The sequence below is a fragment of the Mytilus edulis genome, chromosome 2 (genome assembly GCF_963676685.1).
Source record: "Mytilus edulis chromosome 2, xbMytEdul2.2, whole genome shotgun sequence".
Taxonomy (NCBI): domain Eukaryota; kingdom Metazoa; phylum Mollusca; class Bivalvia; order Mytilida; family Mytilidae; genus Mytilus; species Mytilus edulis.
In genome coordinates, this window is record NC_092345.1 from 46,296,121 (window position 1) to 46,368,209 (window position 72,089).

General features: G+C 32.0%; 4 protein-coding genes across 4 annotated transcripts in view; 2 read left to right on the forward strand and 2 right to left on the reverse strand.

The window, feature by feature from the left end:
- Positions 1-5,370: 5,370 nt before the first annotated feature.
- LOC139512291 ((3R)-3-hydroxyacyl-CoA dehydrogenase-like) lies at positions 5,371-20,587 on the reverse strand. Its single transcript, XM_071299795.1, has 8 exons — positions 20,495-20,587; positions 13,661-13,789; positions 12,270-12,457; positions 10,651-10,746; positions 9,002-9,087; positions 8,415-8,542; positions 6,591-6,665; positions 5,371-5,758 (listed from the first exon to the last, which is right to left on the reverse strand). The coding sequence occupies exons 1-8, from the start codon at positions 20,523-20,525 to the stop codon at positions 5,742-5,744; spliced, it is 750 nt and encodes a 249-aa protein (XP_071155896.1). The 5' UTR covers positions 20,526-20,587; the 3' UTR covers positions 5,371-5,741.
- LOC139512290 (geranylgeranyl transferase type-2 subunit beta-like) lies at positions 20,577-40,831 on the forward strand. The gene is made up of 9 exons (XM_071299794.1): positions 20,577-20,703; positions 29,891-29,998; positions 31,028-31,225; positions 31,750-31,855; positions 34,850-34,902; positions 35,650-35,872; positions 37,003-37,091; positions 38,281-38,355; positions 39,194-40,831. The coding sequence occupies exons 1-9, from the start codon at positions 20,701-20,703 to the stop codon at positions 39,329-39,331; spliced, it is 993 nt and encodes a 330-aa protein (XP_071155895.1). The 5' UTR covers positions 20,577-20,700; the 3' UTR covers positions 39,332-40,831.
- A 2,576-nt stretch (positions 40,832-43,407) lies between these two features.
- On the reverse strand, positions 43,408-50,819 carry LOC139512292 (MORN repeat-containing protein 5-like). The gene is made up of 5 exons (XM_071299796.1): positions 50,693-50,819; positions 46,918-47,065; positions 45,845-45,956; positions 44,072-44,203; positions 43,408-43,641 (listed from the first exon to the last, which is right to left on the reverse strand). Exons 1-5 carry the CDS (start codon positions 50,737-50,739, stop codon positions 43,547-43,549), a joined length of 534 nt encoding a protein of 177 aa, XP_071155897.1. The 5' UTR covers positions 50,740-50,819; the 3' UTR covers positions 43,408-43,546.
- Positions 50,820-69,701: 18,882 nt separating this feature from the next.
- Positions 69,702-72,089, forward strand: part of LOC139510873 (uncharacterized) — an 11,856-nt gene continuing 9,468 nt past the window's right edge. Inside the window, exon 1 of the mRNA XM_071297415.1 lies at positions 69,702-71,400. Within this exon, the coding sequence (XP_071153516.1) occupies positions 69,702-71,400 (1,699 nt within the window). The remainder of the gene's footprint in view (positions 71,401-72,089) is intronic.

Sequence of the window (72,089 nt, forward strand, 5' to 3'; positions counted from 1 at the left end):
TTATATAGTTTCCAAATAATTCACGAAAACAAAAAACTGGATTTTTTCACATTTGTTCCGTTTCCATGGTAACGGCAGCCATCTTGAAAGTGCCAACCCCAAAAAGCAAATCTTCATCTGGTGGTTAACATTATGGTATAGTTCCATCTTCTTGAGTCCATTCACATGAGAGTTCCAGACTGGACAAAAATGTGTGGAAGAAAAATAATAATAAAAATAAAAAAAACAAAAAGAAACGTAGAATAACAATATGTCACCCAAACTCCGTTTAGGGTGCCATAATAAGTTCAAAGGGGCATAACTCCTAGAAAAAAAATGAATCGCAATTTCCCATCGATATGCACAACTACATAGTATGTCCTTATTATCTGAAAAGGTTTCGTGAAATTCTGTTGTGTGGTTTGAGAGGAGTTGCGATGACAAACTGTTGCAGTAGTACATTACAGTAAATAAGTTCAAAGGGGCGTAACTCCTAGAAAAAAAATTGAATCGCAATTTCCCGTCGATATGCACAACTACATAGTATGTCCTTATTATCTGAAAAGGTTTCGTGAAATTCTGTTGTGTGGTTTGAGAGGAGTTGCGATGACAAGAAACAGGACTGACGGACTGACGGACGGACGGACGGACGGACGGGTCAAAAACATTATACCCTCCGCAACTTCGTTGCGTGGGGTATAATAACAAAACGCATCAAAAACGAATGGACAAAAACTGTCATATTCCTGACTTGGTACAGGCATTTTCAAATGTAGAAAATGGTGGATTAAACCTGGTTCTATAGAGCTAACCCTCTCACTTTAATGACAGTCTCATTAATTTCCGATATTTTTACATTGATGCGTTAAATAAACAGACACAATAAATATAATAGTCAAAATATGGGTACATCAGTCATCATCGTTTAACAATTTTAAAAGGAACAATTTAACAGAACACAAAAACATCTACTATCTACGAACACATTTATTGAGTGTCTGACGTCAGAAAATTATATATGTCACATAAATTTGTCGTTCAATGTGCGTACAAACAATTTTAAAATTTTCATGGGAATGTTAGCATACAAGGTTAAAAAATCAAAAGTATGTAAGAATAAATTTAAGAAATAGACCGATATTTAAACTAGTCCAAAAGTTATATATAGAATTTATAAATTTATAAATTTAAGAAATAGACCGATATTTAAACTAGTCCAAAAGTTATATATAGAATTTATAAGAATCCAAAAATAGTTAATTCCACTACGCGATTGAATGATTTTGACGTTTGTGGTTCAACGTATATTGTAATTCATAATAGAAATATATCATAATGACATATAATAGAACAATATCATACTGACGGGATCTTTTAAAGTACAGAGTCACGTTATAAGAACAAAAGAAATACAAAAAGTCGCAAATACAAAACAAACCACAAAACTAGAGGCTCTAAAGAGCCTGTGTCGCTCACCTTGGTCTTGTGCATATTAAATAATGGACACAGATAAATTCATGACATAATTGTGTTTTGGTGATAGTGATGTGTTTGTAGATCTTACTTTACTGAACATTCTTGTTGCTACAAATATCTCTTGTCTATAATGAACTTGGCCCAGTAATTACAGTGGAAAATATTTTCTACAAATTTACAAAAATTTATGAAAAATGTTAAAAATTAACTATAAAGGGCAATAACTCCTTAAGGGGTCAATTGACTATTTTGGTCATGTAAACTTATTTGTAGATCTTATTTTGCTGAACGTTATTGCTGTATACAGTTTATCTCTATCTATAATAATATTCAAGATAATAACAAAAAACGGCAAAATTTCCTTAAAATTACCAATTAAGGACAGTAACCTAACAACGGGTTGTCCGATCCATGTGAAAACATCAGGGCAGATAGATCTTGACCTGATAAACAATTAAACCCTGTCAGATTTTCTCTTAATGCTTCGGTTTTTGAGTTATAAGCCAAAAACTGCATTTTACACCTATGTTCTATTATTAGCCGTGGCAGCCATTTTGGTTGATTGGCCAGGTCACGCCACACATTTTTTAAACAAATTACCCCAATGATGATTGTGGCAAAGCTTAGTTTAATTTGGCCCAGTAGTTTCAGAGAAGAAGATTTTTGTAAAAGATTACTAAGATTTACGAACTAGAGGCTCTAAAGAGCCTGTGTCGCTCACCTTGGTATATGTGAATATTAAACAAAGGAAGCAGATGGATTCATGACAAAATTGTGTTTAGGTGATGGTGATGTGTTTGTACATCTTACTTTACTGAACATTCTTGCTCCTTACAATTATCTCTATCTATAATGATCTTGGCCCAGTAGTTTCAGTGGAAAATGTTAGTAAAAATATACAAATTTTATGAAAATTGTTAAAAATTGACTATAAAGGACAATAACTCCTTAGGGGGTCAACTGACCATTTTTGTCATGTTTCACTTATCTTTAGGTCTTACTTTGCTGTACATTATTGCTGTTTACAGTTTATCTCTATCTATAATAATATTCAAGATAATAACAAAAAACGTCAAAATTTTCTTAAAATTACCAATTATGGGGCAGCAACCCAACAACCGGTTGTCGGATCCATCTGAAAATTTCAGGGCAGATAGATCTTGACATGATAAACAATTTCACTCCGTCAGATTTGCTCTAAATGCTTTGATTTTTGAGTTATAAGCCAAAAACTGCATTTTACCCCTATGTCCTATATTTAGCCGTGGCAGCCATCTTGGTTGGATGGCCGGGTCACCGGACACATTTTTTAAACTACATACCCCAAAGATGATTGTGGCCAAGTTTGGATTAATTTAGCCCAGTAGTTTCAGAGGAGAAGATTTTTGTAAAAGATCACTAAGATTTACGAAAAATGGTTAAAAATTGACTATAAAGGGCAATAACTCCTTAAGGGGTCAACTGACCATTTCGGTCATGTTGACTTATTTGTAAATCTTACTTTGCTGAACATTATTGCTGTTTACAGTTTATCTTTATCTATAATAATATTCAAGATAATAACCAAAAACAGCAAAATTTCCATAAAATTACCAATTCAGGGGCAGCAACCCATCAACGGGTTGTCCGATTCATCTGAAAATTTCTGGGCAGATAGATCTTGACCTGATAAACAATTTTACCCCATGTCAGATTTGCTCTAAATGCTTTGGTTTTTGAGTTATAAACCAAAAACTGCATTTTACCCCTATGTTTTATTTTTAGCCATGGCGGCCATCTTGGTTGGTTGGCGGGGTCACCGGACACATTTTTTAAACTAGATACCCCAATGATGATTGTGGCCAAGTTTGATTAAATTTGGCTTAGTAGTTTCAGAGGAGAAGATTTTTGTAAAAGTTAACGACGACGGACGCAGGACGACGACGGACGCCGGACGCCGGACGCAAAGTGATTGGAAAAGCTCACTTGGCCCTTCGGGCCAGGTGAGCTAAAAAATGGTTAAAAATTGACTATAAAGGGCAATAACTCCTTCAGGGGTCAACTGACCATTTTGGTCATGCTGACTTATTTGTAAATCTTACTTTGCTGAACATTAATGCTGTTTACCGTTTATCTTTATCTATAATAATATTCAAGATAATAACCAAAAACAGCAAAATTTCCTTAAAATTACAAATTCAGGGGCAGCAACCCAACAACAGGTTATCCGATTCATCTGAAAATTTCAGGACAGGTATATCTTGACCTGATAAACACTTTTACCGCATGTCAGATTTGCTCTAAATGCTTTGGTTTTTGAGTTATAAGCCAAAAACTGCATTTTACCCCTATGTTTTATTTTTAGCTATGGCGGCCATCTTGGTTGGTTGGCCGGGTCACGCCACACATTTTTTAAACTAGATACCCCAAAGATGATTGTGGCCAAGTATGGATTAATTTGGCCCAGTAGTTTCAGAGGAGAAGATTTTTGTAAAAGATTACTAAGATTTACGAAAAATGGTTAAAAATTGACTATAAAGGTCAATAACTCCTAAAGGGGTCAACTGACCATTTTGGTCATGTTGACTTATTTGTAAATCTTACTTTGCTGAACATTATTGCTGTCTACAGTTTATCTCTATTTATAATAATATTCAAGATAATAGCCAAAAACAGCAAAAATTCCCTAAAATTACCAGTTCAGGGGCAGCAACCCAATAACGGGTTGTCGGATTCATCTGAAAATTTGAGGGCAGATAGATCTTGACCTGATAAACAATTTTACCCCTGTCAGATTTGCTCTAAATGCTTCGGTTTTTGAGTTATAAGCCAAAAACTGCATTTTACCCCTATGTTCTATTTTTAGCCATGGCGGCCATCTTGGTTGGTTGGCCGGGTCACGCCACACATTTTTTAAACTAGATACCCCAATGATGATTGTGGCCAAGTTTGGTTTAATTTGGCCCAGTAGTTTCAGAGAAGAAGATTTTTGTAAAAGTTAACGACGACGACGCCGGACGCCGGACGCCAAGTGATGGGAAAAGCTCACTTGGACCTTCGGGCCAGGTGAGCTAAAAATGAAAGCCAATACAAACACATTGACGAGATATATAAGTACCGAGCCACGTGAAACGGATATCACATGAAACCATTCAACAGTAAAAGTAATATTAATAATAGAACAAAGACAAATGAAAGAACTATAAAACACGTTGTTAAGATGATAAACAACATCAGTACGAAGAATCTATACATCAAGACCATAGTGTATTATTTGAGAAGTTGATACGGAATATTTATCAACAAGGTCTTGGTACCTTCCGATGAACTTTTTTAGAAAAAGAACGAGACGTTCTTTGACATACCCCTGTTTCATCAACTTTCTACTCAGACACTGATGACGTATTACAAAGTCTGAGTAGGAGCTGCAAGCTCTTGAATATCGAATAAGTTGGGAAATATATATCCCGCAGGTGAAGTTGTCATGAACTCATCATGAGTAACTCACATACCAAAAATCAGCCGAATATCTGAAAGCTTTTAGAAAAAAGTCTGTATAACTGTGATTTTCAACAATTTATCAAAGTCCATAGCCTGTAATTTCGGCAAAAATTAGTGGAGCAGAATGAAACACAAACTTGATCTTTAACTCATCACGGTTATCTCACAAACCAAAAATCAGCCCAATATCTGAAGTCGTTTTGAAAATAACTCCGTTTAATGGTTTGTTGTGGAATGACGGAATGACAGACAAGGGTAAAACTATATGGCACTGACAACTTCGTTGCGGGGCCATACAAAAACAACTGTGTTAAAAGACTACTGGACATGAATAGCTAAACATTTTGTAAAGGAATTAAAAAATTTTTTAGACGAACTACAAGAAGGCATATATTCTTTAATGAGATATGTATATGGCTGTTAATAAATAACATGCTGTTTCCACTATTTTATTTAAAAATATATAAATATATATCACAGATTAATAAACATTATAAGTTGTAATCCTTCAATTCAACAACAATGTACATACTTATCTATTATACATGTGCCATATAATGGTGGAAAAATCATAAATCTGATAACTGGCAAGATGAAAACAGAAAGGGTTTAGAGACTATATAGTCAATCAAGATAGTCTTCTTTAGTCTTATACTGTCTTTAATTAATGACTACTGTAATTTTTTGTTGATTTAATCATTTTTGAACAAAGTCACATCAATCACTCGTTTGCTTTGAACTAAGCAACTGCCGTGGTCAGCTTTCTGTGTATTTTCTCTTTAATTGTACACATCACATGACATTCATCACATGAACAGACCACCTGCAAAATAGATATAAATATGTTGATTGATTGTTGGTTGCTAAACATCCAATAGCAAACAAATAAATAAAGATATAAATAGAAACATAGGCACTGTTAAGATATTTAATATACAGTGGATTTCTTTAGTACCCTGTGTACTAATTTTCATTGACAGAGGAAAAAAATTATACATTCATGGATTTGCCAAAGTCTGTATACAGACCTTTCAAAAATTGGTAATTCATTGAACATTTTATTTGTAGTTTAACCTTTAAAAATTGATGCCAAAACAATATTATAATAGTGAATTACAGCACAATGTTTTTATTTATATTTTCAGACATAGGTCTTACTGACTTACAAATAACCTTTTATGTAAATTCAATGAAATAAATGTATAGATGTCTTTTATGTATTTTGCTGTAGTGTTGTATTGCTGTCTCATTCACATATACCTGTATCACTTTTTATTCATTTGAATGATGCAGTATATTCATTATTTTGTCTATCAGCTGGGACCCTGCTGTTAAATTGATTGATTGATGTATTTGTGTTTAACGTCACTTTCAATACTATTCTGCTATTTAGTGGCAGTCAGTTTTAACTAGCAGAGGAAGCTGGAATGTCCAAAGTGAACCACTGACCTATGGCAGGAAAACTGAAAATCCTAGTCAAATAAGATTAGAGTCAAGTGCACCTGCCCCATGCAGGATTAGCTATATATATGTGTGTATAAACTGATGACAATTTTTAAAACATTTTTTGGTGTAGGGATCCTTCAAAATAAATCTCTTGTAGGAAATAAAAACTAAATTGGTATACTTTAGATTCATTTGATTTCTATCCATACCTGAGACTTCCAAAGTAGCACCAGTAATGTATCGACTTTTATCGGACGCCAAAAATACACAGGCATCTGCTATGTCTGAAATACAAACAAAAAGTATATAGTTATCCTTATTGACAATGATTGATGAAGTTTTATAGTGTACAGGTTCACACAGGGATTTACATAGTGAAAGCTAAATTATAATACTAGTTGAGGAATCAACTCAGAAATTAAATTAACTATGTTTCAAAACACAAATATGTGTCTGTAGAAACATCATGCCTTGTACTTTCATTAAACAATAATTTGACATGTTCATTAAATAGTGCACATCATAATAATTATGTGCACTAATTTTCAAGTAAAGAAGACCCGATCTACTCTAAACTAAAACTCTAACTTATTTATGGAAGTTCTGGCTAACAGATAATTGGACATACAGACATGAACACATAATGACCCTCTTCTATCATAGGTTGTGTATATAAAGTGTATAGCAGTGATAATAAATAAATGTAATGATAGGGAGGTCCTCCTTTTCTGAATTCTTTAAATATAGGCCATTTTTCTCTATTCTTTATTTTTTGGCCCACTATTCTTTTAGCACCCCATTCTTCTCTATTTATTATATATCATTTTTGGCCTATATTTCCTTATTCTTTGAATTTTTCCCCTGTATTCTGCACTTTGTGCTTATTGTTCTTAATTCTGTAAACCCAATCCAGACCCACATATCTTTTAGTGGGAAGCTCCTTTGTTTCATTGACACATCTTGATATATAAGTATAGGTCACCTTGTATATATAAATATTTATGCAAAATCAACTCAGATGTTAAACTATATGGTCATCAGTTATTGAGTCCCAAATTATTATAGATAAGTATGATTGTAAACACTAAAAATCTACTACAAAATGTATAATGGATGTTTGCTTCTCTGTTTTCTATTTTTCAACCATTCTGACCTTTTTACCATGGAGTATTTATATTACAACTCTAGAATCTTAGTGTTTCAGTCAGAACCTATTTTTTTATTTTGCATAATAGCGGTTCAGGATTTATACAGCTTGCTGTTTATAAAAAAAGGTATTATAAAAGTGTTGAAGCATTCAGAATTCTTGTCCATCTTCAAATTGGAAAGATGTCTGAAAAGCTGAAGACAGAAAATAATTTAATAACACTGCATATTCTTTTTCAATAAAGCAAAATGTATGTATTCCTTTCAAGTAATATTTGTGAAAATTATGAAACCTTTTTTGTTATTGTTTAAGAGGGCTCACGGGTCTAAATCAAATTTTTTATTTAATATAGGACTTCTCTATATTTTTCTATAAATGAACTTTATCTTATACTTAATAGAAAAATGAAATAAAAAAATGGGGTCACCGAAATAAAAAAAAGTAATAAATTACAGAAATCGCTTAAATTTACAATTATTTAGTTTATGTACAGCTTATTCAAAAACAACAATAAAAAATATAGGTCACCCATGAGTTAAAAAAGATATTTCAATTTTGATGCCAAAAAATGGTATTTTTGCACCAAAGGGAGATGATTTGGAGCTTTTTCATTGATATCTACATTTTAAGTCACCTGGGGCCAACACGAATTGATTTTTTGGAATGACTTTTGTACCATATGATAAAGTAACAACTACTAAAGGTAATACATAAAATTTGTAATGAAAAATTAATGATTAATTTTTTTCTGAAAATCTTAAACATTGTACCCACGAGCCTCCTTAAGTGTGCCTATAGCTAATTCCTAGGTTTTAAGAAAAATAATGCTCAAAACGATGAAAATAAAATCATTCATTTGATTTATTCTTCTGCCTGTGATACCTACCTTCTGGTTCCCCTAGCTTTGTCATTGGTATCAACATCTGTGTAATCTGCATAAGATGTTCTGGTACCTTTTCTGTCATTGGTGTTTTGATAAAGCCAGGTAGAATAGCATTTACTCTTATATTAAATCTGAAAATAAATTTCTATCATATGTTTAATCTTTTCTGTTAGTTTTAGCATACAGTATATACTTATCACTGTTTATGCTGATACATTCCTATTTCAAATTATATTCAAATGCCAAATATCAAGCATAAGAAGCTGATTTATCACTATTTTATACATATACTAACACATAAGTGTTCCCAAGTCAAAATCTCCTTCGTCTTGAGTTTGAATTTATCCCCTTTGTTTGTATGAAAGGAGGTGTTGGGGATATGTTAATGAAACAGTAACCCTACACAAAAAATTAGTAGAGGACTTTTTTCCATCATAGGATATTTACATTGACAATGTCAGATTTTTTATAATGATTTTGAAATTTATTCACTTCTTGTAATGACTCAGAATTGACTAAACCCAAACTAACAGTCATACAAATAACTGTTTATTCTTGTTTATTATTTAACCTGTATATATGTGACTTACTTTGCTACTTCTTTAGCAGCTGACTTTGTGAAGCCTATAACACCAGCCTTGGATGCTCCATAATTTGTCTGCCCAACATTGCCTACCTGAATAAGTTAGCATTTATTAAGCAAGACAAACGTTAAAACGGCCTTTAACAAAAAATGAACAGGAAATACAAGCAAAATTCACAACAATAGATTACTCAAAACATTTCAGCAATTGGATAGTAGTAGTAGTTATTGGAATTTGCTTCAATTTTTTCTTTGAGAACCAATAATAAGATGCTAATAATGAAATGTGGTACACAAACTTTTTAAAAGTACATTCTTGGAAATTCCACTACACTTGTAATGATTTTTGATTGGGAAAAATTGTAGATGACGTTTTTCCTGCATGATAAGGCATCTGTAATCACCTGTTGAATTCCATATTAAATTATGACAGAAATAAATCAAGATATTAGAAATTCCATTGACTTTAATAACTCTGAAACATACACTGAAATAACACTGATTTTCTATGATGCATTTTTAAAATAAAAGTTGAAGTAAACAATGCAAAAAAGAATTATGTTTTCCCATTCAAATGTGTAGCCAGGAGTTAAAACATAATTATTTCCAAATTTTGTAAGAAAGTCTCAAATATGAATAACTTTCCAGTAAGTTGAGAAAATTTAAGAAAGAAAGGGTGAGTCTTCAGTTATTTTTCTATAACATATTATAAAAGATATATCTAACTGACCCTTTAGATTCTATGCAGTATATCAAATACTAAAGAAAAAGATGTATATAGTCTACTTGGAAAATGTTAAGTCAGTGCTAAAATATATATGTCAATTTCGCACTGAATAAACATTCTGTAGATTTTTTTCCCTTATGTATTATATAAAACCTAAGAAATGGGTGTTTTTCAGTTTGTTTTATAAGCTGTTCTACTATCATTTTATCAGTTCATACAGTTAGGGCTAGATAAATTCAAAATATTTTACATAAATTGCTTTCTTTATATATGACACATTTTCAAACAAAAATTAAAAATGAAAATTCAGCTTTTGCTCTGACACTAATTATAGTTATTCTATAAAAATTTAGCAAATTTTGATGAGCATCTAATTTGAAAATGCATCCCACTGGAAAGCATATTCACTTGAATTACAGGTAGTTCTGAACTGTAGTCCCTGAGTAAAATTCAAGGAAAATTCCATACATGGTAATTATGTCAATGTATGTATAAGAAAATATAAGTAACAGAAATAAAGCTGTAAACATGATTTTCTGGTAGTAGTTTCTGAGAAAAGGCAACAGATTATTTTAAGGGATGAACAGCCATGCTTAAAACAGACATATTCCTATCATAAGAAGATGTGGTATAACATTTTATTTTTTTCAAATTTACTAATACTGTGGATTCATATATTTTCGTGGGTACCAATTTTTGTGGTTTGAGGAAAACTTGTATATTCGTGGGTATTTAATTTTGAGATTTTAACAAAGTCTGCATACATTCCCAAAGAAAAAATGACATTTGTTGAACATTTCATTTGGTGGTTGCCCTGTACCTACAAAATCCATGAAAATTAGTACCCAACGAATATTAATGAATCCACAGTACATGTATCAGTAATGTTCCCTATTGATATAATGAAACATAATAATTTAATAAAATACCTTTCCAACAATACTTGATAAATTGATGATGGATCCACCATTTAATTTGTTCTCTACAATGGCTTGACTGACTGCTTTGTTCAACAGATATGTTCCCTGAAATAAATGGTAGATAATTACTCAATACAAATAACTAGAACATTTATAGATTGATCATGAGGCTCGGCTGACAGCTCTGTTTAACATACATGTTCCTTGAAATAAATGGTAGATAACTCAATTCAGATTGCTTCAAGAAAAAAAAATTGAATATATTCCTTATCAGACTTGCTTGCAAGAGTTTCTGAAATAACAACAGGTCTTTTTGGACCCCACTGTAAAAAAAAGTTTATAATTTTTTTTTCCATATTTACAATTTTCTACAAGGTATAGACATATAACAAGTCTTAAAAATTCATGACAAGTCGATTACAATACCTGTTTTATTATGGACCCAAAGAGCAAAAGAAGAGTCCTTTTAAATAAACATCTGTCATATATATTTCAATTTTACAAAATCAAATTGGTCAGAATTCAGATTTAAAATTATTTTTAATCCTAATTTAACCTGCCACATGAACATTTGCTTGTCCCACGTCAACAACCTGATAAGTGATTGTACCTTGTGATATATTAATGTTTTTGTCCCTTAGGTAATTTCATATTGACATCAGAGTTTCAGTAGTTGTTGATTTCTGTTAAATGAATTTCCAGCTATTTTAGACTCGGAGGATTTCGTTGATGAAAATTGACATATTTTCTTTATGTGCATTTCCCGACTCCCAAGTCAAGAGCGTGTTCCTCAGTGGTTGTTGTTAGTTAATATAAAAAAGAAGATGTGGTATGATTGCCAATGAGACAACCGTCCACAAGAGACCAAAATGACACAGAAATTAACAACTATAGGTCACTGTACGGCCTTCAACAATGAGCAAAGCCCATACGGCATAGCTCTCGACTTGGGAGTCAGGACAGGTATATAAAACAAATATGACCAGCATGAACTAATGACAACCACTAAAACAAATATGACAATGTCGTCATATTTGTTTTATATACCTGTCCTGACTCCCAAATCAAGAGCTTGTGCTTCAGTGGTTGTAGTTAGTTCATGCTGGTCATATTTGTTTTATATACCTGTCCTGACTCCCAAGTCAAGAGCTTGTACTTCAGTGGTTGTCGTTAGTTCATGTTGGTCATATTTGTTTTATATATCTGTCTCGACTCCCAAGTCAAGAGCTTGTACTTCAGCTATTTCAGTGGTTGTTGTTAGTTCATGTCTGTCATATTTGTTTTATATAAAACAGTTTTGTTATAAATTAGGCTGTTAGTTTTCTTGTTTGAAATGTTTCATATTTTTCGTGTCAAGGCCTTTTATAGCTGACTATTTGGTAAAGGTTAAAACCTTCATCCCATTGATGAAGTTATACAGTTGTATTTTCATTTGAACTTTGGTGGATAGTTGTCTCATTGGCAATCATACCACATCTCCTTATATATTTCAATATAGATACCAGTGAATTGTTGAAGACAGAATTTTGGTCTGTAGATAAAATTGTTTGAATGTTTATGGCTGTATTGTTGACACATACCCCACAATACTTTCTATTTGTTTTAGTTTTTTAATTCTGTTTTACTACCTTTAAATTGACATTGATCACTTCATCCCACATTTCCTCTTTCATTTTTAACATGTATGTATCTCTTGTGATGCCAGCAGAGTTAACAGCAATTGTAGGGACTGCCATATATCTATCTCTTATGTCAGTCATTAATGTCGCTACTGAGGCTGAGGATGAAACGTCAACAGTAAAAGGTTGATGATTTCCTGAAAGTAACATGAACAATAGAAATAAAATTATATGATCATGATGATAAAACAATGTCTTGACAAATGTGAAATTTAACCTAACTTTCTTTATGAACTAGCCTTCATAAGTATCTACGGTCAATAAACATATGTTAAGGGGGCTCCCGGGTATAAATAAAAAAAAAATTCTAATATAGGATTTCGCTATATTTTTTTTATTAATGAACTTTATCATATACTTAATAGAAAAATGAAATAAAAAAATGGGGTCACTGTTCATTTAAGCTCACAATCTGCCTCCGGAAGAAGCATACATTTTTGTTTATGTCCTTTTTTTCTGTTGAACTAATAGAAGTAAAAGAGGTAATATCGAAATAAAAAAATAACCTAATTACAGAAATCGCTTAAATTTTACAATTATTTAGTTGATGTTCATCTTATTCAAATACAATAATAAAAAATATAGGTCACCGATGAGTTAAAAAAGATATTTCAAACTTAATGCCAAAAATTGGCATTTTTGCACCAAAGGGAGATAATTTGAAGCTTTTTCAATGATATAAACATTTTAAAAGTCATCTGGGGCCAAACCGAATTGATTTTTTTGGTTGATTTTTGTACTATATCATAAAGTAATAACTAATAGTGTAATAAATAAAATTTGTAATGAAAAAATAAATGTTTAATTTTTTGCTGTTTTTTTAGCACCTGCGAGCCTCCTTAAGTAATACAATGTACATGTATATAAATCTAGGTTATAATCATGATAATACAATCACTAGTCACCAACCCCATGGTTAGTCACAGTGGAAAATTTAAAAAGGGATTAAAATGGGCTGCATCAATACTACTTCACACAAATAAATTACTCAATAGCAGCAAAAATGAAATGATTACTATCAGGTAATATACAGGTACTAAAAAATGTAATAACTATCGTAATTTGTTTCAAAGTCAGTTCAAGTATTATAAAGGATAGTAATTATCAGTATATATATTTCATTTTAGAGAGGATTTTTTATTTCTTCCTATGATTCTTAAGTGATTGTATTTTGTATATCTTTACCTCCTGTTTCACATGTAAATGTGACAGAGTGTTTCTAAGGAAAGCATATTGACTAATCTTGAAAGTTGTTTTACAGTACACTGTTTTTAAGATTTGTTTTTTTTACATAAAATTATAACAATATAACTTGCAAGCTATATATATATATATTTTACCTTCACTAATTGACTTGAGCGATTCATGTACTTGGTGTACTCCATCTTTGTTTACATCAGCCATAGCAACCATTGCACCTTCCTTTGCAAATGCCTGACATATTGCTCGCCCAATACCACTGCCAGCACCTGATTATAAAAAGTATACATAAACAAACACATTTCCCATTATATTCATATGTTTTTCAATTGATATAATTGCAATATTTACTGCATCTGGTAACAAAACTGCTTTAATAACATGAAGAAGTGAATATCACATTTAGTTTACCTAGTTTTTTTTCTAAATTATAAATACCAATCAACCAAACTCTTAAACATAACAGATCTGTATTGGATAACAGTTCAATTTGACACCCCATCTATATAAAAACACATCATTTCAGGCCTTTTATAGCTGACTATACAGTGTGGGCTTTGCTCATTGTTGAAGGCAGTACAGTGACCTTAGTCCTATAGTTCAAGTTGTTAATTTTTGTGTCATTTGGTCTCTTGTCATTTGCTTGTAGAGAGTTGTTTCATTGCAAATCATACCTAATCTTCTTTTAATATTTACAATAATATATCCTAGTACAGTATTCCATGAATTGCATTAAAATTCCTCAGTTTTATCAATTTTTATTCTAACTTTAATAATTCAATTGAATTTATCTGACTTGTTGGAAGGCCTCACAGCAAATAATTGACATATTCTTTTCAAGACATCATCAATCATTTGGACTAGAGTAGATCTATCATCATGATCATGTCTATACATGTACATATTATGATAAGTTTGTTTTTCTTTTCAACATGAAAATAAGGAGATGGTGTATAATTGCCAACGAGATAACTATCCACCCAAATTCAAATGAAGTGGATGTAAGCAATTATCATGATTATATGTACATGTTATAGGCAACCATACACTTGTCAACCATTGTCCACAATAAGAAAAAAACATACCATATAATTGGCTATAAAAGGCCCCACTATATGTATCATGACTATGAAAAATATTGAATAATTCAACTGAGAAAACAATCAGTCTAATTTACAATAAAACAAGCAGAAAAACGAATACGAACACAACCACTGAACTACAGGCTCTTGTCTTGGGACAGACACATAGAGATTCAATGTACAACCCACAACTACTGAACTACAGGCTCCTGTCTTGGGACAGACACATAGAGATTCAATGTACAACCCACAACCACTGAACTACAGGCTCCTATCTTGGGACAGACACATAGAGATTCAATGTACAACCCACAACCACTGAACTACAGGCTCCTATCTTGGGACAGACACATAGAGATTCAATGTACAACCCACAACCACTGAACTACAGGCTCCTGTCTTGGGACAGACACATAGAGATTCAATGTACAACCCACAACTACTGAACTACAGGCTCCTATCTTGGGACAGACACATAGAGATTCAATGTACAACCCACAACCACTGAACTGCAGGTTCCTGTCTTGGGACAGACACATAGAGATTCAATGTACAACCCACAACTACTGAACTACAGGCTCCTATCTTGGGACAGACACATAGAGATTCAATGTACAACCCACAACTACTGAACTACAGGCTCCTATCTTGGGACAGACACATAGAGATTCAATGTACAACCCACAACTACTGAACTACAGGCTCCTATCTTGGGACAGACACATAGAGATTCAATGTGACTGGGTTAAGCTTTCAACCCTATCCTAATCTGGGACAGTGATGTTACAGCACAACATGAGAACAAACTATAAAATTAGTTCAAAATGGGGGTACCTTCACTGATGATTAACAGCAATAATTCTTGCCAAATGATGTTAAAATTAATTTTTGGTGCAGGAAGATCAAATATACACTACATCTTTTAGAAGATAAAACTAGAGGCTCTTAAGAGCCTGTGTCGCTCACCTTGGTCTATGTGCATATTAAACAAAGGACACAGATGGATTCATGACAAAATTGTGTTTTTGGTGATGGTGATGTGTTTGTGGATCTTATTTTACTGAACATTCCTGCTACTTACAATTTTCTCTATCCATAATAAACTTGTCCCTTTAGTTACAGAGGAAAATATTTTGTAAAAATTTACAAAAATTTATTAAATTAATGAAAATTGTTAAAAATTGACTATAAAGGGCAATAACTCCTTAAGGGATCAACTGACTATTTTGGTCATTTGACTTATTTGTAGATCTTACTTTGCTAAACATTATTGCTATTTACAGTTTATCTCTATCTATAATAGTATTCAAGATAATAACCAAAAACAGTAAAATTTCTTTAAAAATTACCAATTAGGGGGACAGCAACCAACAACCAGTTATCCAATTCATCTGAAAATTCCAGGGCAGATAGATCTTGACTTGATGAACAATTTTTCCCATTCAGAATTGCTTTAAAAGCTTTGGTTTCAGAGTTATAAGCCAAAATCTACATTTTAGCCCTATGTTCTATTATGAGCCATGGCGGCCGTCTTGGTTGGTTGGCCGGGTCACCGGACACATTTTTTAAACTAGATACACCAATGATGATTGTGGCCATGTTTGGTTAAATATGGCCCAGTAGTTTCAGAGTGGAAGATTTTGGTAAAAGACTACAAAAATTTATGAAAAATTGGTAAAAAATGACTATAAAAGGCAATAACTCCTTAAGGGGTCAATTGACCATTTTGGTCATGTTTGACTCATTTGTAGGTCTTACTTTGTTGAACATTTTTGCTGTTTACAGTTTATCTCTATCTACATGATCTAAAATAAAATTCATGATAATAACCAAAAACCAGGGCCGTAACTAGCTTCTTTTAATAGTGAGGCAAAACATATTCGCCGAGCGTAGCGAGGAGAAAAAATTTTGTCGAGGGGTCTTGAGGCCGCTCAAGGCCCCCAGCAGCTCTGAGAAAAATAACGCAATATCACGCATTCGAAGCGTTCCACGGACTCTTTCTTACATTGAAACGCAAATAATCTTTAGCTATTTTTTCGACAACATTCTAGTCTCAGAGCAAAAACATAGATTTATTGTAATTTAAGACTTTTAGGTTTTATGGGCAACATTAAAAGACCGATATGTAGGATAAAGTAAAAATCGTATTTCTCATAATCATTAATACCGGGTTGTCTGTCTGCTCTTGTCTTGTATTGACTTTGGTGATTTTTTTATGACTAGATTTAAATATAGTGACAGTGCAGTATTATACTTTAAGTACTAGTACTGCTTAAGTCGACACTAGGGACCATCTCGACCTTCTTTTACGGTATTAATGATTATTGAAGTCCAAGACCCTCCAGCAACTATCAAGATGAAGAACAGGAATAAAAGCTTTGACCATTGATCATTTGTATTTTTTCTATGCATTGACTTTGTGTGCGATTAGGTCCTGTGCACGTTTACTTCATATTACTTTATTTTCTGTCTAAACAGGACTTAATGCAAGTTTAACCATTCAATATACATGATATAAAAGGTTATACAAAATGTATGGCAATACATTGGTTTTTAGCTCACCTGGCCCGAAGGGCCAAGTGAGCTTTTCCCATCACTTGGCGTCCGTCGTCCGTCGTTGTCCGTCTTCGTTTTTACAAAAATCTTCTCCTCTGAAACTACTGGGCCAAATTAAACCAAACTTGGCCACAATCATCATTGGGGTATCTAGTTTCAAAAATGTGTGGCGTGACCCGGCCAACCAACCAAGATGGCCGCCATGGCTAAAAATAGAACATAGGGGTAAAATGCAGTTTTTGGCTTATAACTCAAAAACCAAAGCATTTAGAGCAAATCTGACTGGGTTAAATTGTTTATCAGGTCAAGATCTATCTGCCCTCAAATTTTCAGATGAATCCGACAACCTGTTATTGGGTTGCTGCCCCTGAACTGGTAATTTTAGGGAATTTTTGCTGTTTTTGGTTATTATCTTGAATATTATTATAGATAGAGATAAACTGTAAACAGCAATAATGTTCAGCAAAGTAAGATTTACAAATAAGTCAGCATGACCAAAATGGTCAGTTGACCCCTGAAGGAGTTATTGCCCTTTATAGTCAATTTTTAACCATTTTTTCGTAAATCTTAATAATCTTTTACAAAAATCTTCTCTGAAACTACTGGGCCAAATTAAACTTAACTTGGCCACAATCATCATTGGGGTAACTTGTTTAAAAAATGTGGTTATTATCTTGAATATTATTATAGATAGAGATAAACTGTATACAGCAATAACGTTCAGCAAAATAAGATCTACAAATAAGTTTACATGACCAAAATAGTCAATTGACCCCTTAAGGAGTTATTGCCCTATATAGTTAATTTTTAACATTTTTCATAAATTTTTGTAAATTTTTAGAAAATATTTTCCACTGTAATTACTGGGCCAAGTTCATTTTAGATAGAGATAATTGTAGCAACAAGAATGTTCAGTAAAGTAAGATCTACAAACACATCACTATCACCAAAACATAATTATGTCATGAATTTATCCTTGTCCATTGTTTAATATGCACAAGACCAAGGTGAGCGACACAGGCTCTTTAGAGCCTCTAGTTTTTTAAATGATTTGATACCGGGAAATTGGTGGTCTTTCTTTAATTTAAACCATGTCAGCTATGTAGTTTTATCCACAGGAGCTTGGGTATATGATACAGATATTTTTTTTTATTTTTTTTTGTTTTTGATTAAAATAGTAAATTTTCTATATTTATAATACATATATCTATCACTTCTGTGCATGTCTCACCTATATATAGCTAGTTTCGAGTGATTTAAACGACTCAGAGAAAATACTTAATTTTACAATCCATACTCAGAAATATTTCTGGTATTTTCTCTGACTCAAAACAAGGTGAGACATGTACAAAAGTGATAGATTTGTATAATTAATATAGAAAACTGAATATCTTAATCAACGGAAAAAAAAAGACAAAAACATATTTGTATCCTTTGATATCAAGTTCAATTATCCATGCAGAAACGACAATTTTTTCTGTGTCCAGTATAGCATCATAGATAGATATAGGAAGATGTGGTGTTAGTGCCAATGAGACAACTCTCCATCCAAATAACAATTTATAAAAGTAACCATTATAAGTCAATGTACGGCCTTCAACACGCAGCCTTGGTTCACACCGAACAAAAAGCTATAAAGGGCCCCAAAATTACTAGTGTAAAACCATTCAAACGAGAAAACCAACCGTCTAATCTATATAAAAAACGAGAGAATATTCTTAAAATATTTTCCCGCACAATATCTGGACATTGGTGGACATGCAACATTGCACACGTTTCCAAATGAAAAAAAACACTCAGACTATAGTCATAAAGTAGGACAATAAAAGAACAAAAGACAAACCGAGACACAGAAGTACAAACAATAGACCATCAACTCCGAAAACCAAAAGTAAAATGGAAACATAAATCACAAAAAACAAGAATGTGTCCAAAGTACACGGATGCCCCACTCGCACTATCATTTTTCATGTTCAATGGACTGTGAAATTGGGTAAAAAATCTAATTTGGCATTAAAATTATAAAGATCATATCATATGGAACATGTGTACTAAGTTTCAAGTTGATTGGACTTCAGCTTCATCAAAAACTACCTTGACCAAAAACTTTAACCTGAAACTCCCACTTTCATTTTCTATGTTCAGTGGACCGTGAAATTGGGGTCAAAAGTCTAATTTGGCTTTAAAATTAGAAATATCATATCATAAGCAACAAGTGTACTAAGTTTCAAGTTGATTGGACTTCAGCTTCATCAAAAACTACCTTGACCAAAAACTTTAACCTGAAACTCCCACTTTCATTTTCTATGTTCAGTGGACCGTGAAATTGGGGTCAAAAGTCTAATTTGGCTTTAAAATTAGAAATATCATATCATAAGCAACAAGTGTACTAAGTTTCAAGTTGATTGGACTTCAGCTTCATCAAAAACTACCTTGACCAAAAACTTTATCCTGAACAGACGGATGGACGGACGCACAGACCAGAAAACATAATGCCCCTCTACTATCGTAGGTGGGGCATAAAAATGCAGGGGCGACATCAGTCCAGTGAAGAGAACTTGCTTCTTGCAAGACACTTTCTGTGAAAACAATTTGATATAAAGACAATTTTTTTAATTTTTTTTTTTTAAATTTCCAGCATGAGACATTTGCCTCATTTGCCTCAATGTAGTTACGGCCCTGAAAACGGCAAAATTTCCTTAAAATTACCAATTCAGGGGCCGCAACCCAACAACAATTTTACCCCATGTTAGATTTGCTTTAAATGCTTTGGTTTCAGAGATACAAGCCAAAATCTTCATTTTACACCTACGTTCTATTTTTCAGCCATGCAAACATTGGTTGGTTGCATGGCGGGGTCATCAGACACATTTTTTAAACTAAAAAACCCAATGATGATTGTGGCCAAGTTTGGTTAAATTTGGCCCAGTAGTTTCAGAGGAGAAGATTTTGTAAAAGTCTACAGATGACAGACGTGAGACGACGGACGCCAAGTGATAAGAAAAGCTCACTTGGCCCTTTGGTATTTAGTCAGATAAGCAGCAAACTGGGCATGTGCATATTAAATTAAGTACATCAATTGGTGCACAACTGTTGCAGGTTACTGCCATCATAAGTAGAAAATGCCATTCTGCCCTTTGTATATTTAAATCTAGTCTAAACAAGGATTTGTATAGTATACAAATCATTGGTCTAAACAAAAATATACCCCTCTACAGACCTCTGTGGACTGGTATTAAAATAAACAAGAGAAGAGTTTAATGTCATAACATAACGTTTTTATAGTACTATGTGAAATAAAAAGACTTTATGATGAGTTATAACACTAAAATATACCAGTTACAAGTGCAAGTTTTCCAGCAAGCATTTTCAGGGGACAGAGGTCTTATCGTCCTATATTTCTAATTTTAGAACCGGAAACCGAAGATGGGGAAACCCCATCCGGGTCGTTGTGATGGACGCCCCCATGACACACATCAACATGAAATATTTATCACATCTATTTTAGGTTTCACGTTATATGAGTTTTCTGACAGACAGAAATGGTAACTAGACTTAAAATCCATGTTGTCTCTCTTATTAAGTTGAAAACAATATTTCGCTTCAGCTCACGAATCGAACATTTTAGCCTTTTTATATACAAAACTTGGAACAGTATTTGTCTAGAAATGTGTCCTAAAATTAACATATCAGAATTTGTAAACTGAAATTGTTCTGGTATCTGATGTTATGAATGTACCTGTTTTGACAGTTTGACAACAGAACAGAGCCTCAATCCTCAATCTTAAAGCCTGTTCGCACGAATTCGGAATTGTCTCAATGTGCGGTTTTCCTCTCTGGTGGATTTCCTCAACATATTTTCTTCTGTGTGTTTTAAATTGGTATGCGCTGGTTAAGATTGGGATTGTGGAACAGCAGTATTAAATCTGCCTGTTCTGTCAATGTAATGTGCCACTGTTAGTAGTTTGGCTTTTGTCTCTTCTGTGCTCTCGCCGTCCAGTCTCGTTAGCATAGTAGCCAAATTCAAGTTTCTGACCCCGACCTCTTTGGATATTTGGTGTAACATATCTTCTCGTTCGTTTTCATAGCAGGGACATTCCAGAAGAAAATGTTGAGGCGTTTCAGGTGCTCTACAATTGCAGTACTCTATGGCGTTGGTTTGGCCTACTCGCGGTTCTTGTGGTCGCAGTCTTGTAATTGACTGCTCCATAGGCTTACATGCAAAACAGCTGAACTTTGAAAATTAAAATGCTACATAGAAATTTTATTTCATGTTCATATCATTTATGTACTAATGTGAAATTGTGATTTAATCGGAAAAAAAAGTGGGTCTTGCCACGAAGATTAAAAAGTTACGTAACCCTGAAGTCAAAACATTTTTTTTCTACTTTATGTTTGCTGTTTTTACTGGGCCGCACTACTTCCAGTAAACATGATATCCTTCCACTTTTCTGGATTGATATCCCCTATAAGATGCAAGATTTTTTTATACAACCGCAAAATTTGAAAAATTTTTCGTCGTATATTGCTATCACGTTGGCGTCGGCGTCGGCGTCGTCGTCGTCGTCCGGCGTCCGAATACTTTTAGTTTTCGCACTCTAACTTTAGTAAAAGTGAATGGAAATCTATGAAATTTTAACACAAGGTTTATGACCACAAAAGGAAGGTTGGTATTGATTTTGGGAGTTTTGGTCCCAACATTTTAGGAATTAGGGGCCAAAAAGGGCCCAAATAAGCATTTTCTTGGTTTTCGCACTATAACTTTAGTTTAAGTGAATAGAAATCTATGAAATTTTGACACAAGGTTTATGACCACAAAAGGAAGGTTGGGATTGATTTTGGGGGTTTTGGTTCCAACAGTTTAGGAATTAAGGGCCAAAAAAGGGCCCAAATAAGCATTATTCTTGGTTTTTGCACCATAACTTTAGTATAAGTAAATAGAAATCTATGAAATTTAAACACAAGGTTTATGACCATAAAAGGAAGGTTGGGTTTGATTTTGGGAGTTTTGGTCCTAACAGTTTAGGAATAAGGGGCCCAAAGGGTCCAAAATTGAACTTTGTGTGATTTCATCAAAAATTGAATAATTGGGGTTCTTTGATATGCCGAATCTAACTATGTATGTAGATTCTTAATTTTTGGTCCCGTTTTCAAATTGGTCTACATTAAGGTCCAAAGGGTCCAAAATTAAACTTAGTTTGATTTTAACAAAAATTGAATCCTTGGGGTTCTTTGATATGCTGAATTTAAAAATGTACTTAGATTTTTAATTATTGGCCTAGTTTTCAAGTTGGTCCAAATGGGGGTCCAAAATTAAACTTTGTTTGATTTCTTCAAAAATTGAATAAATGGGTTCTTTGATATGCCAAATCTAACTGTGTATGTAGATTCTTAATTTTTGGTCCAGTTTTCAAATTGGTCTACATTAAGGTCCAAAGGGTCCAAATTAAACTAAGTTTGATTTTAACAAAAATTAAATTCTTGGGCTTATTTGATATGCTTTATCTAAATATGTACTTTGATTTTTGATTATGGGCCCAGTTTTCAAGTTGGTCCAAATCAGGATTCCATATCAAGTATTGTGCAATAGCAAGAAATTTTCAATTGCACAGTATTGCACAATAGCAAGAAATATCTAATTGCACAATATTGTGCAATAGCAATTAATTTTCAATTGGAGTTATCTTTCTTTGTATAGAATAGTAGTTGATAATATATGTTGGAAATTTGCCAGACATGAGTATGATGTCATTTTCTATTTTTATTTGCCAATAACTTTATGTAAATAACTTCATTGGAAATTTGCCAATATAAAATGTTGCTGATGAAGCTTTTTTTCCTTATCTTATCTAAAATGTTTTAGATAATGTATGTTGGAAATTTGCCAGACATGACTATGATGTCATTTTCTATTTTTATTTGCCAATAACTTTATGTAAATAACTTCATTGGAAATTTGCCAATATAAAATGTTGCTGATGAAGTTTTTTTTATTGTTTTATACAATAAACAATGTATATTCACTTTTACTACCAACCAATCTTTACCATTCAGTGATAACAAGCACTTTATTTTACATTTTAATATTTTATGATGTATTTAAAAGAGTAGTTATTGTTGCAAACTCCATTAGAAATTTGAATTGATATCAGTTTTGGAAAAAGGGAAACAGGGATGTGAAAAAAGGGGGGGGGGGTTAAATTTTTCTCATTTCAGATTTCATAAATAAAAAGAAAATTTCTTCAAACATTTTTTTGAGAGGATTAATATTCAACAGCATAGTGAATTGCTCAAAGGCAAAAAAAAACTTTTAAGTTCATTAGACCACATTCATTCTGTGTCAGAAACCTATGCTGTGTCAACTATTTAATTTTAGATTTAAATAAGAAGAAAATTGATTTGTAAAATCTTGACATTTGTTTTGTGTAAAAAAACCCATGTAATGTCAAAAATTTGATCACAATCCAAATTCAGAGCTGTATCACGCTTGAATGTTTTGTCCATACTTGCCCCAACTGTTCAGGGTTCGACCTCTGCGGTCGTATAAAGCTGCGCCCTGCGGAGCACCTGGTTTAAATCTATATACATGTTTCAATTCAGCATAAACCTATAATCAAACAGAAAAAACTGAGTCCAGAAAAAAATTCAGAAAAAAATGGACTATTTTCATTTGATTTTGTTTCCCTCCATGTTTTGACATGCACCAGAAACTGGAGTTGTAATACAAGACTGGTACCTTGTACATGTAGTAATTGAGTTCTTTATAGCCCATGCAGAAAACATGAACATTGCCAATCTAGACTTATTAAATATACTTAGTCATGTTAGCTGTACATGGAGTGGTACGACGATTTCCCAAGGATTACAAGAACTAATCAATATCTTAAGGACAAATTGATTTGTCCCAAACACATGGTGTTAACCCTCTTGTTGCCGGAGGGACACATATGTGTCTACACTCACTGACTGTGTTGGAGGGACACATATGTCCACGTTTTAATTTATGTAAGCTTCATCAGTGCTGTACCTTTATCAAAATAAAAGACCAAAAATAAAAAAGTGTGAAATGTTTCTACAATTTCTCACAAATGTAACTGTCATTTCGACATATATCAAATGACGTCATTGTTTGACATGTCACGTCACAAACGTCAAGCGGTCGTAATTTCTGGCAGCAAGAGAGTTAACTTTTTTTTTTTTTTTTTTTATTATTTATAACTTCCAATTTACAACATAATATACACAAATATAATAGCAATATATAATATATAAATCTATAGATATTATCTAATCAATACATCTTTCTATTAGGAAGCAATTTTTTTTTTTTTTAAATATAAAAATATAAACAATGATAAAATAAAGAGTAAAGCAGTTTGAACACCGGAGAGAGAGAGATAGAAAGAGAAAGAGAGTGAGAGAGAATAGTGTGGTGAGTTTTCAATATAATGCATCTAGAAATTGAATTCTATTTTAGTATAGTAAATACAGCATTTTCATTTATAACATGTATATACATTTTTATACTTAACTAAGCATGCTAAGTAATATATCAAAAGCATTCCATTCTCTGAGAAACTGATGTTCACATTTGTTTTTCATAGCAATATTTTTGTCCATTGCATACACATATTTTATCTTTTCTTTTACTGAGTTTATTGTCAGTTTTTTTTTAAAACATCTGGAATTATAAATATATTGCTTTATGGTAAGAAAAAGAGTATTTTCTGCATTGCCTTTTGATATTTTTGCAGTGTTACCAAACAGAAAAACTTCTTTTGTAAAAAGTACACTAATTCCATTGGTTAGAAACCAATTTTCAATCTGTTCTAATAATAATTGTGTATGTTCACATTCCCAAAATAAATGTTCTAATGTTTCAATTTCTCTATTACAAAATGTACAATTTGGATTATCATAAATCTTAATTTTATGAAGAAATTTGTTTGTAGCTAAGATTCGATGATTGAATCTAAACTGTAGCCACTGTAACTTAGTATTATTTGTGACAACAAATGGCAGTTTATAAATTTTTTTCCAATGATTTTGATCAAAGCCAAAAATTTCAGTCCATCTTAACTGACTAGTGGGAACACTTCCATTTTTATTCAAAACAATATACATATCTTTAGATCCTTTTGAACTTTTAACAAGTCTTTTAATAGCAGATGGAATTAAAGGTAGTTCTAATTTGTGATTTTTTCCCACCAATGATTTTGATGCTTGATGTATAGCAGATATAATACTATTATATCTCATGAAATTCACATTTATCTGATACATTTCTTCTATCTTTTGATGAGAGAAAAAGGTCCCATCTTCATTTACAATATCATTTATAAATCTTATACCATTTTCAAACCAATCTTTATAAAAAATAGGTTTATTTGCTACCTTTATATTATTGTTAAGCCAGATTGGACTAGAAAGAAAGCATTCCCAACTGTCATATTCATCTTTTTCTCTAAGAAGTTGCCATGCTTTCAGAACATCTTGCCAAAATTTATTTTTGATATGTTGCTGTATTTTTTGGATATAAACACTTCCACAACCATAAAATTTTTCAAGTTCTACATGAACATTTGACAAAAAAACATTCTGCCATTTGTTGTCTGTTTTAAATAATCTCCTTATCCATGTACACTTCAGTGCTAAAATAAATGCACTAAGATTTATCATTTTGAGTCCACCATCTTCAATATCATTTTGTAAAACATCTCTCTTAATTCTATCAATTGGTGAACTCCATATAAAATTGTACATAAGTTGAATAACATTTTTTAAAATATCATCACTTGGATTTGGTAAGGATATAAACAAATGATTTAAAATAGGCAATATCAATGTCTTTACTACAGTAATTCTACCAATAACAGTAAGATTTCGTTTTGACCATTGTCTTATTACACATTTAATTTGTACAATTTTTTCATCATAATTAATTTTTACAATTCTATCAAGATTAACATCAAAGCTTATACCTAGTACCTTAAAACATGTTTCTCCCCATGTAAGGTTTCTATTTTGGCATAATACCTCATTACTATACTTTTTATTTCCTATCCAAATAACTTGTGTTTTAGAAAAATTAATATTTAAACCAGATATATTTCCAAACCAATCTAATTCATTTAATGCTTCATTCAAAGATTCTTCTTTACCATCTAAAATAAGAGATGTGTCATCAGCAAATTGTGAAAGTTTGTGCTCAACTTGCGTAATTGTAATACCATTTATCTTATCATTATTTCGTATTTTTAATGCTAATATCTCAGCACAGAGAATAAAAATATAAGGCGACAAGGGATCCCCTTGTCTACAGCCTCGTTCTATAGAAAAAAATTCTGATAGATGTCCTCCCTGGTTTACAGCTGATTTGATATTGTTATAAAAAACTTTAACCCAATTAATTATTGATTCTCCAAAATTGAACAACTTCAAGACACTGGTTAAAAATTCCCAAGAAATCGAATCAAATGCCTTTTCGAAATCTATGAGCAGCAAAAGTCCTGGAATATCTTTTTCCTCAGTAAATTGCATAATATCATAAATTAAACGAAGATTTTCTCCAATATATCTCCCACTAATAAATCCAGTTTGATCGAAATCTATCAGTTTATCTAAAACTGTTTTAAAGCGTTTTGCTATAACTCCAGAGCCAATTTTATATACTGTATTTAATAAAGATATAGGTCGCCAATTTTTTAAGAAATGTCTAGGCTTATTTCCCTTCGGCAGGCATGTAATGATTCCTTGTTTTTGCGTAACAGATAGTTCACCAATCTCAGTACTGTAGTTCAAGGAGTTTACAACAAAAATTTTCAAATCTTTCCAAAAAAATTTAAAGAACTCTGTGGAGAAACCATCAGATCCTGGTGTTTTATTATTTTTCATATTTTTCAATATCAAACCAGCTTCCTCAATTGTTATTTCACCTTCAAGATTTTTTTTCTCATCATCAGTTAGTTTTTTTAATTTTATATCTTTCAATCCTTCTTTAAGTTTACTGAATTTATCTCCCTTTGACTTGTCTTTATTCTTGTACAAATTTTCATAAAAAGATTTTACTTCTTTTAAAATATCTTTTTGTTTTGAAATTACATCTCCATTTTCTTTTTCTACTTTTGGTATTATCTTATTTGTAAAATTTTTTGATTCTAGCCCACAAAAATAGCTAGTAGGTTTTTCACCCTCTTCTACCCATTGTATTCTTGATCGAATTATCTTCCCTTTAATTTTTTCTTTTCTTATATTTTCTAATTCACATTTTTTATTTTCCAAAATCTGTATTGAACCTTCATCTACCTTTTCTTCCAAAATAAGAATTTCGTTTCTAAGATCTTTCTCTTGTTTTTCTTTTACCTTTTTCTTATAACTTGAATAAGATATAGTTTTACCTCTAATTTCCATCAACATTGTCTCAAGAAATAAGTGACTATTAATATTAAAATGGAGATCTTCATTATTCATGTCTTCAATTCTATCTATATCATAAATTACATATTGTTTTTTAACTTCTACTATTTTTTCTTTAACAATCTTTATATATTCTGGATCATACAATAATGAATTATTAAATTTCCACAATCCTCTACCTCGATCAAAAGGATTAAATTCTAGATTTAATACAACCATAGAATGATCAGAGCGATAGCTAGGCTCGATATTACAATTTTTCAAACAGCATAGTAAATCTTCAGATAAAAGAAAAAAATCTAGCCTTGCTTGTTTAAAGGGGGTTCTTTTTCTCCATGTGAAACGCTTCAAATCTGGGTAAAGTTCACGGAAAGGGTCAATGAGACACCTTTCCTGAATGATTTCTAAAAGTTTCTCCCGAGCATTTGGGTTATTTACATGTAAATAATTATAATAGTCTATATCAGGGTTGAGAACAAGATTAAAATCACCACATATCATATAGCTATCATTACCAAAATCATCTATAATTGACATAATTTGATCATAAAATATAGGAGTATCTATATTTGGTCCATAAATAGTTACAAATGTAAAATGTAAAGTATCAACAACTAAGTCTAATACTAAATAGTTACCACCAACATCTTTTTTTTTCTTTTAGGACCTTAAACTCAAAGTTGTTATTAAACATAACTGCTACACCTCTTGAATTTGAGCTATAAGATGAAAAATAACTATCATATCCCCACATAGCTCTTATATTATTTTCATTTTCACATAAGAAATGAGTATCTTGTAAACAGTAAATATTGTAATTCTTTGTTCTTAAATAGTTAAAAACATCTCTTCTTTTAACACTATCTCCTAAACCTTGACAATTAACAGTTAATACCTTCAGGGCACACATGATATGATGTCAGTAAATACACTAGCACATAATATGACCTTAAAAAAATCTAACAGTAATATCTGATTATTCTCAATGTGTGTAAAAATACTAAAGAAAAACATTTCACCAACATAAAGATGCATAAAAATGATAAACAGGATAACTCACCATAAACTAAACCAAAACAAAATGTAATGGAATGATATTGCAGAAATGCAATAATTAATAAAAAGAATAAAGGACTGGAAAGAAAAAGAAAGAGATAAAAACAAGAATTTAGCATCAAAATGGCAGACATTTTTGATTGAATTAATGTCCAAAAAAAAAATTCTAGTTTTTTGCAGTATAATTGTTCTTTCAATTTTATATATCCTGTATATGATTTATCAGTTATGACATAGTCAACTATTTTACAAAGTGGAGACAACTTTTATAGTATTAAGATTTGTCCCATGAAAATAAGAATAGCACTTTTAACATGTTTAACAAAATAAATCAAAGTTCATCAAGACATAATGTACATGTAACAATCAGAGTAAAGTACTAAGTTAACTACTTATTTCCTTTGTCTCAATCTAAGAAAAATGTCATCAAATATATTGAACTTCAGCTGCAGACCATCAGATGTCCTTCCATATACACCACAGTTGAAGTACCATACGTCGCTGAACCATTCAAGAGAGTTAACTTACACTACTTAGAATAATATCAAAGTACCGGTATATAATTTTAAGATATTAGTCGTGTTTACTCAATAAAAGTGCAATTTAACTTTAGGAAATTGATTAGCCAATAAAAAAAAACTAATAACAATAATGTAAACATAATAAATACAGAGACAAGCGCCAGTCTGCACCAAAAACTTTTTCAACTACTAGCCTGAAGACCAATATCCTGACATTTTTCTTATTGGTCCAAACAAAGTTTTGCAAAACTTGCTAGTCCAAATGAAATTTTACTAGTCTGGGGCATCAGACTAGTGGCTAACCGATCATACTGCATGCACTTGTTTATCATTTGCTTATACATTTTGTACAAGTTTTAGAGCAAACTTTTTAAATGCTTAAAAGAAAAGTTTTTTATGAACCAAGAAAAGGAAGAATATTAAAAGTACCCACTGCCATGACTGCATGGCTATGTATACGTAGGGGACAAAGTTTGTGTCCCAGTGTGCCTTTTGGTCTTTAATAGAAGTGCTTTGAAATAAAAATCTCTAATCAAAATAATACCAAATATATATTAGCTTATAGAGTTACTGCCCTTGTACATGTAGTATACATGAAAGTGTATCTGCAGGAGCAATTTTTGTGATATTTTTTACCATTACTAGGAAGCTCTTACATGTATGGCAAGTATAGTCCAGGTCTCCTGAAAGATTACAAATTGCACATGTATTATATTATGTATACTTTTTTTCATTTCAGGGAACCCCAGTAAAAGATGTGACGATACCAGACAGTGCCCTGAGGTCCCTTATTCTACAGAAACATTGTGATTATATAGCTTCATATGGGACTAAGAAAGATGATTATGTTAGTAAATAAAGAATAACTAAGATAGAGATATGAGTACATTTTTAGCTTACATGGTTGAAAGTCTTAAGTGAGCTTTTCTCATCACTTGGTGTCAGTCTTCGTATCCTCTGTAACTTTTACAAACATCTTTTTTCTCTGAAACTCCTGGGTCAATTTTAATCAAACCTGACCACAATCATAATTAGAACATCTTGTTAAAAAATGTGTTGGATGTCTGCATTGACAACAGCTATACTGTGGATTCATTTATTTTCACGAATTGCCTAAAACTTGTATTCTCGTTGAAAAAAGTAAGTACTGGTAAGTAAAATTTTACTTTGAAATTGATTCAGCATATTGACAAACATGTTACAACACAATCTAATGAGCTTTTCACCGAATATAAAAACATGCAATAACAAATAAAACAAGGCATGCAACATGCAAATTAATAGTAATAAAACAACACCACATTTAACTCTAGCATATACATGTATTTTGCTAAAACTAAAAACATATTTATGAAGCACTATTACAGGAATAATTTTAAAAAATTTGGATCTAATAATTTATAGAGTAAAAACTTTAGCTCTTGTAATTATTAAAACGTAAAAACAAAATTTCAGTTGCAATGCAGCATAAAAAGCATAAATAATGTAACACATATTTAACATACAGGTAGAGCAAAAACAGTCTGTTTCACTCCAGGACTGAACAAGACTTCTAAAATGTGTATATACTGTAAACCAACTTATTTTCGTGGATACTTTATTTCGCGTTTACTCCTTACTAACACTTTTCACAGCGATTTAATTTCTTTATTTTCAAATTTGCTTGATGATGTTGATGTAGTTAAAAAGGTAAAGATCCAAATTGTACATATTCGCGACTATTTATATTCACGTTATTTTTGTACTTGCGAATGTCGCGAAAATTAGTTGGTTTACAGACTTTCATTGTTTCACTTTTACTCACAAAATCAATAAAAATTAGTAGTACCCCCGAATAATAATAAATCCACATTTACAATCTAATGTGTATTTACAGGAGTATTGTATCACAGAGTATCTACGTATGAGTGGGATGTATTGGGGTCTAACAGTTATGGATATGATGGGACAATTGGACAGAATGAACAAAGATGAAGTTATACAGTTTATACAGCAATGTCAACACGAGTGTGGAGGAATAGGTGCCAGTGTGGGTCATGACCCTCATTTGCTTTATACTCTGAGTGCTGTGCAGGTGAAATTTAATTTCATAAATCAGTAATTTACAACTTCAGTCAAACTTCTATATTTTGGAAAAGAAATCATACAGAACCTTTTACCGTCTTTAGTTTAAGACTACTGTTTTCATAAATGAATTCTGATAGAAAAAAATCACTTGTAAGTTAAGCATGAAATTTTCAATGCACCTAAAAAAAAGTAAAAATATATGACCCAAATTTAACTGAGATGACATGACTCTTTATGCACTTAGCAATTGTTAAGTTGATCCTCATGCATGGCCTGTTCTAATAGTTAAACTTAAGAATTATCTTGATCTTCCACTCCTCATACTTTTGTAATATGATTTTTTTTTTGCTGTGCCATTTTGTCTCATGGATGGAACCCCCCTATCATTTGGTTTTTTTTCAAGTTTACTGATGATTAATTAAGTATGTTGAAGTAATCAGATAATGTGTTTATTAATCCTCTTTAATACTCACTGTTTACATCAAAGAATTACATGTACAATTTTCAAATCCTGTTGTTTTTCTTTTACAGATTTTGACCCTGTATGATGCTACAGATACAATAAATGTAGACAAAGTTGTAGACTATGTTAAAAACCTACAACAGGATGACGGTAGTTTCTACGGTGATAAATGGGGTAAAAACATGATAAAATATTATACTGTGGATTCATTTATTGTCATGGATACCAATTTTTATACGAGCTCATTCAATTTTTTGGTCGAATATTGGTATCACGTTAGTGTTGTCGGCGGCGTCGTCGTCGTCGTCCGATACTTTTAGTTTTCGCACTCTAACTTAGTAAAAGTGAATAGAAATCTATGAAATTTTAACACATGGTTTATGACCACAAAAGGAAGGTTGGGATTGATTTTGAGAGTTTTTGTCCTGACATTTTAGAAATTAGGGTCCAAAAAGGGCCCAAATAAGCATTTTCTTGGTTTTCGCACCATAACTTTAGTTTAAGTAAATAGAAATCTATGAAATTTTGACACAAGGTTTATGACCACAAAAGAAAGGTTGGAATTGATTTTGGTAGTTTTGGTCCCAACAGTTTAGGAATAAGGGGCCAAAAAAGGGCCCAAGTAAACATTATTCTTGGTTTTCGCACAATAACTTTAGTATCAGTAAATAGAAATCAATGAAATTTAAACACAAGGTTTATGACCACAAAAGGAAGGTTGGGATTGATTTTGGGAGTTGAGGTCCCAACAGTTTAGGAATTAGGGGCCAAAAACGGGCCAAAATAAACATTATTCTTGGCTTTCGCACCATAACTTTAGTATAAGTAAATAGAAATCTATGAAATTTAAACACATGGTTTATGACCATAAAAGGAAGGTTGGGATTGATTTTGGGAGTTTTGGTCCCAACAGTTTAGGAATAAGGGGTCCAAAGGGGGGTCCAAAACTGAACTTTGTTTGATTTCATCAAATATTGAATAATTGGGGTTCTTTGATATGCCGAATCTAACTGTGTATGTAGGTTCTTAATTTTTGGTCCGGTTTTCAAATTGGTCTACATTAAGGTCCAAAGGGTCCAAAATTAAACTTAGTTTGATTTTAACAAAAATTGAATCCTTAGGGTGCTTTGATATGCTGAATCTAAAAATGTACTTAGATTTTTGATTATTGGCCCAGTTTTCAAGTTGGTCCAAATCGGGGTCCAAAATTAAACTTTGTTTGATTTCATCAAAAATTAAATAATTGGGGTTCTTTGATATGCCAAATCTAACTGTGTATGTAGATTCTTAATTTTTGGTCCCGTTTTCAAATTGGTCTACATTAAAGTCCAAAGGGTCCAAAATTAAACTAAGTTTGATTTTAACAAAAATTGAATTCTTGGGCTTTTTTGATATGATGAATCTAAACATGTACTTAGATTTTTGATAATGGGCCCAGTTTTCAAGTTGGTTCAAATCAGGATCCAAAATTATTATATTAAGTATTGTGCAATAGCAAGAAATTTTTAATTGCACAGTATTTAGCAATAGCAAGAAATCTTCAATTGCACAGTATTATGCAAAAGCAAGAAATTTTCAATTGCACAGTATTGCGCAATAGCAAGAAATCTTAAATTGCACAGTATTATGCAATAGCAAATATTTTCAATTGCACAGTATTGCGCAATAGCAAGAAATATCTAATTGCACAATATTGTGCAATAGCAAGAAATTTTCAATTGGAGTTATCTTTCTTTGTCCAGAATAGTAGTTGAATCAACTTAAATCATTGTTTTATACAATATACAATGTATATTCACTTTTACTACCAACTGATAAATTAAAACAATCTTTACAATTCAGTGATAACAAGCACTTTATTTTACATTTTAATATTTGATGATGTATTTAAATGAGTAGTTATTGTTGCAAACTCCATTAGAAATTTGAATTGAGATCAGATTTGGAAAAAGGGAAAGGGGGATGTGAAAAAAAAATGGGGGGTGGGGGGGGGGGGGGTTAAATTTTTCTCATTTCAGATTTCATAAATAGAAAGAAAATTTCTTCAAACATTTTTTTGAGAGGATTAATATTCAACAGCATAGTGAATTGCTCAAAGGCAAAAAAAATATTTTAAGTTCATTAGACCACATTCATTCTGTGTCAGAAACCTATGCTGTGTCAACTATTTAATCACAATCCTAATTTAGAGCTGAATCCAGCTTGAATGTTGTGTCCATACTTGCCCCAACCGTTCAGGGTTCAACCTCTGTGGTCGTATAAAGCTGTGCCCTGCGGAGCATCTGGTTATACCACTGCAATAATGTTTGGGGGTTCGTATAATGTTAGGATGTCGTCGTCGTCTGAAAACACATTTGGTTTCCGCACCATAACTTTAGATTTAGTAAATGGATCTCTTTGAAAGAAGGTTCACTACTACAAAAGGAAAGTTGGGATTGATGTTGGGGGTTATGGTATAAACAGTTTAAGAATTAGGGGCCATCAACAAGAATGTTTGTAGTTTCCGGACAATAATTGTTTGCAAGTGTATGGATCTCTCTGTACCTATGAAGTCCACAAAAATTGGTATCCAATGAGTAATACATTGTAATGAATCAACTGTTTGATAAGAACTGCAAAAAACAAAAAATTCAGTCTTACTATTATTGATCACAAATACAATCTGTTTAAATACCATATTGAAATTTTGTCACTAGATTTAAATCACATAATTTCCTGCCAAAGGTCATTGGTTCTCTCCAAGCAATATGGTTTCCACTGCTAATAAAAACTGGTTGTACAAAATATCTTAAATAGTGCTAAAAGTGGTGTCAAACATAAAAAAAATCAATCAATTTATAAAATCACTAAGAAACTAGTTGTACTTTTGGTGATTTATTGGTAGGATGAAAAAAGGAAACAGTCTGATCCATAGTTTAATGTCATCAAGACAGCAACCCAATGCCAAAAATTGCCATAAGACATCTAGAGGTTAACATACAGTCTTTACCAGAGTTAGGTGTCTGTGCAAAATGTCATGCTTGAAATTGACCAAAATCTATATTTACATTTTTACTTCTATCATGTCTATACATGTAGAAAAAATATTGATAGATCTGTGTTTTGATGACAATTATGAAATTGAAAATTGAAAAAAGAATGATTATTTAACTTTGCATCTTTTTACAGGGGAAGTTGACACCAGATTTTCATTTTGTGCTGTTGCATGTTTAGCGTTATTAGTAAGTATTTGATTTAGGTTAAAACATCAATTAAGGAACGACTGTTATATTCTTTTCTGTCTATAAAGAAATAACATAAGTATGTTGGGCACCCTGAATAACCCATGTAGCGAGTTACTTAAAAGTGTGCACCACAATTTTGAGGTTATTTCAAATACCCGGTAGACAGAGAAAATATTACAGTGGTTTCTTATCATGAAAAACATTATTGATTGCATGACAAAATTATGTCTATGAGCTGATAGTAAAAATACGTTCAGCAAATTAGAAGATCCAAAATTAAGTTATCAAGGTGTAAACAACTCATCAATACTACATTTTGTACAAGCAAGCATTACTTATTGATTCTTGTTTAATCATCAATTACCAGTTTAACTTAAACAGTTGTGTTTAGCTCTGACAAACAGTTTATCATTCTATTCTGTTAGATAGTTGATAAATGAGGAGTGCATTCTCCAAATGTGGATTCCTCATTCCTTTTTCAATTTATCTTGCCAAAGACCAGTTTGTGGTTTTTTCTAGTCTTTTGATAGTCACCTGTTAATATTTCAAAGATCTTTTCCTCTTCTAAACATATATAACAAAAACTTTACATTATTGACTTTTATACGGTTTCTAGATACAACTTTACAATTTCTATCAATCAATCAACAAAGCCATTTTACTTTAAAATTTACTTTTTGGCATCAAAACTCAGGCTACATACATTGTACATATTTATAAAGTTTAGATCTTCTTTTTTTCCAGAAAAGACTTGATGCAATAGATATAGAACATGCAGTAGAGTTTGTTTTGACCTGTATGAACTTTGATGGTGGGTTTGGCTGTAGACCAGGAAGTGAATCTCATTCAGGACAAATTTATTGTTGTGTAGGAATGTTAGCTATTGTAGGACAACTTCATCATATTAATGCAGATTTATTGGGTTGGTGGTTGTGTGAAAGACAACTGCCCTCTGGTGGACTGAATGGTAGGTTAAAATAGGAGAGTTTCAAGATATTTTTTGTTTCAATTTGAGGTTGGAAAAGTCATATCACATGTCAGACATTGTTTTATAGAAATAAGAAGATGTGGTATAAGTGCCAATGAGACAACTCTCCATCCAAGTCACAATGTGTAAAAAGTTATCAATAATATGTCAAATTAGGACTTCCACACTGAGCCTTGGCTCACACCGAACAGCAAGCTATAAAGGACCCCAAAGTTACTAGTGTAAAACAATTCAAATAGGAAACTAATTCCTATCTATATGAAAAATGAGAAACACTTATGAACCACATCAACAAACATCAACCACTAAACAACAGGTTCTTCTTGTTTTTCACAAAGGCTTTTTATGCATATCAATTAAATGATTTAATGATCTCACCCTTGTGAAAACTTACATTAAGTATTGATTCCAACACTGCATTTCTGTTGTTATTTGGTGAATTTTGTGTTTAAAATAAAATCTATTACAGGAAGGCAGACTATAATATTTGGAACAAAAGAAATGTTGTCGATTAAAGCTAGTTTCAAGTTGTATATGAAGTTTGAATTATTTTTTTTTTAATACTTGTGTGTGTTGTTTCTTTTGGGTTAAATGACGGTTCGTCATTTTCTCTAAGGTATGAGAGTTGTAAGGGAGATAAATTCTATAATTATGTAAAAAAATAGAAATGATATAGAATTGAAACACATAGTATTGTACTGTATATTTGATGTTCTTCAGTATGTACAGTGTAGCCTGTCTTATCTGACACACTGGGGGACCATAAAAAAATGTCGGATTAAGCAGGGTGTCAGATTACTCAGGTTTTCTCTGCAAGAATAGGCATATTATGTGTCAGTTAAGGCAGATGTTAAATTGGAATACTCAAGGGTTGAATTAGGCAGGTTTTGCTTATTATAATAATGTTCAAAATAGAATAAGCATAAAAATAATTAAAAGATAAGTCCTGAACTCTGAAATTGATATGTTTGCAACAGGTGGCTCAATATTATTTTTAAGTGAGAGTATATTTGCATTTTATTAATCTCATTATTATAATTGAACGTTATATATAATTTTCAGCGTAATGAATAGAGTCTTATATATATATATATGAATTTCTTTTGTAGGTAGACCAGAAAAATTACCTGACGTTTGTTATTCCTGGTGGGTTTTGGCCTCACTTAAAATTATAGGAAAAATACACTGGATTGATAAGGTAAAAAACATAAATAATTCATTTAAATGATTATTAAAAAAGAAAAAAACATAACAAGATTGATATACAGTTGTAGTTATAGAGGTTCAGTGGAATTATCTGAGATACTTAACTTCATGTAGGACACCAAATTTTTTCTACATTAATATTGGTATGCAGAAAATATGTAAAATTAGAAATATAGATGAAAGTTTTTTTTATCAACGCTACAACAAAAGAAAAGCAGAATGTACCACAAGGATATTCAAGCACAGAAGTTTAAGACAATTACCTAATAAAGCCATGGCAAAAACACATAATTGTCACAAAGACTAACTACTGTTTACAAATTTAAAACACAAAATAGACAACTTAGGACATCATAATTATTTAGACTACTTAGGATTGAGCTACAATAACCCAACTTAAATTCAGTGATGATCTCAGGTTTGCTGGAAGGATAAGCAGATCCAGCTCCGCATGTGAAATCAGTCATTTTACTCAACAATTAAAAAATATGTTAGAACATCTGACATGTATGACTATTGTTAAGTGTGGTTTGTCAAGTAACTTATAACAGTACTTGCACAAATTATTCACAATAAATTCCATATAATCTATGGATAAATCTATTTGAATAAAAGGGGATACTGATCAATTTAGACTTTAAATGACATGAAGTATTCAAATCTCTAATGTTTAAGAACAATTTTTCCATAAATAAGTTTACTCTTACCATTTTATTGGACTTAAAAAGACATTTTGAATTTATTTTTTGTTGATTCAGAAATTATTGCAATATTTTTTTATTCCAAAAAATGTGGCAGTAGCAGGTTTCTAATAAGTCTCCTTCATAATTTCAGTAATGATTTTACTCCACAAAGTTTTGCAAACACTGGATTCATTAATATTTGCTAGATACCAATTTTCGTGGATTTTGTGGGAACAGGGGAACCACGAATTTATTTAAGTATTCAACGAATTATACATTTTTTAATGAAATGTATGCAGACTTCAGTAAAACCACGAAATTTAATATCCATGAAAATGCAAGTTTTTCTCAATCCACGAAAATTAGAACCACGAAAATAAATGAATCCACATTAATTAGATTTGACAAGTAATCAGTGACTTGACAAAAAAAATGTATCCATAACTCTTAAGTTCAGAATTTACAGTATCATAACCAACCTTTGTCTCTCTTTTACAGGCTAAACTAACAAAATTCATTCTGGCATGTCAAGATGACGAGACAGGAGGGTTTGCAGACAGACCTGGAGATATGGTAAATGTCAACTTAAAAAAGAAAAAGACTTTTTTTGTGGGGTTAAATATAAATTCTACCACTGCATTGAGTGTGATAGGATATTTGTCCACACGAGACAATTAAGTTTTGAAATTTAAAACTTGATGCTTGCCGAGCGTTTCAAAAGCGTTTTAAAATTTAACTGTTGAGAGAATCGAGTATCGAATCAGTTTCTCTAATGATATTTTAAAAATATGCAGACAATTGTTTCCTCTTTTTGAACAACCTACAAAAAGATGTGTTCTATGTGACATCTTCAGGCATTGTCGCCTTTTTTCGTGACATTACAATAGGAATTTCAGAGGAAAGCAAGAAAATTTTACATTTTAATCTAATTCTGACCAATGTTGAACTGAGATCAAACGAATCACACGTTGATTAAATAAAAATAATCAAAAGTTCATGAAAGGGATGAATTGATTAAGAATTAGAGAAAAGGGATATAGTGTGGGTGTACATGACTGCAAACCTACGGATAAGCAAAAAACGTCTTGAATACTTCAAATTAAAAGTGTGTCCTGACAGGATTTTCTTTTTCATAAACAAACAATCACACTTCCGACACTTCTTAAGATTCTAAAAAGGCATATTTGCAAAGACTTTATGATATCCCTCTTCATGCAAAATCCCTTAAATATAATCTCTATACTTGTTTATAAAAAAAGCATTTATTTCTGGCCTCAGAAAATAACGCTTGAAACACAAATGTTGGAAAAAAATCCAATGAAAAGTGCATTTTGGTTTTTTTTGCCTCAATTTCAACAAATATTGAGATAACATTTTGACAATTAATAATTAATGATTTGTTTGATTTCAGGTTGATCCATTCCACACATTATTTGGCATAGCTGGACTTTCACTGTTAGGAGAAGATAAAATAAAACCTGTTAACCCTGTGTTCTGTATGCCTGAGGAAGTCATTAAAGGGAATGGGATACAGTTAGAACTCTTGTGATATTTATTTATAGTGCTCAGGAATTTTAAACAAAACAGGGTTTTTTAATAAACCAAATAAGCAAAGAATTGAGGAATAATATTTACGAAATTGCACAACATTGGAGAAAAAATGTTTTTGAAATTGCACAACATTGGAGGTCGGCTGTGGGAAATGTGTTACTGCAATTGATATTACCAATAAAGGAACTACATATTGAAAGAGCACGTATTTATGTTAGAAAGTGTTCTTCAACTAAAACTGATTACGCAAATGTACAAGTAGTGCTGAAAGAAATTAGATGTGCTATGAGTGTTGAAAGAGAGATAATTATTTGAAATAATTGCATGACATATGAATTAAAATGTTCTTTATTATAGTGCTTTTAAATGATTATAAGACCATGGGTACTTGAAAATACATTTATACATTCTTGATGGTAATAACATTAAGTTAAAATATGGATAGTTTCATTTTGAAATTGCATTTTGATCATCAATCTTTGATAGAAAAAATTACAAAGAAAATATCAGATTTAAATTATGTCTTCAAATAAAATTATGTTTAATATAGTGAATAAACTCAAATTTAGGTTTCATTCTTCTTTATTTTTTTAATTCGATTTTAAGTTGGGGTATATGTAGAGTTATTGTTCAGGGAAATTTATTTAAGTCGTTTATTTCAGTGATGCATTGTGTGCATTTGTTCACAAAAACCTATTTTATACTATAATTAACATATTACCATAAGTCATATATTATAGTGGGATTTAGACATAATGACAAATTTGTGCCATATATGTCTAATATAAATATGAAAAATCAACCAAATCTTTTTTTCAGAAGCCGTCATAGAATCATCAAGCACTTTTTATGTGTTTTTCTATAATTCTATTGATTAATTGATCATATTAATATGCCGTAATTTATTTATTGTTAGTGAATGATAAAGTACATTGTAATGAATAATGCTTCATATGAATGTATAAAATATTTAACTGACATCATACTTTCATGCTAGTAAATATTTTGATTAATTGGTAAATATTTTGTGATGAAAGTACCAAGTTGAAAATCAGCATCGCCATGCATACTTGCAGATCAAATCTGTGTTGTGTGAAGACTTTTGAAATAGTAATGGGTACTTTGAGAACTGATGACTGCTGATAGTCTCAGTCAGTAAAAAAAAAAATGTTTTAGAATCAGTAGCATATAATTAAATCTTGCTTTAAAAATGTTAAAGTTAACATTATTTACATCCTCAGTACTATTTTATTTCATGTACAAAATGTACTTTTAATTCGATGCATGCAAATTATAAAATGCTATTTGTAGTGAATGTGAATTTATTGATTCAACTTAGTCCAAACTTACATGATTTTACAAATTAATTGTAAAAGTTTGTTATAAAAGGTAGAATGAAAGATTTTCCCCTCAGATCATTAATCATGGTTATTGTCATTGTATGTGGATATATCATAATAGTAATGCCTGTATTTGATGTATTAAATGTAAATGAAAATTATGCCAGTTGTTATATTTAGTAGGAAGAATCTTTCAAAGTTCCTTACATCCTGGGCTTTCAAAGTGTTTGGGTTAGAGCATTCTTGTTAAAGGAAATTCCAGAAAAGCTCTGGACACATGAAATGTTTAAAGTGTTATTCTTATTTTCCAAAGTTTAGTTATTTATTATTTTCTTCCTTAAAGTATTTAAAAATTAAAATTGATAGATATTTAGATTACAGACATTGGAAAGCAACTTGATTTAATCATATTTAAAAATCTGACAACAAAATTAAACAGAAAAATAGAGTATTTGATGTTAGTTGTGTTAGAGTTGTCTTTCTTTGAGTAGAAATAAAGAAGATGGATTTCTTGTACATATTATCTATTTCATACTGCTTCAAACTTAACATAGGGCATTTTTGATGAAGCAAAATAAATGGATGAAAGTACGGATTTACAAAAAATAACATTTGTATTTGGTGGCAATATTTATGACAGGTTTTACTTTCTTATTGAAAGCTTTCAATTACTATCATGATAATTTTGTTGTAAATTGTAAACATTAACATATTTTGGATGACACAAACATTCAATGCATATGAAATGTAACTTATCCTGATAAGGATAAAAAAGAATGTACACAACTTTTGTTGATAGAAGATCTTTGATATACTGTAAATTCAGAACTTAGTGTGTGCATTTATTATTACAAGAAAGGACAAAAATGCATGAATAATTGTCTACATACAGATAAATTTATCAGATATCAGAATGCAAGTGATCATGTGATACTCACCGAGTCACATTATTTCTATGAAAATAAGGTTATGGCCAGAAATACCATGTCAAACAGACATGTATATCTTACCAGCAATCCATACACCGAATAGTGGTCCTATCACTTATAGTACAAAAGAAACCTACCAACCACAAAATCTTTGCCATTGGAAACTAGGGAAAGGTATAATGAACCCTGCCAGAGAGACATATAAAATTTACAATCATCCATACACAGAACATAGTTGACCTATTGATTACAGTATCTGATAAAACTGACAAAACCAAGATAACTTTTCATTTACCAAAGAACCATGAAAATGAGGTCAAGGTCACATGAATCTGTCAGACATACATACACACCTTACAATCATTTGCTATACCAAACATAGTAGCCCTATTGCTTATACATGTAATATCTAACATGTCTATGAAATGTATCAAATCATAAAAACTTCCAATGAACCAATAAATTAAGGTGAAGGTCAGATGAAAACAGACAGTCTGGCGTATACACCTTACAATCATTTCATACACTAAACATAGTTGACCTATCATTTACAGTATCCAAGATACTGACTTGACCCAATAACTTTAACCCTTTGCACTGATCAATGAAATGAGTTAAGGTCAAATGAACCTTACCTGATGGACATGTGGACGTTGCAAGGAACTTGAATACCAAATATAGTAGTCCTATTACTCATAATAAGTGAGTATTCCAATTTTTTATGCCCCATTTATGGGCATTATGTTTTCTGGTCTGTGCATCCGTCCATTCATTGTCTGTACGTTCGTCCCGCTTCAGGTTAAAGTTTTTGGTCCAGGTTAAAGTTTTTGGTCGAGGTAGTTTTTGATGAAGTTGAAGTCCAATCAACTTGAAACTTTGTAAACATGTTCCCTATGAAATGATCTTTCTAATTATAATGCCAAATTAGAGATTTTATCCCATTTTCACTAACATAGAAAATGATAGTGCGGATGGGGCATCCGTGTACTTGGGACACATTCTTGTTTTTCAAGCAATTACTGAGTGAACCATGCAAATCAACTTATGACAGAAGGGAACTTCATTACATAAGGTATCTGTAGACAAGTTATGAAGCAACAGGGACTTCTACCTTATGAAATATATACTTTATACAAATAGGTAAAGCCAGATTGTTATCACCATGTCTCACATTCTGGGACTTTTATCAAGAGAGACAAAAACAACATCATTAAAGTTTTATAATTTTTAATTGTTTCATGCCCATTAAAATCATGATAGTGTTTATATGAACATTCCTTATCAGTGTCAAAAATTTCTTTATGCATAGCAATTATGTTTATCACTTTTAAAAAAGAAAAAAAGAAATACATGAGTTACAAAAGTTCTTAGTAACAAAACAACACTATTTTTATTGTGGTAATATTAAGGAATAAAATCTTCACATCAATCAGGTTTGACTAAAGCATGCATCAAATACAAAATAGATCTATTAGTTTGTCGCAAATGTGTTGCTATGATGACCTGATATGTTTAAATTGAAGCATTGGTTCTGCAGTTGACTTCTCAGCCTATGTTTCAATAACTTTCAATTTCTTTTTTATAAGTATTTTGTAGGTGTAATCAAAATGTAAACAACAAAAATCTCACTTGAGTAACAATAGTTAAAATGTCTTATGTTTGTACATTAATATACATTTTTTTTAAATGAAAAACTAGTAAGTGATTATTTAAAGATGATACAATTAAACATAATATCACAGAACAGCTTATTTATCATCATCACTTATAAATAAATTTTATAAACAATAAATATTTCAGTTAAATATAAGACATAAAAAACTGGACATAAACAACAGACTCAGCACATAAATCAAACTCTCTGCATGTAACTAGATCTCACAATGTTTCCATAAAGTCATTCACGCTCATCCATCCATTACATTCATACAGGTATCAACAACATCATGCTGCTGACTGAGGTATTCTCCCTTTTATTCCTACGATCTCATCCCAACCTTTCCTGCATGTTCGTCTAATCCATTCATCCTCATCATCATCTGTAATTATAAGTGACACATTTACAGTTTTGTTAAATTTTAATCGAGGCACAGTCACTTCAAATTGATTTGTGGTTCATCTTTTATATGGTAAAAAAATTGTAAGGGTTCTGCAGTTTCTGGGTTGTTTTTTCAGTTTCTCATATCTTGTGTTTGAAAAAATCCTGTATCGTATTAAATGATATCATGTAGACATGTACAGTGTTAAAATTTTGTAAAAATAGGTGAGGCATTTGCTGAAGTTATTATTTCAAAGAATATTATTTTATTAAGTGTTATAAAGTTACTTCTTTATTCCTTTAACTAGTACTGCTAATGGTTAAAATGAAAACATAAGTGATACTATACCTCTGGTTATAAATGTGCATTTATGACAATTTTAAAATTTTAAACTTTCTATTGTAACATTTTGTCTTAACTCAAAACTCACCAGCATTTCGTAAAAATTTCTGATTATAATCCACAACAACCCTTGTATCTGGATTATAGAATCCATCTCCACAATCATAACAGCCTTCTGGTATGTCTCTGGGTGGCACTCTGTTGGTTAACTGTGATCGACCTGAAAGATATGTTTTTGGATGAATGGACAGTGGCATAGAATTAAATTGTTTAGCATGCAACAATATTAGTATGAAGTACAAACAATCACTGATGCTGGTGCAAGGATTTAACCCTAGTACAAAAAGTTAATGCAGTGATAGTATGAAATTCAAAACAGTGTAGCTGTGGCCATTGATTGACCCATCAAAATCATCCATTGACTGGGACAATTTACGTGAACGTTTATCTGTAACAACCACTGTTCATGACGTACCTACGATAGACATTTAAACTGTGGGGTCAACAAAGGTTTCTTAACGCCTTTAATTATAAAATAATTCGAAAAATTAATCAGGAATAACCTTTGTGTTTTGATTTATATAATTGATATAAATCAAAATATCGTGTTATTTCTGATTAATTTTTCGAATTACTTTATTTAGGTGTTGAGAACCTTTGGTGACCCCATAGTTTAAGTGTCTTTAAAAAGTACATAGTGAGCATTGGTCGAAACATACAAACGTTCACCTAAATTGTCCCAGTCAATGAATGATTTTAATGTGTCAATCAATGGCCACAGCTACACTGTTTTGAATTTCATACTATTTAAAAAAAGTCGTCGTATTCAGCAATTTTATTACCAAGCCATTTTAGCATTGTGGATCATGTAATGTGATGCTGTACTGCTTTAATGGAATTATAGTATAACTAATCGCCGTATTTGAATATCAAAAATAAGACAACGCGTGACCGAACGACGCATGGATTAAACGAGTGCGCAGCACGAGTTTAATCCATAGCGGCGTTCGGTCACAAGTTGTCTTATTTTTTATATTCAAATACGGCGAATTAGTTATTCTTTTTATTACATTGGCAAATGGCTTTTTTTTATGAAATTAATGTAGAAAATGTAAGGAACTATATCTTTTTCCTACGCATTGACAATTTGTTTTGATCCGACGTTATCGACGTCTTGACAATGCCTATTGTTGTATGACGTCAGAGAGTGAAATAACCACGTTTATTTCACATGTGAAATTATCGGTTTTTATCTAACTGGGAAATCAATGTAATTCATTGCAACCAATGTTAATAATAGTATTTATCTTTAAATAGTAAATATCTGTAAAATATGTACACAGTATAATGTACATACATGTATCAAATATAATTTCAATAACAAAACAATGTACACAAATAGCCCAAAAATTTGGTAAATTACCAATGTGTTGTCTCTTGTAATTTTTGACAAATTTGTACTTTGTTTTTGTAAGTTCATCATCTTAAGGCTGTAGTTTATTTTTCTTTGCATTGCATGCAGTCTTGAATACTAATTTTATATCCTCCATGTTTTTCATTAAAATGTTCGCCTTTTCCTTTGAAGTGACAAAATGGAAAAGAAATGGTCTTTTCTGATTTTTTTTGTGTCCTTAGTATTTTCATTACTTATACCATACCTCCCCTTTTGTTGATCATCGTATAATCAAACTTTAATATTTGTGTAATATGAAGGTATTGTGTTCATGCCAACTTTTCAGTATTCTTGTTAATAAACAGTCACAGCACATCATTGTGTTTTGTAAGGGAGATAACTACTGTTTTAAAATATGACAGCATATAAAAGTGACATAACATTTTAAATATAGTTTTGTAGACCTACCTGCAGGTTTTAAACCATTACAGATTTCTGTATAAAATCTTCTATCATAACCATCACAATATTCCCAATTCTCTTCTTCATATCTTAAACCATCAGCAAATGTGTATTTACCCTGTAAAAAGAATTAATTATGATGATTTTTCACAGTATTAATGACAAATTTTACTGTAATTAATATTTTCAACATGTCATACAGTATGATACTTTAGAGCTATACTGTTTTACAACAACTTTTCTCCACTTGGTTATCAATTCAACTTTAATGATTGATTGGACAAGTATGAGGGTCATTCTTCCAGCTGCGCATACAAGGGCATGCATATCTAAAAAAATAAGCTTGCATTTAATTAAAAGAAAAATGGAAAGTTTGACCAGGAACTTTATGATCTGCCTAAATGAATTGTACCGAATTGATTTAGCAGCATACATGCTCATGTTAAAAAAAAAATAATGTATAAGCAAACAGTGTTTTTCTCATTTATTTGAGGTTTTTTAAAAAGTTACTCAGGTTCCTTTAGATTATAGCTATACATCATTAATAAAGAATTGTACTTTAAAGAAGATGAATAAAACATGAGCAAAATACTTGACATATCTACAAATTACTTCAGATGCTGAACTTGATTAAGAATCAATTAGTGAAAATAGAATCTATTATTACCTTATTCTAGCTTTCAGAGATAGATAATTTATCATCCAGAAAAGATTATAATTATTACAATAACAATCAATGTTATCAATGTAAAATGAATCAATTAGTCACATATAACAGTACATTATTTTTTTTTAACTTTAGAAATCTATAATGAGAGTCCATGGATTTGCAAATATCTTGCTAGATGCACAAAAGTTTGCATTGAGGTTAAGGTGATACCAAACACACACTTTATTGGAAAAAATTCATTGGACATACATTAATAGTAGTTTGACAACGCTTATAAATTTTTATCATTGAGAAGCTTAATATTTCCTTAACAATAGATCGTGATTTAAAAGTTCAGCTGATTTTTACAGTTATCTCCCTGTAGTGTTATATACAATGTACCACCTTAAAATCTAATACACTTGCATACCTCTATGGCAATACCGTTCTCCCATGACGCATCATATTTACTACCATTTGGGAAAAATAATGTTCCTTTTCCATGAAACATACCATCTTTCATATCACCTTCATATTTTGTTTCTGTTGGAAATTCATACTTTCCCTTGCCCTCCATCCTAAAAAGTAAATTAAAAGAATTAGTAAAATTAAAAACTTACTAGCATTGTATAAGTTGGAATTAAGATAGTACAAAAAAAAAAAAAAAATCAAAGACACTGTTTCAATTTTTTTTTAAATGTGTGCTTCAATTTGTACCATGGAGTATATTGCACTGAATTTTTTTTTGTGTAAAATGCATTGCTACATGTCCCATCAGTATTTTTAAATTTATGTGAGCATTTAAAAGTCCATCAGCATCAGTTTAAGAAAATGTGTGAGACATAAGACTTATAATTGTCTGTAGTTGAAGACTCATCAGACTATAAAATACCCCTTAGATATCTTATTATTATTGGTTTTATTGACTTGCTGTCTCATTAGTGTATACATTATCAGTATCACACATCTTCTTACATCAATACCTATTCTGTGCAATAAACTTTTAAGAGTAGTGGTTTTCATCTTTGATCTTCAATGTTGTTTTACAATTGTCAATAAAGATATTTAATGTAATTATCTGATAGTATCATTCATTGTCAAATCTAAGGTTGCTCACATGTACATGTATGTTTACATTTTTCTTTGCAATTTTTTCATTCCTTTTAGTTTAAATTTGAGTTATAGGACTATTTTTTGTAAATTGGTAAACATGGTAAAGCTTAAAGGTTATCTGTTATTCAGTATACAAATAAGGAGGTGTAGTATTGTTCAGTATATAAATAAGGAGATGTGGTATGATTGTCCAGGAGACAACTGCCCACTAGATTTCAAATAAAGTGGGTGTAAGCAATTATATAAGGCAAGCCTACAGTCTTCTACATTGAGGAAAATTTTTAACTCATACTGTAGTCAGATTTATAAGTCCCCAATCTGAAATGATTTAAACAAGAAAATTAACAACCTAAGTTTAAAAAATCAATTTACGAAAAACAAATACATACACGTATATGTATATCTAAAGACCATGGGCATGAATTCCATAGCGATTTTTTTTTAATTTCATAATTTGTAAAATGTAATACATCTACACTATCATGACTATCAGCAGTAGAAATCCACAAAACAGATATCTGACGACATTACTGCCTTGTATATTTTTCTGTAGTTTTAACACTGCAAAAATCATTGACAGTATTTGAAAAATGATTTATACAAACTTTGTCATCCATCACCATGATCATTGGTGACAGTGTTAAAAAAAATCCAAAAATCCAGGTTTTAAAGTTATATCAGTTTGAGAACAACCTCTCAACGTAATGGCTATTCCTTTTATGGGGGTACATTTCAAATAATAATTTGTTTTTATTTTGTAAAAAACATGTCTTCCTACAAAAAGGCCCGTTTAAAGGGCACATATGTATATTGTTTGAAAAAAACTTTCCCCAATGATGTCAAAGAACTATATGGTATTATATGGTCAAATCATATCCAAGAATTTTGAAAGATACATGTACATGGACTTATATCTTCTTAATTATCTAAAAAAAAAAGGTGTTCCAATATGATATTTCCCTTTTTAATTTAGCATATATATTATTTTATATCTTTTCTACCAAAGCAAAATCACCCCTTGTCTTGTGGGTAAACAGAAAAAAAAGTCACAAAATTCCTAGGAAAAAAAGTCAAAACATAATTTATGTTTGGGTAAAATTCAGCTGGATTTTTTGTAAGCATAGAAAATAATCTGAATATACTTGAGTAGGATTAATTATCTTAAGTGGTAAATTCAAATGCGTTTTTTCAAAAAACAGGGAAGCTAGTTGTTTCCTTTTCTTTGAAATTTGAAGAAATTCAACAAAGTTCCGAAGCGAATTACGAGGAAATTTCAACATTATTAGAAGTAGTCACTCAGAAGAAAAGAACTTTAGATTCGCCAGTAGAAAATCATACCAAAAATTATAATTTCAGACAACGGTTCAACATTTATTGCAGCTGCAAAGCAATTTACAAGATCATCATCCGTTATAGAAAAACTAAACAACTTCGGCACTACATGGAAGTTTATACCAAAAAGAGCACCGTGGTATGGTGGCTTTTGGGAGAGGCTTATAGGACTAAAGAAGGACTGTATCAAAAAGGTATTAGGGCGTTCATTGATTCAGATTGAACTATTAAGAACCATTGTTACGGAAGTTGAAGCTGTACTCAACGACAGACCTTTAACATACGTATCATCGGACCCGTTAGATGAATCGCTCACCCCGTCCCACTTACTTTACGGACGTAGAATAACATCACTACCTTACCCTACGAATCAGGAATTGGAACATTCACAATATGATATGACACATAAATCTACGAATAAACTGTTTAAGATGAAATCACAGATTATTCAAAGTTTTTGGTATAAATGGAAACATGAGTATTTAACAGCTCTACGAGAATATCATCGCAATACAGGGAACAATAAACAGCTGATCAGCATTGGAGACGTGGTACAAATCTATGAAGACTCGCCAAGGATCAAATGAACACTAGTCGTTGTAAAAAAAACTCAATGTAGGAGGAGACGGACTTGCAAGATCTGCCGTCATACAGACCAAAAATTGACTAACATAGCGTCCGATCACAAAACTGTACCCACTTGAAGTTAGTTTGAATAGCGATGATGACAATACATATATGTACCGTGCAATTAAAACATGTCGCAAAGCTAAAATGGTTGCCATGGAGAATATAAAGAAATGGACTAAGTGAATTATACAAAGAATTTAAATGTGTTAATAGCGAGATTCAATTTAGGTTGTCATGGAAATTAATTAATTTGAGAAATGCTTAAACATGTTAAAGTTTTCAGTTATTTTCTTTTCTTAATGGTTAAATTCAATGTTTTTTGCTAATTTCACTTTTGTATGGCCCCCAGTATATCGTAAATATCGCACACTTTACGTTTACTATGTACCACGCTTTAATTTATGTAACGTCACCTTGACGTGTTTACTATGCTTTTCTAATACATCTATCAAATAGTCAAGACGTCTTCTTCTTCTTTTATTTCTTCTACCAACTTTATGATAATTAATGAGCCCAAGTTGTATTTCATTGCCATGGCTAGTCCGAGATTACTCTGACGTCCAAAGGCTGTTTTGCCAGACAAGCTGGGGCCGTGGGACGTCAGAGCTCGTCCCATATCAAAAAGTGGATATTTGCCCACCCAAAATAGATGCGCTGCTTCGTCGCTTCTGATGCCGACGGCCTTGGAATTATATAAATCGGGCATCAATCTGTTCATTTTTCATTTATCTCTTCATTTATGTAAGTTTCACGTACCTGCCAACCTTTATTTTTCCAATTTTTTTGGGTGGGCAAATATCCGCTTTTTGATATGGGACGAGCTCTGACGTCACATGGCCCCAGCTTGTCTGTCAAAACAGCCGTTGGACGTCAGAGTAATCTCGGACTATGCCATGGCTTCCTACCAAAAGAGGGAGTGAAAGGTCTACAAAAGTAAAATGTGCTACTAGAAGCTACTAATTAATAAAAGCCAAGTGTTTACAAAAAATGTACGCTGTTTTCTTCATGTAATATTTTCATGGTTTCAATGTCAACATGCTAGTATTGTGATCTTAATGGATAAAGATCAAGTTGACTTGGTGAGTGCATGTTTAAATGTTATCAATATCTGATATTCTACTGATATTAACCTCCCATTTTTGTGATCTCCATCATAACTGCTGCCTGTGTACTCCATTTTGCCGCAATATTTTGTTGTCAAGGAAAACGGAAGTTGTATAATTTATATAACAAACGTCGGATATCATAAATCCGAATAGTGTTTACGTATACTGTGATGCATGTTTTTAATAAAAACAAATCATTTACACTGAGCTATAAAGTAAATTTTCTGAATCTATGTGGTGTTTGGACTTAACAATAGATTCCACATAATACAGTTATTCCGTATATCGTCAGGTTATCGGAATTCCAAAGGGGACTATTAACTGTGCACCACTTATAAATGACTTATTGCGGACCTGCCAGTTTTTGTATTGCTATGAGTTACAATTTATGACAAAAATCAGCAAAGACCCATCGAAACAACATCTGATACACAAATTTAATAATACTTTTAGATATTTGGATGATATTTTGGCTCTCAATAATGACGACTTCAGTATGTATACAACACGTTCTCATCTAAAATTAGAAATTCTCATTAACGGTAATTTGTCATAATTCGTACTCAAATAGGTCGAATTATTGCTCATTAGACAAACTTATGCAAAAAAGAGAAAAATAAAGGAAAAAACACATTTAAAAAGATTTTTATTTTATCAAGCACTTGGAAATCGTGAATCTGGCATTTTAACACCTTTGTATGCTGAACTGAATTGTAATAAATTAACTTGCATTTCTCAGGCCTGTATGCTAGCATACGTACCTGGTGTATGCTAATGTCTACATTTAATTAATACATTGTATTTCTCAGGTATGTATGCTAGCATACGCACCTGGTGTATGCAGAACAGCAAATATTGAATCAGATGTTGTATTTCACAGGTCTGTATGATAGCATACGAACCTGGGTTTTTAAAAAAATCCTTTACGTCAGTATAGTTGTGGTTTTACTTTATTGCCGATTTCGAGGTTTTTTTTAAAACTAAAAGCCTACCACTGACCTCTTTATTTTCTCCGGTTGGTGAACAGAAAAGCGTTAATTTACAAGGCAAACCGGTAAAGCGTTCACTGTTGTAAATCTATAAATGAAAACCAATTCCCAAGTTCCATGACTATGATCGCTTTATTGACCTAACAGGTATCTGTTTTGTTTGCAAATTAAAATTACGGTAAAAAGAGGCGATCATAATTTGTGCAAGGTTCCAAGTTCGAAGTTGTTGACAAAAATTTATATGACGTCAGGGACCTTCTGACGTAAGGCGGAGGGATATAGACGGATAGCATTGACTTACGAAAGTTACTTTACCTGTACACTTAATTAGAATAATAGCAATTGATTACAAAACAACCTGTTTTGTTTATACTTGGTATTGGTAATTATTAAAAAGTCAAAGAAAAAAGGACTATTTATCTGCGGAGTCACGCACTCCATCTAGATGACGTCATTTATAAATGTAAACAATTTGAATGATCAATGAAGGAGTTCCCCTCACGGAGAAGAAAATGGACAAAAATACGCTCTATTCAGTTGGAAAGCAAGTCCTTCGATACGGCCGTTGTCGTCAAGCTCTATCAGCAACAATAGCAGGGGGAATTAATTAGGTGGCGCTACAGTCGTCCGTAACGTCAAAAAGTCCGCCAAATCAATCGGCTAAAAGATTGACGTTTAAAGTATTTTTTGCAACTTGTCATGCTTTTATTATAGTTAAATTTTAAAATTTGTAGGTTTTGTGACCAATATAATTTCTTTACGACATACAAACATTACAAAAAATAGCTTGTGAATGCTATTCCTTTATCCTGTCCGTTCTAAAAAAAATAGCCATCTTTTTAGTTCGCCAAAAAAAATCGATTTTTCCTAATTTGACGTTTGCGTATCCAAATACAGAAAAGAACGTTTATAATCTTAAATGAAACCGGGAAACCTATTTCAAATTCATACACTGTTTTGAAGCCATCATTTTTTACTTTTATACATCAATTTTAGTGACCACCAGCCATGTCAATTTGTATCTGGTTTTAGCTACGTTTCTACTTCAAAACAGTGAAATTTAGCTTCTTTATAATTGTACCTGTTTCAAAGTGCTCTAAAATACTGATTTTATTGAAAACATGAATGAAATTTTGATTAAAAGTTGTGGATTTTCACAATTCCATACGATACTTGTATTTTAAAGTAACTAAAACCCCTTTTGATCCCCTACACAAATTGACGGTGACAATGTTTTCTTTTTTCAACATACGTCATGAAACGTTTATAACAAAATATGTGTCAGGGTCATGTGCATAGTAAAAATTTACACATTGGAAATTAAAGTGAAACGACAAACAAAGATCCTCTTTATTGTGTTAAAACTAAACGTCTTGGAAAATTCTGACAGATCTGACAAATTATTGATAGCCTACTGGATGGATGGACAAAAGCACAAAAGTAGCAATAGAAAATGCATTGCAAAGAAAATTCTGTAGGAAAAAAAACATATGAAAAAAGGAAATGAAGGTCAGTTAATAAAATCTTGTTTATATTATTATCTCTTTACTTAGTAAGCTATTATATTTCCATTCTCAATTTTATAGTAATAAGAGCAAAAACTAGCTTATCTATGAGGCGCCGTTTTACTATTTAATACTTATTTTCTGATATCAAAAAATGATTTTCTGATATCAAAAATTCTATTTTTTGATATCAGGAATTCGATTTCTTGATATCAAGAAATAAAGCATATTTTCTGATATCAAAAATTCGAATTCCTGATATCAAAAATTCATTTCTTGATATCAGGAAATCGATTTTTTGATATCAGAAATTCGAATTTTTGATATCAGAAAATATAAATTATTTTTTGATATCAAGAAATAGATTTTCTGATATCAAAAAATGATTTTGTGATATCAAAAAATCGAATTTCTGATATCAAAAAATCATTTTCTGATATCAGAAAATAAGAAGTAAATGAATAAATGAAGGCTCCCTGTGCGTCAATTAAAGCATTCAAACTCAGCCATGAGCCCAAACATCAGGGAATATGTGAAATAATGTTTCCGGGTATACCAATTATTATGGGGTCTTACTAAAAAGCGCCCGGGGAAAAGAAAAAACGCCCGGGGGAGGGGGGGGGGGGGGAGGGGAGAAAAAATGCTCCCGGGGAAAATATATAGAAATTGCGTTGGAATGAGACAACTTTGTGTCGATGAAACATTTGATTTTTTTTTGCAAATTCGGATAATAGACATTTGTAATAAAGCACAAAAACAAGTATGAATGTTTCAATTTAAACAATAATATATGAATACTATTTCGAAAGACAGATAATAATGGATCACAGCTTATGCTGAAGATTTATACAATGTTAGATATCAAAAGACATGTTTTTCAAAAACGATATCAAAATAATAAATGCCAAAACAACTTAAAATTCACAGATAAATATTAATTTTATAAAGTGAAAAGGGTTGCACATTATTTAAGAACGATAAAAGTGACACGCACATGTATATCAGCATCAGCAAATAAAACAATTATACGTACTATGCATGTTATAAGCAGGTGTTTGGTAAAACTTTGAAAAGTTGTCACCATGCAGTTACGAATATTAGACTCGGGCACTGATTTTTTTTTAATAACGAAACATACGTTTTGATCGAGGACAATATCATTCATGATTTTTCTATTTCCTCTTGTTTATATTTACGGCTTACTTACTTGTAAACAATTTTGAAATCTAAAATGTAAAAGTGCAACAACACTATCTTCACTCTTTAGACAAAACAAGCAATGATTTTTATTTTTTTTTATTCAGGAAAACATTTATTGTTATAAAATATTATTATTTTCTTCTCCCGGGCGCTTTATTTTCGTCCCCGGGTGCTATTTCTTTCTCCGGGCGATACTTGTCATTTTAATTATGGCAAAGGGTTCATTGTTACAAAAACAAAATGCTTATACATTTCAAGTTTTATAGAGATGATTTAGACTTTAAAGTCTCTAGAAAACTTAAAAATATTTGAAACTAAGTACACAATTCGAGTCCGATGAACAACAAGACAATATATTGAAGACATTTGAAATTATTATGAAATATAACACAGCTATTTACTTTTGCGACGAATAATCCCAATCGAAAAAATTAGTCGACCTTAGAATTAACTAAATACTGGAAAATGTTTAACAAAACTTGACTTATCGAAAACAAATAATGATGTGTTCAAGATTTAGATACGATGGCTTGATGGTATATTCAGGTTCAACTGACGTAATACACGATCTTATGAATTTAAACCTGTTATGTCTTCAAATTGGTAATTTATATACCATGTTTATCAGGGCGCACTACGTTTGCGCGCATTTGGGGATTAAAATGTTTTACGTTTGCGCGCAACTATTGATTACATTTGCGCGCATTCATTTTACAGGTAAACTCAGGTAAAAATATCAATGAAAAATAAATTAAATCATAATTGACTATATTTTTTCATAATAAATATGACTTATATGTTCATGTATGTCTTGAATAAAGTGATCATGATCATGATAAACCCCTCATGCTCTCTTACCATCCAAATCAGAGGAAATTTACACTGTTTTGCTCAACATGATATCTTCGTTGTGTACAAACAGAAACATTATCCCTATTTCCCCCAAGACTACCATCACTACCATCATCAGAATCTTGGCGTACTACAAACGGTCCGGAATCATTTCATGCTCACTATAATGAGCAATTTTACTCTGCACATCTATGTATTTTTGTGTTTCTGGACACTATTCTTAAATTACAGACCACCACATACATCAAACTAAGAGGGCTTGATACAGCAGCAGTAGTGCACCAGAAGTGAAAAAGAGAAAACAGATTATTTGATGGAGCAATTCAGAAAATACCAGGATGGAGAGGTTAACAGACTGTCGTTTCTAAAAGTTATTGGCTTCAAGTTTTCTGCACGTACCGACATGTAAAATCATGTAGTATCAGTACTTTTACCTTTTATATCAGCTATGTTTTAAGATTTTTATCTGTATATATTTCTAGGATTTAGTGCTTGTGCATAATAAAACGGACTTATCCTGCTTGAAATCCCACTTCCACCTTCTCGTTGGTGAGCAGGGGACTTAGACTAACGGAAGGGATACTTATACTTGTAAAAATTGAACAAATAAATGAATAAATAAGTATTATAATCTGTATTTTACCTGAGTTTACCTGTCAAAAAAATGCGCGCAAATGTAATCAAAAGCTGCGCGCAAATGTAATGGTAATGCGCGCAAACGTAATGCACCGGTTTATCAAATGCTATTAATTAAATTCATTTTCCCTTTCTAATTCCGTAAATTGTCAATGCTTACCGCCTAGACTACGCTCATAGGGAAATACCCCAAAATGGTACCCCAAGGGGGAAATTCCAAACACTTTTTTTTTAATAATATTTGTTTCATATTTTTATTATTTTTTTATTATTTTATCGATTTCAGTATAAAAACAATATACGTATAGTGTCTTGAAATATGAAATTTATTTGTATGAGGCTTAGAAACGGGAAAATGCGAGGTTCTACCGATATTATACGTATATTGTCTAATAACATGTCTGTTCAGACACAGTGAGCACCGGTGTTCAAATTCTGATCTAAAAAAGAAGATAGTTGTTTGTCCGATTTTCTATCCTTCTATTTGGCAAATTTACAAAGAAATTCATTAAAAAATATGAATGTATACGCAGGATGATGATTTTGTGAATTTTTTACTAATAATTTAGTACTTGTGAAATATTAAACTTCCAAGCTGGCATATATATATATAGTTTATGAACTTATTTGATTATTATTACTAGTTTTACTTATAAGTGACATAATTATGCATACCAATGAGGCCTGTTATGAAGATATGTCGATGTTTATCTTATTTCATGATCCGTTCAGTTTATTAACATTACATGTTCAATCAGTGTTCAAATCGTTCGAAATTTTGAACACCTCGCGTTAAAAAAAATAAACCAGGGTACCAAATACCGGAAACAGATATCGGCTGGTGATTTAGGCGGTTAAACGAAGAATTGATACACATAAGGAAGAGAGCTTGAGAAGGGACTTCTATCCCACATGAACAGGAAAGAAGTGAGTAACAAGTTAGGATAATCTCTATAGGTAGTTCGATGGCTTCCTTGTTATTTTCTCATGTCATATATATATTTGTCAAATATTCATAACTGTTTTATCCAAATTTTCAATATTCAACATAAGACGTATTAAAGAACAGGGTTTAGATTAAAAGTAAATAACTGTCAGCTTTGTTCTGATGATTTCCTAAACTGATGAATAACCAGTATGTGATCGTCTGTGTCTGTTATACGGAATAAATGATGATTTTTTACATCCACGTATATTAGCTGAACACTAAGTGTTAAGAACTCTAACATCAAGTGTTCAAAAATGAAACACAAAGGCATTAAAAACTGAACACCACACATTCAATTGATGAACACTAAGTGTTAAGAACTCTAACATCAAGTGTTCAAAAATGAAACACAAAGGCATTAAAAACTGAACACCACACATTCAATTGATGCAAACTGAGTGTTAAGAACTCTTAACATCAAGTGTTCTAACGTGAAACACAAAGGCATTAAAAACTGAACACCACACATTCAAATAATGAACACTATAGTGTAAACATTTGGAACACCATTTTTGACTTAGAAAATGCATTCGTTTTTTTTATTTGCAGGAATTGTTAGATTGAAATGTTTGAATTAGGAACCGGTAGCCAATAATCCCACAAAGGTCATTTCTGCATGCTATAAAATGTTGGAAAAAAGAAAGATGTCAAAAAGGTATAACAATATATATATATATATATTAGCTTATGTAAGTGTATCATTTCTATATCTGTATACCTTAGGTCAAGAAATCGACTTTTGTAATTGTAATGTCAAAACTTGCATTTCACTGCCATAGAATATCAATTTGTACTCTAGTATACATCGAAATTAAAGCATAACAACCATTGCATAATTCGATGCTTTATGAAATTTAAAAATCTCTTCTATTAATTTTAAATTTTATTTTGCAGGATATATAGGCTCATAGACATTACTTGTTGTGGAGGATTTTGACATTGGAAGTTGATAACAACACATAAAATGCCACCCAGTTGATAGCTTTAAGTGAAGACGCACTGAAAAGTGGAGCGTACATTGTATGTGATCGTACAAGAACTGTTGGAATTTGCAAACTTTTAAACTTTCATTGTGACAAATATCTATATCATAAATCTTCTTAACACATTGCTTTTTTGGTTAGGATACACATGATTTAGCAACTATCTTGTCATTTACATGTAGGGGAAGATCATTATTTGTGATATATTCAAGTCAGCCTAAAAACATTATGTATGTGATTTCACTGACTGTTACTTGTGATATCATAAGGTATTCTTGTGTACTTTTCTTACATATATGCTCATTTGATTATATAAAGAATTACTTGTTAAAATATGTTTTATTGTTGTATTTTGCCTGATTGAGTATAGTTTTTATAACAGTTTAATTAAGTTTTGTTCTTATGGAAAATTATGTACGCTTAATGTTCTGAATCTTAACATTTTGGTTACCTGGCTGTTGAACGCGTCGACGTATTAAGAAATTGAACATTCGGACACGTTAAATCGTTGAACACAAAGGCATTAAAAACTGAACACCACACATTCATTTGATGAACACTAGTGTAAACATTTGGAACACCATTACACGTTCAAAAAGTGTTACAAAAAAGCGTTCAAGCAGTGTTCTATTTATTAACACTTAGGTTTACAGTGTGCATACACAATGTACTTCGGTCAACGCTTTTATACCCCAATGAATTTATAAAAAGGAGCATTCAATTCTTAAATACAAGGCCATATGCGGATCTAGATGGCCCGGTCAAACATATCATGTCAAGAATTTGGTTGTTTATATTTGGGAATCACTGAAGCATTACTGTAGTGGGCCCTTTTTATGGCAGTCAGTGGGCCCCCTATTTTAAAACGTTCTCGATCCGCCACTGAAGGCGCAGTATAATAGATGCTATAGCAGTCTTTAAAAAAATGTCACGTAAATAGAAGAAATATTTTAAAATACAAGAAATGTTTGTTGCTATTGGCTTTGAACTAGCTGTAAGTAGGTGAGAATGCTTTCCCATCTGTATTTTTCTTCTTCTTGGTATTGTTATACTGTCACGTCCAGTCTGTGTTTTTTTGTTGGCTGTTTTGTTCGTTGTATCGATCTGATGAATAAAGACCATTTTAACTGATTTTTATATATAAAAAAGAAGATGTGGTATGATTGCCGATGTGACAACTCTCCACAAGAGATCAAATAACTTAGCAATTAACAACTATAGGCCACTGTACAGCCTTCAACAATGAGCAAAGTCCATTCTGCATAGACAGCTATAAAAGGCCCCTAAATGACAATGCAAAACAATTTAAACGAGAAAACTAACGGCCTAATTTATGTAAAAAAAAAATGAACGAAAAACAGATATGTTACACATACACAAACGACAACCACTGAATTACAAGCTCCTGGCTTGGGACAGGCACATACATACAGAATGGTGGTGGTGTTAAATATGTCAGTGGGATCCCAACCCTCCCCTAACCTAGGATAGGGGTGTAACAGTACAACATAAGAACGAACTATAAAAATCCGTTGAAAAAGGCTTAGCTCATCAGATGAATACAAGTACAAATACTACACAGAGTGGACGTGGCAGGATACTTCTATATCCAATATACAAAAAGACAATAATATTCAGTTTGCTTTGAATTTACTGATAACAAAATCAATATTAATACCAATAAAAACATAAATTGTTTGTTCTTACAGTATTATATGACAAAACACCAGTGTCCCAGGCCGCCACAATCTTTAAGTGTCTGTCCCACGTAAGAAGCCTGTAAGGATATATAATTGTCGTTGGTTCGTGTCTGTCATATTTGTTTTTCGTATTTTTCTTGTTATAAATTAGGCCGTTAGCTTTCTTAATAAATCTTTTCATATTTTTCATGCCGGGACATTTTATAGCCCACTTTACGGTATGGGGTTTTTCATTTTTAATAGCCGAACGATTGCCTATAATTTCTTATATCCACTTCATTTCATTTGACTTTGGTAGATAGTTGTCTCAAGGGCAATAATACCACATCTCCTGATTTTTATATACTAAACAGAACTAATTGACTTACTAAATTCGCAACATCATCAACTGGAAAAAAAACCTTAAAAAACGATATTACCAAATACTTGGGCTTAAATTCACAAAAACCTAGTTGAACAATTCTGTTTCAGAGGAAACTAACAATTGCTTATAAAAGAAACTGGAACGTACAATTGCTTTTCAATCAAGAAATACAATTGTTGACTATAAACCTTATAAAAAAAATATGTGAGATACACAATCATACAAAATTTCTTATAACTAATGAATCCAAACTCTGTAATATTCTTTCCTTAAACAATACCGAAACACTTTACCAAATGTTAGGGCTCATGGGTGAGCTCGGAAGCTTTTATTTATATACAGGGGGCAATCATTGATATTTTTCTTATTTTCTGATATCAAAAAATCATTTCTTGATATCAGGAATTCAAATTTTGATATCAAAAAATCATTTTCTGATATCAAAAAATGTATTTCTTGATATCAAATAATCGTCAGTATTATTTGATATCAGAAAATCTATTTCTTGATATCAATAAATGGATTTCTTGATATCAAAAAATGATTTTCTGATATCAAAAAATCGAATTATTGATATCAAGAAATAAAGATTATTTTCTGATATCAAGAAATCGAATTTCTGATATCAAAAAATGGATTTCTTGATATCAAAAAATTGAATTCCTGATATCAAGAAATATTTTTTGATATCAATAAATATTTTCTGATATCAGAAATTCAATTTTTTGATATCAGAAATTCTATTTTTTGATATCAAGAAATATTTTTTGATATCAGAAAATAAGGAATAAATAGTAAAACGGCGCCTCATACTTATCAAGCCAAGTCAGCCTAACAAGAAGTTAATTCATAGAGGTGTGTTCTTACAAAATTGAATTTATTCAAATGGCAAATTCTTGTCAAATTTAAGCATCATTGATCATTATTGAAGTAAAATGCACAAAATTTGTCCCACCAGTTTCATTTCATTTCCTATTACTAGTATTCAGGTAAAGTATATATACAATATATACCTTGTTTGTAAATATGTAATTAAAGCAGCTGATACAGCAACCTGTTCAAGAGAAGAAGCCCAATTTTTTCCAAAAAGTTTACTTTCATAATCTATAAAATACCCTGAGAAATAAGACAAAGGGCTACTGTGCAAGCTAATCTAATAGTTTAATTTTACAATAATAATGATTCTGAAATTCAAAACTGTGTCACTTTCATAATATAATTTAAAGCATATTTTTTTACAGAATTTCTGTCAATATTTTTGGTATAAATCTTATTAATCCCTTTTTTGTATGTTACTGTTCAACTAAGAAACATAGGCTTGAGTTTAAAGGCTCTCTTAATTTGAAGAAATTTGTTGTGACTCTTGGTCACACTTTATAGAATATAAAATATATATGATCAGTACTATTTATTTAATAATTATATCAATTTTCAGAAAGATTATTGAAATTGTATAAACTATGTTTTATTGCATTAAATATAATCAGAAGTGTTTAAAAAAATTCTGCTAGGAATGATCACACATATAAAAATTACATGTATTCATCCGCCAGGTCTAATTTCTTTCAATATAGCTAGGTTTTTAATTAAGAATTGAATGCTCTTTTTTGTAAATTTATTGGGGTGTAAAAGCGTTGACCGAAGTACATTTTGTATGAAGCGCGGAAGCGCTTTATATTCCGCGCTTTATACTTAAAATGTGCACACGGTCAACGCTTTTACAACCCTATAAAGTTACAAAAAAAGCATTCAATACTTATAATTACATTTTTACCTATAGGATCATGAAAACACGCCTTTTATCAAGTTTTTATTTCATTTACCTGTGCACTTTATTGTGGGACCTCGTGTCATCATGAATGAGAAGTTTTAATGAGTGATACAACAGCTTAAGGAATAACACATGATGTGCCGTTAGCCAATCAGAATAACGTATAGTAATGAAACATACATCTAATGTAATTATTTTTACATGTAGGTGTCATTATCCACATTTCTGAATTGTTTTTTTTTTACTAGATCTACAGTACAGTAATATTTTGTCATATAATTTTTTACATTTAGTCCTTCTCTGAAAAATAGGGCGGCATCTCTTCTTTATATTATCATAACATAGTTATAAATCGAGTTTCGTTTATTTTCTTTCTAATTTTTGTAAAGTAAACTCCTTTTTTAATTTTTATGCATTTTGCTGGGTTTTTTATTTTTGACTGGTGATATTAAGGGGAGATAAGGCAGCAACCATTTGATTTTCTGGGGGGGGGGGGGGGGGGGGGGGCTATGGTTTTTTTTGGAAAAAAAAGTTTGTTTCCAGTTTTTGGAGAAAAAAATAATTTGTCTTTGATTCTGAGAAAAAAAAATTGTTTGTTTCACCCTCAGCTGCCACTATATGTAATGCTAAAATTGAAAGAAAAAAATTGTTTTCGACTTGTCGCGAAAAAAGTAGATTGTTTTTCGCCACAGGCGAAAAAAAAAGTTTGTACAGAAAAAAAAACCATAGCCCCCCCCCAGAAAATCAAATGGTTGCTGCCTAACCACTTGCACAAATCGGCATAAAAACCACCGCTTCGTTTTGAAATCAATTTGACGTTTGCGTATCCAACATTCTATTGCCGAGATATTCATATCGAGTGTTTGTCTTAATGAGATGCTTTATTAAATTTAAATTCAGCCCATCATTTTTAGTTTCCTCGTAGATATTTAGATTTTTCGATCAGGAGACTTGACAATTTTCACCCAAACTCCAAGTTTGCAGATAAAATAAAGAATAAAGGACTTTAAATTGATGTGTGAGCTTTGACGAGAATAAACTATGGATACTCAAGATTAGTTAGGTCAATAAGTTTTTATTACGACAATAGTATTTAGTGAGTTAAAATGAGGTTTGTCTCGTCCGTTTTTTTACTGAATTTTCACGGTCACGTGACTCTATTGTTGCTGATAAACTTGGGGTCAAACCGTGACCTGCTTTCCAACTGATTTGAATAAACCAGAAGCAAAACAGAATGTCGGATATATTTATGGTAAGTGAACCTAGCTGTTTTTGTACATTTTTCACGATTTCATTTAACACCCTTTTTTTTGGAAGTCGGCTTGAACATGTACACATGTAGCAAGAGGTAGAATTTAAGGGGGTGCTATGCACGTGGTGCTATGCCAGTGCTTTGTGGGAAAACTTTAGTATATTTATTGAGGGAAACAGAACTGAAGCGTCCATCTCTAAAGAAGTCATGCAGTGCCCTCCCTATCTCATCCCCCTTATGAAACTTCTGGATATTCATGTCTTATATTCTTACAACTTTTAGGGAAACAACTGTCCCAGGTAAAAAAAAAAGGGGTAAGCTGATCGCTCACATGTTAAAACCGGCCACACTATACAGTCTGTATATGCCTGTCCCAAGTCGGGAGCCCAACTGTTGAAGTTGTCAATTGGTTCATACTTTTCCGGTTTTTCTTTTTCGTAAATTGTTTTGCTATACTTATTATTTCTTATTTTTCATGTTGGGTCCCATAGGCGGATACAAAAGGTACCTGTCCCCCTTTTGTGGGAAACATTTGGTTGATTATATAGGAATCACTGAACCTTGGCTGGAACCCCCTCCCTCTTTATGAAAACATCTTAATCCTCCACTAGACTGTTTAAATAAATATTGTAACAGGGTAATTTATGAACATGATACTTCAGATACTTTAATTCACTAATAATTGTGATAAAGCCCCTTAATGTTACAACAATAGCACTAAGGTTCATCCCTGTATTGTTAATGACCAATAAAACAAGGAGATTTTATTGGCAAACTTTTTATAAATCTACATATTATTATGTGTTAGTTACAATTTTAATAGCTGACTACTAGCATGTATACAATGAAAATGAAAACGTAGCTGCTGTCAACGTATATTTGTTCCACCTTACAGAAGTTCCAGTGGAAACTTTAATATAAACAATGTCATAATACATGTACCTGTTGGAACAAATATTCTATAATATTTATTCCGTTAGGAACATCTACTGTAATATTTATTCCTGTGGAAATTATATTCCAGAATAGTTTTTCCATTTGGAACTTATATTATGAAGGAACTTCTATTCCGTGACTCTTGACCGTCTTTTGTTTAGCTTTTTAGTTTTTTTTTAGAAAAGAAGTAATTCAAACAAATTATACATAAATTTATTGCAAAAGGATTAGAACAGCAGATTTCAAGAGTGTTCAAATTGGAAAAATTAATGTTGCTAAGGAAATGACATATATCATTGATCTTCAATCAATCACATGCATGGCGACAATTTGTTTTTCAAGGGAACGAGTTCAATTCAACCACTATAAAGAACCATTAGTTCGTTTAAACTTTAAAATCAGCAATTGTGATATAAATGTAACGCTAAATAGGTCTTTGTTCTGTGTATTTTGGACAGTCATTATTTTGGATATATGTATCTGGGATCTAATCCTTCTTGCACGTTTACATAAGGAAATAGCTATTAAATATTTAGCCTATATATATATAGGCTCACTACCGTCTATATACCAGTAACGAAGTCTGTTTAATGTTCACATGTTTAATCATATATTAAAAAGTACATGTATATATGATATATTTAAAAGGTTAACAGCCCAGGTTCACAGTTATAAATTCCAATACAAAACGTTACTTAGTTCCAACTCTATAAAACAACATGTTACTTCATTATAATCTAAATCGCAACTTAATTGTTACTTCAAGCTACTATACCAATATAAGTGATCAATGCAAAAAGTTTCTTACAAAATTGTGCTATGAACCGCTGTCTTTAAATTTTAAACCTTGCTTTAAATTTGTGAAGTGTAAAATATTTACTCGCATATATATATGTATATGATATGTAGTTTCCATTTCTCGTTTCAGCATTTTTCAAACATTGGCTATACCTTTCATGTAACTATTTATGTGTTGCTTATGAATTTAATTGTAACACTTCTTAGTGACTGGATAGGTTAAACCAATGCCTTCCTAGAAAACTATGACACCAATTAACAACACCAGTCTTTTTGCTGTTCCTGCTAATAATGTATGCATGGCTTCACTAGAAAAGGCATCAATTCTTTGGCTTTCCTGGTTGAAGGATTTGTTTTTACAACTCCAGTGTATACACAATTGTTACCATAGTATATAGTTGGTTGACCGTTATGGAACAACCGTTTCAGAGATGATATCGGATATGTTTCTCACGTCATAACTACAATCCCCTTCCCTTTTCATGAACTTGACTTACTGTATAAAGCTAGTTATCGGGTTTGTAAAAACATGAGCAACTCGACGGTGCCACTGTTGGACATGTGGAGCAGTATCTGCTTACCCTTCTGGAGCACCTGAGATCATCCCCATTTTTTGGTTAGGGTTCGTGTTGCTCAGACTTTGTTTTCTATTCTGTTTCTTGTGTACTTTAATTTGTATATTTCATGTCATGGTGTTGTCAGTTTATTTTTGATTTATGAGTTTGACTGTTCCTCTGGTATCTTTCGCCCCTCTTGAAGTCTATAACTTAGAGAATGATGAAAAATGATAGTTTTGCGATTCAAAATATGAATACAATATAAGGCTGGTTAGAATGCAAACCATTCAGCTTGCTTAATATCTAATAAGTGCCACCAAATATGCAGACATTTAAGACTGGGGTCAAACCATACACAATAACACAAGCTTACTGAACACCAGCTTGGTTTGACAATACTAGAATGTATGTAAAACTGCATTTCAATAAAATATAGATTGGAAGCAATTAAAGCTTGTATATATTCATGCAAGAAAAATAAGTTTTTACCGTACACCAGTGTTGTATGCAAGAATACCATGAACTGAAAATGTCAAACAAATATGCAAACTTTTATGTTCCAATGGGTATTATAAGGATTATATGTTGGTATGCCGAAAATCAAACCCATGCATTCCATTGTTTTACAAGGGTTTATTGAAAAGCGGGTTGGTATACGGGAATAAACCCCTGAGTGTTGCAGTTAAGAATTAAGTCAAGAGCTTTCTTTCAAATTCAAATGAAGTTGAAGGCTATACATAAGTAATTCCTTACATCCATGTAATTCGACCTTTTCATTTCACAATCATACACATCTCCTTATTTTCTAAGGGAGGTATGCAAACATGATTAAATAAGAAATGTTACTACTCAGTAAATACTTAGCATTCAGGCATACAGACTTGCCAATACAAACATGAATCCAGAATAAAATTTTAGAATCCATGCAGGCATACAAGTACCTAGCAGAAAAAAAAGCCAAAATAAATAAAAAAAAATCGGTTTACATATCCCAGGTTCGTATACAGGCATACAGACCTTAACTATGCCAAAATAAATATATTAAAGGATCTAAATACACCAGATTTGTATGCAGGAATACAGACCTGACAAATACTTATATACGCAGAAAGTGAGTTTAACATACACCAGGTCGGTATGCTAGCATACAGACCTGACAAATACTAGTACAGTATATATGCATAGAGTGAGAGTTTAACATACACCAGGTCGGTATGCTAGCATACAGACCTGACAAATACTAGTATATGCATAGAGTGAGAGTTTAGCATTAACCAGGTCGGTATGCTAGCATACAGACCTGAAATATACTTGTATATGCATAGAGTGAGAGTTTAGCATTAACCAGGTTGGTATGCTGGCATACAGACCTGACAAATTCTAGTATACACATACAGTGAGGTTTTAGCATACACCAGGGTGGTATGCAGGCATACAGACCTGACTAATACAAGTAAGAGAAAAAAGACTTAATTTAGCATTCTTTTCATTGAAACATCTGAAATAAAGATGGGTAAATGCTATGTTATGTATATATTTCAAAAATGACATAAAAGTATAACAAAAATGCAGAATGAGTATCTTTTTAAGGTTTATTTACTTGAACTATTTCCTTGGTGTTAAAATAGTTCATTCTAGCATCCTATGGAAAAGGTTTATGATAAAATAATGAAATTTTGGTTCGCATTTACAAAGAAAGATCACAAATCTTGCCAAAAGATGACACACAAATATTGTTAATGCTATACAGTGAGTTTTTTACGCGAAATATATCAATAATCCCAAATGTTGTAGCCTTTTCACACAAAAATAAGTTAAGTGGCATATGAGAATTTCTAATTTTAGATGAGAACGTGTTATACTAAAGAAATTTATCCTGTTGAACTTACTGTAAATAAAGCTAATACTAACAATGACCACTTCCCTTTCCTCGATCTTGATATATATATCATTAACGGAAAGCTTTTAATACTAAAATTTGTGATAAAAGAGATGATTTCTCATTTCCTATATATAATCGTTAATTATCCATTTTTAGATGGTGACGTTCCCTTGTCACCATCTTACCTGCTTAGTTACGGTGTTTATCATATCTCAACTTGTACGATTCGCTCGTGTATGTAACAATGTTTTAGATTTTAACGAGAGAAATTTATGTATTACTGAAAAATTATTTCACCAGGGTTTTCGATATCACAAACAAGTCAAAGCATTTACTAAATGTTATCATTGGTATAAGGACATCATTCGGAAATATAGCTCAGTATGCAGACTTCATATACGTTCGGGTATTTCACATCCAATATTTTATGGAAATATTCTTTATAAGCACAAAAATGTCAGTATTCACCTCTGAAGCTAACAAAACCTTTAAATAGACTTATTAAGAAAGGATATGGTTACGTACTGTTGTCAGGTCATTAAAGATTGCATATTTTGGCGTTAATATTGATTCACTTATAGGGTCTTTGCATCGGAACTAAACACATTTATAAACCAGTTGTTGGCATGACACGGGTTATGTTCTTCTCATATATGTTATGATGGTATGATACTAAACCCCTCACGGGGAGGATTGTGCCTGATATTCATATGATGAAGACATAATTTTTCAATCAGTTTAATTGAAGTCTGGAGCTGGCATGTCAGTTAACTGCTAGTAGTCTGATGTTATTTATGTATTATTGTCATTTTGTTTATTTTCTTTGGTTACATCTTCTGACATCAGACTCGGACTTCTCTTGAACTGAATTTTAAAGTGCGTATTATTATGCGTTTACTTTTCTGCATTGGCTAGAGGTATAGGAGGGGGGGGGTTGAGATCTCACAAACATGTTTAACCCCGCCGCATTTATGCGCCTGTCCCAAGTCAGGAGCCTCTGGCCTTTGTTAGTCTTGTATTATTTTAACTTTTAGTTTCTTGTGTACAATTTGGAGTTTAGTAAGGCGTTCATTATATCACTGAACTAGTATATATTTGTTTAGGGGCCAGCTGAAGGACACATCCGGGTGCGGGAGTTTTTCGTTGCATTGAAGACCTGTTGGTGACCTTCTGCTGTTGTCTGCTCTGTGGTCGGGTTGTTGTCTCTTTGGCACATTCCCCATTTCCATTCTCAATTTTATGGTTAAATCGTGAGTTTATAGCAAATTAAAATGGCGGCGTAAAGTAAAGAAATTTATAACTTTGAATGAATGTTTGAAACAATCATGAATAATTTTGGAATAGGGGGTCAATTACAAAATCACTTGTGTACCTAATGCCATTAATTAAAGATTCTGCTATTGATTGAACATTTTCCCCCCTAGTCAGGTTCAACCAGAAGATTGTCCCATGGGCCGAAAAAAAAGGAGTCACAAAATGATGAGCATACAAACTGAAAAATATTACAAGATTAGATACCATTATATTTTTATTAATGTTTTATTGTCATTTAACACCTGATTCGGATTTCGGTGAACAATATGATAAGTAAAGAAATTTTAGTAGTATCCACAAATCCAAGATTCAAAAGAATAAATTTCAGCTATTGGCCATTGAAAACGAAAAGAATAAACTACATTCTAAAATGCATATTTTGCGCCGTCAACATTTAAATAAGATGAGGTATGATTGCCAATGAGGCAACTATCCACCAAAGTTCAAATGAAGTGAATATAACGGCAATTATTTTTTAGGTAACATTACGAACTTTAATAATAAGGAAAACCCATGACATAGACGACTACTATATATATAGCCATCAACCATGGAAAATGTGAAACTGTTGAATTGAGAAAACTAGCAGCCGAATTAAGAACAATACAATTAACGATAAACAAATATTTGTATATGACAGTCATGCACAAACAAACGACAACAGCTGAATCAACTGCTCCTACATTGGGCCTATCACAAAATGTGACAGGGTTAAACAGTCTACATGGACTGGTGTAACAGTGACAACACTGTCAAAATCAGCAGCAATTGGTTTAACTCATCAGAACAACAATAGATAGCAATCACCGATATAAGAGTACACGCAGTACTGACTGAAAGCTGGTTAGAAACCAATCAAAACTTATATGTTAAACAATCAATCATCATGTTTTTCCAGATTTAAGTACATGTAACAATCAGTACAAATTCAACGGATTTAGTATACACGTAAATATGATCAAATATGTCATAAACTATGAGAAATGCAAACAAATTAGTAAACAGTACCGACTGGATGAAGGATAACGAGTTTAACTGGTCATAACTGTACATATATATATTGGCCATTGATTTTCTTACTGCATATTCCATCATGCATTTTCAATTTTATTTTAAGAAATTAAGATCTTCTACTATCAAAATTATCAAAACAGAACATCACATTTCAAATTTAGAAACCTACATTAATCAAGAAATTATTCCGAAAGGACTTATTTTAAAGGCCTCCCCACTTACAACCGGAGAAAAGTCGAACAGATTTTTTCACAGATGGAACAACATTTTATACAATAGTTCTTTTCGTCTGATGGATCTCTTACGCCAAGAAGCAATTCATCAAGTTAATTATTTTTATAAACTACGTGATAATTTGCACTGCCGATCCCGTGAACATTTGTCTGATCCTGAACTTGACGAAATTCAAGTACGTCTTGGTGATATCAACCATATTGAATCACATAAGCTCCACGTCAAACAGATCAACAAATTTAAACGTGATGGTGTGCAAATTAACCACCCTTCAATTAGACCCTCTACAAAATCTAAGAAAAAGCCTCGAAATCGTAGATTTATAAGAAAAATTCGAGTTCCGATGGATCCAAACAACACGGTTGTCAATTTATCCTCAGTCTCTTTATCTGAGGACGAAACTAAAGTCTTGTCCAAGGGTTTGAATTTTTGCCCTACTCCCAATAAAATAGATGATATGAAACTGGGAGATGACCTTGATAACTTTGCTAGAACCCTCAGAATCAAAGAATATTTTGGTAACAAGGATAAAGAGGTGGATAATGAGAAAGACACAGACACGTCCGACTCGGAGGAAGAAATCATAATTCCGCATTTTAAAAAGAAGAGTTCATGGATTCCAAAACCTAGTAAATCTGCTACACTGGAAGATGTTATCGACAAAATCAAATCGGATGTTGTTCATCTAGCTAGCAACAAGTACTCGTCATTTTACAACACCTCTCCTGACGAGAAAAAAGCCATACAATCGCTAAGAAACCGAGATGATATTGTGATAAAACCAGCAGACAAGGGCAGTGCCGTTGTGATAATGGACAAAGCTAACTACATCGCGGAAGCAGTGCGTCAGCTCTCTGATGAGAGATTTTATAAAAAGCTAGACTATGACCCTACTTCCGAGTTTAGCTCCAAAATTATCACTGCGGTACAAACCATGTACAATGACGGTCACATAGATGAGGATACAATTGGTTATTTAAAGCCAGAGAATGTCAAGCCTGGTCGATTGTATCTTCTCCCCAAAATACACAAGGTTAACAACCCTGGTAGACCCATTGTATCCGCAAACGGCCATCCGACTGAGAAAATCTCGGAATTCGTCGATTTTCATTTAAGATCTCATGTAGAAAATCTTCCTTCCCACATTCAAGACACTACAGATTATCTTCGTAAAATGGAATCCATGAACCCTCTTCCTCCGGAAACCCTCCTTGTCACTTTAGATGTCACCTCATTGTATACCAACATACCTCATGATGACGGCATACAATCTTGTAGGGAAATATGGGACTCGCGCAACATTTTAGAACCACCTACTGAATGTTTAGTCCAGCTGCTTACTCTGGTCCTGAAATGCAACAATTTCACCTTTAATGGTGAGCATTACCTTCAAATTAACGGGACAGCGATGGGGACGAAAATGGCACCGTCTTACGCCAATATTTTCATGGGCAAATTAGAAAAACAAATTATTGCAACATCTTTATCCAAACCTTTGTCTTGGTTCCGTTTCATTGATGATGTTGACATGAAATGGATTGAATCTCAACAAAAACTGGATGATTTCATCAGACATGCAAACAACGCCCACCATTCAATTAAATTTACGTATGAAATTTCCGACTCTAAGATATCTTTCTTAGACACAACCACATCTATAAAGGACGGTGTCATATCAACAGACCTTTACTGTAAACCCACAGATAAACATCAATACCTTTCTCCCCAAAGCTGTCACCCCAAACACTGTACAAAAAGTATCCCGTACAGTCAAGCTCTCAGAGTCAAGCGGATTTGCTCCTCTGAGGAGGCTGTCACGAAACGGTTACAGGAACTTCGCGGATTTTTGACAAAACGAGGTTATAAGAAATTGGACATAGATAAGGGGTTTGCGCGCGCTAACAATAACAGCCGCAATGACCTCTTACAGTACAAACGGAAGAGGCGCAGCAAAATAGTCCCGTTTGTTCTTACATACAATCCAGCCTTTAATAACCTTTCACGTTTGATCCGTGCCAATTGGCAAACTATTGCCAAACACCCTAAATTATCCAAGATCTTTCCCAATCCTCCTGTCTTAGCTTTTCGTAGACCAGCAAGTCTGAAAGACTTATTTGTTAGAGCTGACGTCTCCTCAAATAAAAGCTGTTCAATTGCAGGATGGTGCAAGTCATGTGGTAACAGACGTTGCCTGACTTGTCAACAAATACTGAATACTCAAACATTCACTTGCCACTCGACTGGGTCTGTGTACACTATATATTGCAATGTAACTTGCAAAACCCAGAATGTTGTATACCTCCTTCAATGTCGATGTGGCATGCAGTATGTTGGCGAGACAGAGCAGCCATTTAACAAACGCATGAATGGTCATCGAAGTGACTACACTTGCAAGCCCGACCTACCCGTAAGTCGTCATTTGAGATCACCTGGACACACACAAGCT

Bases quoted from the DNA above. Each gene is read 5' to 3' on its own strand.
- LOC139512290 (XM_071299794.1), top strand. The intron at 31,226-31,749 runs GTGAAATTTAAT...TTTCTTTTACAG, and splicing joins ATACTCTGAGTGCTGTGCAG to ATTTTGACCCTGTATGATGC. The intron at 34,903-35,649 runs GTAAGTATTTGA...CTTTTTTTCCAG, and splicing joins TTGCATGTTTAGCGTTATTA to AAAAGACTTGATGCAATAGA.
- LOC139512291 (XM_071299795.1), bottom strand. From the start codon at position 20,525: ATGCTTGCTGGAAAACTTGCACTTGTAACTG. The intron at 8,543-9,001 runs GTAAGTCACATA...ATTTATTTTCAG, and splicing joins GCTGCTAAAGAAGTAGCAAA to ATTTAATATAAGAGTAAATG. The intron at 6,666-8,414 runs GTAGGTATCACA...TTTGTATTTCAG, and splicing joins AAAGCTAGGGGAACCAGAAG to ACATAGCAGATGCCTGTGTA.
- LOC139512292 (XM_071299796.1), bottom strand. From the start codon at position 50,739: ATGGAGTACACAGGCAGCAGTTATGATGGAGATCACAAAAATGGGAG. The intron at 45,957-46,917 runs GTATGCAAGTGT...TTCTTTTTACAG, and splicing joins AGAACGGTATTGCCATAGAG to GGTAAATACACATTTGCTGA. The intron at 43,642-44,071 runs GTGAGTTTTGAG...TTATAATTACAG, and splicing joins GAAATTTTTACGAAATGCTG to ATGATGATGAGGATGAATGG.